Genomic DNA, 72,089 nt, shown 5'->3' on the forward strand with positions numbered 1-72,089 from the left:
ACTGGAGCTGATTTACATTTTGTGAAAAAAGAGTAAGATTTTGAAGGTGTGGGAGCAGGGAAATTTGCAGAGAGATGTATAAAACATTTGAAAATCAATTATTTTATATATTGTTGTACTTTAAAATTTTTTTTTTTCTTGAGACAGGGTCTTGCTCTGCCTCCTAGGCTGGAGTGCAGTGTCATGATCATGGCTCACTGCAGCCTTAATCTTCCGGGCTCAAGCAATCCTCCCACTTTAGCCTCCTAAGTACCTGGGATCAGAAATGTGTGAATAAAACTTTCATCTTAATAGGGTTTGGATATTGGTCCCCTCTAAATCTCATGTTGAAATGTAATCCCCAGTACTGGAGGTGGGGCCTGGTGGGAGGTATTTGGATTATGAAGATGGATCCCTCAACAATGGCTTAGCACCATCCCCTTGGTGATGAGTGAGTTCATATTAGATATGTGTGTGGTACCTCCTCACTCTCTCTCTTACTCCCTCTCTTGCCATGTGATGCACCTGCTGCTTCTTCACCTTCTGCCATGACTGTAAGCTTCCTGAGGCCTTCGTCAAAGCAGATACTGCTCAGCTTTTGGTGCAGCCTGCAGAACCATAAGCCAATTAAACCTTTTTCTTTATCAATTACCCAGTCTGGGGTATTCCTTTATAGTAATGCAAGAATGGCTTAATACACATCTCAATTTAAAAAAATGAGATAAATGATTAATCCACCATCTTTTTTGAGAAGAGACATGGCTGTACATAATAGATATATTCAGAACATCAGCCAACATTTGATATTACTCTTAGACTTTTGGTTGTATGGATTTTAAGTACTGGAACTACTTTGACACCAACAAGATCAACTTTTCTTTAAACAGGCATTTTCTAAGGACTTAAAGTGAACATACCTTGTCTTAGGCAATCAGGGTAGAGATTACTATGATTTATTTACCCTTAAGGAAGTTATGGTTTATTGGGGTGAAATGATAAGCAAACCAATATTCCTGATATGAGGGGACTGAAGAATTCAGTGGTGATTCATTGATGATAGAGTGGGATACAGAGGCAGAGATGGGATTCTATGGGTTCATAGGGGAGAAAACTTCTGTCTCCATGGAGGAGGTGGAGTAGGCAGTGAAGGTGAGATTTTAGTCAATCCTTAAAGATGATCAGGGTCTGCATGGCAGGCAATAAGAAGATGGGGAGGTTGGAAAGGGAGGGAAAAGCCCAGGCTACTTAGAACAACTGCACAGTTTTTGCTGAAAATTCAACTTATATGCTGAAGCAGGTCTGCTTCTCGCCAGAGGAGGTGGTACCTTTTTCTTCGGACAAAATTTCCTTCCACTTTCTGGTTCTGGCCTCTAGGACTGTGATATGGTTTGGCTCTATGTCCCCACCCAAATCTCACCTTGAATTGTAATAATCCCCATGTCTCGTGGGAGGGAACCAGTGGGAGGTAATTGAATCACAGGTACGTGTTTTTCTGTTCTTGTGGTAGTGAATAAGTCTCACAAGATCTGATGGTTTTTTAAAAGGGCAGTTCCTCTGCACACTCTCTCTTGCCTGCTGCAATGTAAGACGTGTCTTGCTTCCCCTTCGCCTTCCACCATGATTGTGAGGCCTCCCCAGGCATGTGGAACTGTGAGTCAATTAAACCTCTTTTCTTTATAAATCACCCAGTCTTGGGTGTATCTTTATCAGCAACATGAGAACAGACTAATAGAGATTGTATTTTTCTAGAGGTGGGGGACTACTAAATATTTGCACTATTTTTTTTTATAGCCACAAAGAGGACTTGGTTCTGACACTCTAGATATTGAATGCATCTCTTGCAAAGCCATGGAAAAGTGAACTGGGATGACATAGCTTTTATGGCATGAAATGAAGCTTATGGAGTTGCTGATACACTTTATTACCTCTGTTTCAGGAAAAGCCCTGGTGTCTCTGTGGAAGATTGATGGGCTGATGCTGGGGGAGATGAGATTGGAGTCAGGGGTTCATTGTCATGTCATTCTGGAGCAAATTTAAGTTAGCATAAGTGTAATAAAGCCATAATTAGCTTTAATCCTTTGAAACTAACATTAATGGGGAGATCATCTGCTATAAACATTTTACTGGCAGCAGGATATGAATCATAAATAACCCAAGTTTAGTGGGAACAGCCACCTTATCCAAATACCCTTTTGGCACAAAAAGTCAATAAAGTGACACATGCATCTCTTTTAAAGGTTATATAGAGGGCTCTTTCAAAGACAGTTTACTTTTTCCTTTACCAAATTTAACTTTACAAGATGTCTTCAGAATCTTTATTCTCCTGTAACTTTTGAGGAGAATTGATCATTTACTAAATTTGGGTGTAAAATAAAAACAAAATTAATATGATTCTGTGATATCTGTGATGTTGGAATTTTTAAGAAATCTCAGTAAGCAGTAGTTTCATAAACTCATTGACTCTTTAAATTAGAAAAGATCTTAGAAATAATATCTCTCAACTTCCTAGTTTTACAAATAAGAAACTTGAAGTCCAAAGACATTATAGAATTTGCCTAAGTCTATGTAGTTAGCTATTGGCCGATCTGGGATCTGAAGTGCATTTTCTGGCTTCTTAGTCTAGGATTTACTCCATCAGAAAATGAAGGTCTCCCCTGCCCCCACTCCAAGAATTTTCAAAACTGGCAGTGATGTGTTTATTTTAATTTCACAGCAAATTCCCCAGTTCCTCTGTCAAGCAGTACAAGGGATATGCTTCCTTAGTTGTATCAATTTTAAACAAGTGATAGGGACTGATCTTTGGTTTGCTTGTGTTTTGGTGGTTTCCTTTTTATTCTTGTAGGATCTGGAGATTCTGGTGTATTCTCTTGTTCTTACTGGGAAAAAACACAGAAAACTCTCTCTGCTTTGTGAAGTGTGGAGGTTCTTCCCAGATGTATAGTCAAGGAACAGAACAATTGTTAATAAAAACATTCATGAGATTAGGACAACCTCTATTAGCTTAGTGAATGAGTACTTAATGATAAAATATTCTAGATTTCTTGCAGAAGTAAAATATATATGAAGCTCAGACAATGAAAAAAGTAACATATTAAAGTCTCTCAAATAGGTTGAAAAAGATTTACAAAATGGCATCTGGTAAACTCATTCTTGACTGCAAACAGGAATCATTATTATTTGGCCCCAGAGATATTTTCTCACAGTCAAATGTGGCGGGGAGGGAGGTGGTGGTGTCTCTTCATCTGATCTGGTGTTTTATAAACCATAAACTCTGCGTCAGAGTGGGGCTCTTTCTTCTTTTGGAGTTCTCCAGGCTAGCTCAGGCTTGTTCAGGGGGTCCTCCCCATAACTTCTGAATTTTTAAAACATTGAGGCTAAGTGCTGTCATTAATCCAACACAGCTCTACTCCAACTCTTTTCTGGGTCAGCATATTCAGATTTTCCCAGATGTAGCTTGGCCTCAGCAAGACTCGATGACTCAAGTTTCTGTTGTATAAATATGAAGGTTTGTACTTACTGCCTCAATTTATGTTTCTAGGGTCTTTATACCTTGCGTTTGATTCATAACTACTACATCAACTCTCAGATTAAACGGTATATTGTTTGCACTTTCCAATCTTAAATGGTCTTTTAATATAAAGTTAAACTATTTAGATAAGTTTCCCTCTTTAATAATTCTGTGAAGCAGATACTGTTTATGGTCATGCCCACATATTCTTATCACCTTCTTCCTGAGATTTTGCCGAGCACATGGTTTCCCAGCATGACTCTGTATTTCCCAGTCTTCCTAATAGCTGTATGTCCTTGTGACTAAATTTGGGTTTGTGATCTGAAGTATGGTGACTCTTATGGGCTGTGCCCCTAGAAAGGCATATGGTGTGCTCAATGACTCTTTCTGCCCTTTCTCACTGGAGTTGCCTAGAACCCAGAGATGAAAGCCTTATCTTGAGAATGACAATGCCGTCCTATCAGCCTAGCACCACTTACCTCTGAGCAATTATGTGAGAAAGAAATGATTTCTGTCTCAAGACATTGTATTTTGAGTCTTTTTGTCATGTTACTAAGCCTTGTCCTAATTAATGTACCTTGCTAGTGTGTTTTAAACCATTCCAAATTCATTCCCGAATAAAGTAGAAGCTGTGGAGATGTTTGTTGAAACTATAAGGAAATTCTTTGATAAGGAACGTGGTTCCCTTCAAGAGTATGTCTAAATGACAGAGCCGTTCTTAGCACAACTACTGAATGAGAAACTTTATAAAACTGTCACATACTTGGCAGAAGTTTGTTCTCCCCCATCCAGTTCTGTCTTTGGAGAATTTGTTGCCTGAAAATAAAGCAAGCTGTGATGTGGTTTTGTTAGGTACTGAGGGATAAACCTTCGGTAGTTGTAAGAGTGTCAGCTGACAATGCAATGTGATAACTTAGGCTTCTGAAAACTGTAGTATGTTTGGAAGCACAATTTGGGAGACAACAGGATCAACATTTAGAATATCCATAGTGTGCCAAATACTGAACGGAGCCATCTCATTTAATTCTCACTACAGCCCTGTAACGTTGATGTTTTTATGCATTGTTGGCAGATGATGAAACACACTAGCAGAGAGTTTAAAGACCTGTTCAAGGTAACACAGTAAGAAGAAAAGCTGAAACTTGCACTCGGGTCATTGTAGTTCCAAGGTTTATGCTTTTCCTAACAGTGGTGACAATCTTTGGAAGTAAAATAATCCCTTGAATGGGGACAATAAAAACTAAATTTGCTTGATACCCAAGGAACTCAGCAAAATATGCCATCTTTTTGGTCTTCAACCCCACTCTGCTTTTCATGCTCTATTACTGGCATTACATTCCTATACTTTAATTTCATATAGTAGTTCATCTTGATATGCAGAGATATAAGGATAATTTGGGACCTTGAAAAATCATTCCTCCAATAACATTGCCTTTAGGCAGAACTGTACCAAAATGACCTCTCATTTTAAAAGTCAGTCACAGGCTCTATCAGAAAGTGATTTAATTTTTTTTCATAACCTTCACTGAATAGAAACTCTTCTTTCTATATGACATAAGTCCTTTGTGCTGTAATTCAGATTCATACCATGGCTGTCTTGCTGAGTGAAGAAGAGCAGAAATACTATTAGTCTTTGTTTAAGAGTTCTTTCTCTTTTAGAAACTAATTTGTCACATTACTCCTTTTTCCCTCTTTGGAATAATAATCCAAGTTCCTTTAACCTGTCCTCATCTGCTTCATTTTAAATCTTTGTGAATTGTCTTGGACATACGTCTTCAAGTTTTTCATTTTTAATTTGTGGTACCCCAAACTGGGGCAGTGTCAATAGATAATATTGATTACTTTCTAAGTGCACATCACTGTGCTGAGTGTCACTGTAGTGTGTTGTCTCATTTAATCCTCACGACATTCTGTAAGCAAAGTGCTATTATTAGCTCTGTTTTATAACAGAGGAAACAGACGCTTAGAGAGATTAAGTGCTGTATGTGCTAAAGAATAAGATGAGATAGTTTCCAAACCTATTTCCCAGGAATGAAGGGGTCACCTTATATTGCAGTTCAATCTTTATAAAGTCTCTCAAATTATGGGGCATGTATTCAACTTCTAAAACCACATAAGCCTGAGATGACCTCAGATGATTCTGTTCTCAAAAGCTTATAGAAGCAACCTGCAGAAACCCTAAAAAAGGAGGCCAAGAAATTTGACAAGACTGGGTGTGATGGCTCACGCCTGTAATTCCAACACTTTGGGAAGATGAGGCAAGCGGATCACTTGAGGTCGGGAGTTCGAGACCAGCCTGGACAATATAGTGAAGTCTCTTCTGTAGGAAAAATACAAAAATTAGCTGGGCATGGTGGTCCATGCCTGTAATCCCAGCTACTTGGGAAGCTGAGACAGGAGAATTACTTGAGTCCAGGTGGTGGAAGTTGCAGTGAGCTGAGATTGTGCCACTGCACTCCAGCCTGGGTGACAGAGTGAGACTCTGTCTTAAAAAAAGAAAAGAAAAGAAAAGATATTTAGAAATTTGACAGATTTATTCATTATTCTTGGGAGTGGAGTGGTGACTCCACAATTGCAAGAATTGGATGTCATCATAAACAGCCTTTAAAAAGAGGATTTTCTAAAGCAATATATTAGTTATCATATTATACTAAGTGGATACAACAGCACAAACTTGCACCTACAGGACAAATGAACAAAGAAATTGTCTTAATGTTATATGAATGGGTGTTCATGGTTCAGAATAAAATTTCTTTTTTATAATACTTAAAAAAAATTTCAACTTTTATATTCGATTCAGGAGGTATGTGTACAGGTTTGTTACATGGGTATATTGCCTGATGCTGAGGTTTGGGGTATGATTGATCCTATCACCCAGGTAGCGAGCATAGTACCCAATAGGTAGTTTTTCAGTCCTTTCCCCCTACCTCCCTCCTCCCTGTAGTAGTCCCCAGTATCTATTGTTCCCAACTTTATGTCCATGATTACCCAATGTTTAGCTCCCACTTATAAGTGAGAACACGTGGTATTTGGTTTTCTGTTCCTGTGTTAGTTTGCTTAGGATAATGGCTTCCAGCTGCATCCATGTTGCTGCAAAGGACACGATTTTGTTCTTTTTTATGGCTGCAGAGTATTCCATGGTGTATATGTACCACATTTTCTTTCTCCAAGAGGATAAAATTTTTGATGACAGCACTAAACAACCCAGGTGAAAATGAAGATGATTTGTGAAGACTGTCAGGTGACACTAATGTCAATGCCATATATTAAGAATTAGAAGAAAACTTTTATGAAATATGAGGGTGACAAAAATTTCTAAATTGATATTTTACATGATTTTAAATATCTATGACTAAATTAATAAATTATTATAAATAGACTTTTGATTATTTTATCTCTATTTCTAAAAGTTTATATAGTTCCAGTTGGTGAGAAAACAGTTTTTAATCTTCTCCTTGGGAAAATAGAAGAATTCCTTATATTCCAAAGCATACAATAATTTATCCAAGTTCACATATCTGAAAGTGGGATGCATGAGATTTGAACCCAAGTCTGTCTGCTTTATGGGCTAGTAGTGATTATATGGTATAATGGATTTCTAAAATCCCGGTTCTGGGGACTGTGATTTAAAAAAAATGTGTCTGTGTTTGTGTTGCTGCATTCTTTTTCTAAGTGTGTTTTGCAGAGTTGGTAGAGTGAATGCATGCAAGGATCTAAGAAACGAAGTGCCCTGTCGGCATATAGGTGCAGTCAGAACGAGGGTTCCAGTGTGTATTCAATGATGACTGTCAAGATTATTGTTCCTTTCTTTTGTCCTTCTGTTCAGTAGCTCATTTTTACGTTTAAAGGGGAAATACTTTTTCCAGAATATTTTTTTTTCACAGCCTCATTCCATAGAGGGGAAGATGAATCTTCAGCAGGTAAATTCACTTCCAGGAATATATCTGGCCCACTATAATGTAGACATTACATAAAGAGTCTTAGATAGGTCATAATACCTCTCTAGCCCCGTCTCCTTATTTGGAGAGCAGGGACATTGATCTTTTATGATTATTTGTCCTCTCTCCAGTCACCCCTCCCTCTCCCCCTAAAATGGGAAGATATTTGGAATAATGCTTATGCAATAATCCTCTTGCCTTAGGATGAGTAATTATGCATAATGGAAAACACATGAAAGTATCTTGTAAGACTATTAGCTTCCTCCTCTCCCATCCACATACCCCTACTATCTACTCCCATATATTTTGCTAAAAGCTAAAAGCACCTGATATAAATTATGTGATACTACTTCTTGGTTTAATGCACCAAATATTGTATTCCATTTATTGCCAAAGGCTACTGAAGCCTGCCTTTACTCTTTTATATAGGACACTGACTTTTTCTCCTCCCCCGATTGAACACTGCACGAAGGAAGCCAATTTATTAGGCTAGTGGCAGTTACTTGGATGTGCAGACATATGGTCCACAAACTGCTTCATTCTGTTTTAAATAAGTTCCTCCTGATGGGCTCCATTCTCCCTGCCATTTATGCCACAGGTGAAGTAATGAAGATGCTTATTGTGGCTTCCTGTTAATATTCCAAGGCCGGAGGCTTCGAACAGCAGGATGTCTGTTCTCCAGCTGTTTTTCCAACAGGAAGAAGGGATAAAATAAACAAAGCATACACAGTAGTTCATTTGAGACCACAGGTAATCCACAGCTGCAGTAAAAACAATTCAGGGTTGCCAAACTGGTCTACCATCATAGATCACATCAGCAAAAGCAACTTCAAAATACTTTCAGGGTATTTGAATTTCTTTCATATTCTTCATATCCAGAGGGAGCTGACGTGTAAATCCAGGTTTGGATCAATGAGAGCTAATTCTCCTGCTTTTTAAATGATATTTTATTTATTTATTTTTTATTTTTATTATTTTTTTTTGATACGGAGTCTCGCTCTGTCGCCCAGGCTGGAGTGCACTGGGGCAATCTCCGCTCACTGCAAGCTCCGCCTCCCGGGTTCACACCATTCTCCTGCCTCAGCCTCTCCGAGTAGCTGGGACTACAGGCGCCCGCCACCACGCCCGGCTAATTTTTTTTTGTATTTTTAGTAAAGACGGGGTTTCACCGTGGTCTCGATCTTCTGACCTCGTGATCCACCCGCCTCGACCTCCCAAAGTGCTGGGATTACAAGCGTGAGCCACCGCGCCCAGCTAAATGATTTTTAAGTGGAGTTCAATGCAGCAGAAATGAGGAAATCTTGGCATAAACATGCAAAAATTACTACCATATACTAGTTTGATCTTAAATTTGAATATAAAATGTAAAACGTACCTGAACTGACAAGCTTTTCAAAATAAGAATCTCATGTAACACTCTTGCTAATATCTTACTGCTTAATTTGAACAAACATTGTTTCTTCAGACAGCTGAATGTAATCCAGCTAATTGAATATACGACATTTTGATATACAACTTGTCTTTTAAGCGATATAGAAAACGTGAATAAATATGTAAGTGTCATGTGAAATCTTTATTGAAGGAGAACTCAGAACCCGGTTCCTGGGCCAATTCAATACAGATATAGATATATAAGCTTGGAGTCCTAACCTATTTTTTAAATATAAGCTTGATGGCTTAAAACTTAGGACAATAGATACTATATAAGCCCAAAATGCATTGTTGATTTATTGCCAGCACGAGACTGCAATTCTCGATGTCCATGACAATGTGTCCCCAAAGAAAGATCAACTTACCTCTTAGTCATCTATAAGATCTAAATCTTGAACTTCTGAAATTCTGACAATGAATTCCCACTCTTTTTTTTTTCTTTTGAACAAGGTGTGCATTTATTCATCTCAATGAAGCAATACTCAGTGCAAGGCCAAGTATGATTCAGAACGAAATTGAAATTGGATTAAACAAACCATGCAAAGTCACAAGCTTGAATGGCTATAGACACTGTCAATGAACACTGGTAGTATTGAAATGGACTTACCAAGCCAGTCAGCCATGCTTACCTGTGTGATAGTGGCCACAGAAGCACAGATGCACTATGTTTTATTATGTTTAGTTATTTGCTACGTTTAGAGCTTATTCGCAAACTTCTGGTATTATTTTTCTTATTTTCTTTTCCTATAGTCACCATTACCTGGGTAAAAATTGACGTTTGTGAATAGTATTGTCTGAGAAGTTTGATGGATATCATAGTTTCACTCAAAGGTAAATGGATGCTTAAAAACTGCATTTGTACATCCTGGGATTCATTTCTGTGAATATTTTGAGACTTGTTTTTTTTTGCCGGCTATAACCAAGACTTACTATACCGATCTTAATTTATTAAAAAAAAACCCGGCCGGGCGCAGTGGCTCACGCTTGTAATCCCAGCACTTTGGGAGGCCGAGGCGGGCGGATCACGAGGTCAGGAGATCGAGACCACGGTGAAACCCCGTCTCTACTAAAAATACAAAAAAAATTAGCCGGGCGTGGTGGCGGGCGCCTGTAGTCCCAGCTACTTGGAGAGGCTGAGGCAGGAGAATGGCGTGAACCAGGGAGGCGGAGCTTGCAGTGAGCCGAGATTGCGCCACTGCACTCCAGCCTGGGCGACAGAGCGAGACTCCGTCTCAAAAAAAAAAAAAAAAAAAAAAAAAAAACCCCACAATAACAACAAATACCTTAGGTTAAGAAACAGGTAACTGGATTAAGGCTGAGCACATAATCCCTGCTAACCTTGTGGTATGGTAGAAAAGTACTGAGCTTGAAGTTGGCAGACACAGGGATGCATATGTTCTTAGCCTTCATGTATCATTAAACAAATATTGACCAAGAACCTGTGAAAGGTTATTGATCACAGATTCTGTACCCAATAGTCTATGAGACACAAATAAAAGATACAATTGCTGCCTTCAGAGTGCACATGCACTTACTAAGAACACAGACAGGAAAACCAAGGATCACACCACAATGTGATGAATGTAAGAGAGCTGCTTAGCTTACCTTGCCTCTTCTATTTTATTACAATTTCTTTTTTGGGGGAATAACCTCTCCTCCATTGTGTGAATTTAAGTGGGAGGACAATTTCTAGTGACCAATGCTCACTAGACAAACTGAAAAGAGTGATCTTCCTCTCCCACCCTAGCACAGCCACAGGCTAGTTCAGACTAGTCATGAAACCCAAGGTTGGCCAATGAAACCCTCTTTTAGGATGTTGATACTAGGATGGAGAGAATATATTCAGGGCATTCTGAACTGAAGTGAGGTAGAAACATCCAGTCCTAATGCTTTCAAATATGAGACAATTATACCTTCTGGATCTTGGCTTTAACTCCCCTAAATCTTGGGCATTTCCAAGTTTGTTCCTCTATCTACTGTTGAGCCCCTGATACATTATACTTCCAACAAGTTCTCTTTTATTAGAATTATTTTGATTCAGTTCCTAATGCTTTCAGCCAGGGATCATGAAACAGTATCGTAATCTAGAGTTGGGGGGTGAAGGGAATAGTAGCTGTGGCAACAGGGCAGCTTGGAGGAGGTAATGCCTGAGCAGTATCTTTAGGGACAAGAAGGGATTTACAAAGTAAGGAAGCGGGGGAAGGGGATTAGAGGTAGAGGAAATACCACATGCAAAGGTTTGGAGGTTAGAGCAGCTAGGGGTCGGTGTCACTCAGAGGAAATGCAAGTAGCTTTGGCGGTTGCTTTGTAGTTGTATGTGCATGCACATGTATGAGTGAGACAGAATTCGGAGAGCTGATGCCTGATAGGCCTCTAAAGAATATGTGGTAATTAGCTCTTTCCTCTGTTAGCATAAACTATGCCTTAGTAATTGGGATGGTATCTAACCTAGGGGTGACTTCGAAAAGAGGCTTAGTAAATGTGTAGTGAAAAGATGTGACCATTGAATTCAGTTCCTCTGAAATACTTTCTCCAAGATTTTTGGTGTTAGAAGGACTTTGTCAGGTCACCTGTGTCCTGGGTGCCAAAATCTATGTCTTTTCTGGAGACTGTCCCTCAAAACTGTTAATTCTATTCCCTAGTTTAGGCAATATTGCACAGGGAACACTCCAGGCAGTTGGAAACTTTTCCTATGTTTATATACCTCTGGAGAAGGAGAGACCAAGCATCATTCCTGTTGGACCCTTCAGTTTGTAGCAATGTTTTCTGCCAAGTAAGTTCCTCTTTATCTAACCTAAGTCATCTATGCTGCAACTTGCCTCATTTCCTGTTGCTCTCCCCTTAGAGGGTATGAACATCATGGGCTTGTCACCCTCCTTGGTAATAACAACCTTTCATATGCTTGACGTTGATTACTAAATTGCCTTTAGCTTTCTCTTCCAGTTTTCTTAGTCTGTTTTTCAGCCTTTAATCATCTCTGTGGGTCTCTTCTCAACCACGTCCAAGTGCACAAAGTGCCTCTTAAAGCAATTTTCAGTTTCAAAACAAAACACCAAACTTCTAGGCTTGTTCCAGCTTGCAAAATGAGATGACTTTCTAAGAAAAAAATATGAAGAAAAAGATATTTCAGGGGTTCCTGGAATATGAAATTATACTCTAACCAATAACTGCAGGAAGAAATCTTTTGATATTGATCTTTTCGAGCTGATTTAGTTTTAAGTGAGGTTCTTGTCAGAAGACTCCCTAAAAGAATTAGGAAAGATCAACATAATAAATGTTTATAGAGCACCCACTATGTGCCAGGCATTTGGCATGGTACTAAGAACTCATAGGTAAACACGACTTGATTCCTACTATCAAAGAGCTCATAGTCTGGGAGTTAAGGCAGAAATAAACAAAAGCCATTCAGTGTGATAGATACAATGGAACAAATAAGAGAAAGAGGAAAAGTGGGGGCAGGAAGGAAGAAGGTGGCAAGTCTAGCTGGTGAGGTCAGGCTTGAGCAGATTCTTGAAAGAGGACTAAGAGGTTTTCAGGTTTGGAAGGTAGGTGAGGAAGGATGTTCCTTTTCCGGGCAGAGAGAGCAGTATGATAAGAGGTATGAAGACATGAAACAGCATGATGTATTTGATGATTAGCTTAGGATGCCGTAAGCATGTGGCAAGAGATGAGGATGAGATCACAGAGGGCTTCATGGACTACTCAGAAGAGTTTGGATTTTATGTGGCAATGGGAGCCATTAAGTGTTTGTGAGCAATGTAGTAATTTAGGAGAATTAGCTGCCTAGAAGAATCACTGGGCTAAGCAGAGCATATCAGAAGGAAATGGGGCTGAAGTACGGTTGTCCTGGAGACTAACACAAAAGCTAAGAGGTGGTGTGATTGACAGATGAGAAATGATGTAGACTGGGTGACCTGTGGCTCGGAGGAGATGCTCAATGAAGAAATTAAGAAGGAAATTGAAAAATGTCTTGAAATAAACGATAATGAGAACTCAACATACCAAAATCTATGGGATATAGCAAAAGCAATACTAAGTGGGAAGTTTATAGCTGTAAGTGCCTACATTGAAAAATAAGAAAAAATTCAAATAAACAACCCAATGATGCATCTTAAAGAACTAGAAAAGCAAGAGCAAACTGAACTCAAAATTAGTAGAAGAAAATAAATAATAAAGATCAGAGCAGAAATAAAAGAATTTGAAATGAAGAAAACAGTACAAAAGATCAATGAAACAAAAAGTTGTTTTTTGAAAAGTTAAACAAAATAGGCAAACATTTAGCCAGGCTACCTAAGAAAAAAAGAGAAAGATCCAAATAAATAAAATCAGAGATGACAAAGGAGACATTACAAACAATACCACAGGAATTCAAAGGATCATTAGTGGCTACTATGAGCAAGTATTTGTCAATAAATTGGAAAATCTAGAAGAAATGAACAAATTCTTAGATGCATACAACCTACCAAGATTGAATCATGCAGAAATCTAAAACCTGAACAGACCAATAATGAGTAACAAGATCAAAGGTGTAATAAAAAGGCTTCCAGCAAAGAAAAGCCTGGGATCTGATGGCATCACTGCTGAATTCTACTGAACATTTAATGATCTAATACCAATTCTACTCAAACTATTACAAAAAATAGAGGAGGGAACACTTTCAAACTCATTCTCAATATTACCCTGATACCAAAACCAGACAAAGACAATCAAAAAATAAGAAAACTATAGACCAATATCCCTAATGAATATTTATGCAAAAATCCTCAACAAAATACTAGCAAGTTGAATTCAAAAACACATTAAAAAGATCATTCAGGCCAGGTACAGTGGCTCACGCCTGTAATCCCAGCACTTTGGGATGCCAAGGCGAGTGGATCACCTGAGGTCAGGAGTTCGAGACCAGCCTGTTCAAAATGGTAAACCCTATCTCTACTAAAAATTAGCTGGGTATGGTGGAGCATGCCTGTAATCCCAGCTACTCAGGAGGCTGAGGCAGGAGAATTGCTTGAACCTGGGAGGTGGAGGTTGCAGTGAACTGAGAATCGTGCCACTGCACTCCAGCCTGCACAATGGAGCAAGACTCCATCTCAAAAAAAAAAAAAAAAAAAAAAATATATATATATATATATATATATATATATATATTTCATCATGACCAAATGGGATTTATCCTAGTAATGCAAACATGGTTCAACATACACAAATCAATCAATGTCATACAGCATATCAACAGAATAAAGGACAAAAACCATATGATCATTTCAATTGATGCTGAAAAAGCATTTGATAAAATTCAACATCCCTTTATGATTAAAAACAAAAAACCCTGAAAAAACTGGTATGGAAGGAACATACCTCAACATAATAAAAGCCATATACAACAGACCCACAGCTAGTATCATACTGAATAGGGAAAAAACTGAAAGCCTTTCCTCTAAGATCTGAAACATCATGACAAGGCTGCCCACTGTCCACACTGTTATTCAACCTAGTACTGGAAGTCCTAGCTAGAGCAATCAGACAAGAGAAAGAAATAAAAGACATCCAGACTGTAAAGAAAGAAGTCAAATTATCCTTGATTGTGGATAATATGATCTTATATTTGGAAAAACCTAAAGACTCCACCAAAAAACTATTAGAACTGATAAGCAAATTCAGTAAAGTTTCAGCATACAAAATTAACATACAAAAATCAGTAGCATTTCTATATGCCAACAATGAACAATCTGAAAAAGAAATCAAGAAAGTAATCCCATTTACAATAGCTACAAATAAAATTAAATACCTAGGAATTAACCAAAGAAGTGAAAGACTCTCCAATTAAAACCATAAAATATGGATGCAAGAAATTGAAGCAGACACATAAAAATGAAAGGATATTTATGTTAATAGATTGGAAAAATCAATATTGTTAAAATGTCCATACTACCCCAAGCAATCTACAGATTCAGTGAAATCTCCTTCAAAATACCAATGATGTTCTTGACACAAATAGAAAAAAAAATCCTAAAATTTATATGGAACCACAAAAGACCCAGAGTATCCAAAGCTATCTTAAGTAAAAGGAACAAAACTAGAGGAGGAATCACATTACCTGACTTCAAATTATGTTACAGAGCTATAGTAACGAAACAGTATGGTACCGACATAAAAAGAAATAGATACATAGACCACTGGAACAGGATAGAGAACCTAGAAATAAATCCACACATCTGCAGTAAACTCATTTTCTGTGAAGGTGCCAAGAACATACATTGGGGGATGGGATAGTCTCTTCAATAAATAGTGCTGGGAAAACTGTAGGTCCGTATGCAGAAGAATGAAACTTGACCCTCTCTTGCCTTATACAAAAGTCAAATAGAAATGGATTAAAGAGCCTTGCCTTATACAAAAGTCAAATAGAAATGGATTAAAGACTTACAAAATCTATGATCTCAAACAATCTACTGAAAGAAACTACTGAAAGAAAACATTGGAGAAATTCTCCAGGACATTGGGCTGGGCAAAGACTTCTTGAGTAATACCCCACAGGCACAGGCAACCAAAACAAAAATGGACAAATGAGGTCACATCAAGTTAAAAAGTTTCTCCACAGCAAAGGAAACAATCAACAAAGTAAAGAGACAACCCACAGAATGGGAGAAAATATTTGCAAACTACCCATCTGGCAAGGGATTAATAATCAGAATATATAAGGAGCTCAAACAACTTTATAGGAAAAAAGCTAATGATCCAATTAAAAATGGGAAAAAGAGCTGAACAGACATTTCTCGAAAGAAGACATCATACAACTGGCAAACAGGTATATGAAAAGGTGCTCAATATCATTGATCATTGGAGAAATGCAAATGAAAACTACAATGAGATATCATCTCACTACAGTTAAAATTGCTTTTATTCAAAAGACAGACAATAGCAAATTGTGGTGAGGGTGTGGAGAAAAGGGAACCCTCGCACACTGTTGGTGGGAATGTAAATTAGTACAATCACTATGGAGAACAGTTTGGAAGTCCCTCAAAAAAGTAAAAATAGAACTACCATGCGATCCAGCAATCCCATTTCTAAATATGTACCTAAAAGAAAGGAAATCAGCATATTGAAGAGATATCTGCACTCCCATGTTTATTGCAGCCCTATTCATAATAGCCAAGATTTGGAAGCAACCTAAGTGTCTATCAACAGAATAATGGATGAAGAAAACGTGGTACATATATGCAAGAGGGTACTATTCAGCCATAGAAAAATGAGATCTTGTCATTTGCAACAATATGGATGGAACTGGAGGTCATTACGTTAAGTGAAATAAGCCAGGCACAGAAAGAGAAACATTGCATGTTCTCACTTATCAGTGGGAGCTAAAAATTAAAATAATTGAACTCATAGTGATAGAATATAGATGGATGGTTGTAAGAGGCTGGGAAGGGTAGTCAGGAGTTGGAACGTGGAGGTGCAGGGGAGACCATTAATCAGTACAAAAAAATAGAAAGAATAAATAAGATGTAGTTTTTGCTAGCACAACAGGGTGACTATATTAAAAAATAACTGTTCACTTAAAAATAGCTAAAAGAGTATAATTAAATTATATATTATAATTACATAATTGAATTATATATATTTACACTGATATGATTATTATGCATTGCATGCCTGTATCAAAATATCTCGTGTACCTCATAAATATATACTCTTACTATGTACCCACAACAATAAAAAATTTAAAAAATATTAAAAAGGTAGAGGATGCAAAATAAACCTTAGAAAATATGTGTTTCAGATGCAATCAGACCAGGGACTTAACTTTTCAGTCAGTAGGGTAAAAACAATGGGTGACAGTTGAGCAGGTGTAGAGCTGCTGGCTTTTCTGGCAGGTTGTGGCTGCTGTAAACAAAAGAAGTTCATTCTTTTACCCCTCACTCCTCTCCCTGGGGCCTGGCAGTCATAGGAATGAAGGTGAGAGTGGGTGTGAGTAAGGGTGGAGGAGGCGGCAGGGTGGCTGAGGGAGTCTGGAGTGTGTGATGGGGGTGGGGGTGGGGCCAAGGAAAGACAAGGCTGATGAAGGGATGTTAAGGAGTGAAGGCAAACTGCTGAGGAGAGGTGGACCCTTGTAGATGACAGTGACGTAGAGGTGCAGAGACCTCAAGGGCACTGTTAGAGTCTCCAGGTTCAGGGGATGAGGGAAAATGAGGTCAAGCCCGTGAACTTTCTGCCAGGGATAGGGAAGATAAGTTCTGAAAATTCATCTGAAGGTTTTTATCATCAGTTGGGTTTTAGATGCTTAATATCCTTCCTTGATTATTTTTCTTAGAAACTTAGCATTATTCTTTAACGGGACAAAATGAGCCATATTCAAGAGAATTGGTCAAGATGAATTCTTAGGATTGTGTTAGGAAAGCTGGCTTAATCCCTGTGATTATTCTCTTTGATCTCTAGTCTAATAATAGTAATAACACCAAAAGTGATAGCTAGGTGCCTGCTGCTTTATATATATTGGCATTAATTCTTATAACAATGCTATAAGGTGGGTATTATTTTAGAGATAAGAAATCTGAAGCCCCGGAGGTTGAAACTATATCCACAACTGCATTGCCTGTCGGTGGTGGAGCCAGCATTCAGAGCCAGGTCTGTTTGACTTTAAGGTTTTCATCTCTTCACCTGTTATTTTCCCCCAGGGACCATGGTAGGGAGTGAACAGGCTAGATCTATGTATGCACAGTTTAAAATTGTGTCAGAGTTAGCAAAATCATGTCTATGGACTGCTTGGGGATTTTGGCCAACAGTCTAACAGTGTTTTTCTGTCTCTGGCTTGGCTGGCAAGTGGTTTAGGATTCTGACTGAAGGAAAGGAAGGTGACATTCGGTGCCTGCATCATACTGCTGGCTGGCCTTGACTTCAGAGGCCAGTGTTCCTGTGATTGTTCTCTTGGGTTTTAATTTATGCTCCTGCCAAAGTGCAGGCCCAGTGTCTAAGCCAGATAGAAAGATGCATGTTGGGTAATTGGAAGGGATCAGGCAGCTGTAGAGAAGGCTGCAATCCATGCAGAAGTGGACAGGGCTCTCTTTCTTCGGGTACTCTCACTGGGAGGACACTTGGTGCCCATTTCCTGTCAGTGATATGATGTCCCTAATATAAAATGTTAAGAGTCTGGAGAGCTTAGGTGTTGCTAATTGGCATAACGTTAAAGAATTGGATTATATGGGATTTTTTTCTTGGCTTAAAGGATAATATTGGATTATAAAGTCATTCAAAAGATAGTTTTTGAGCACTCACTATATTCTAATCATTGTTCTAGGTGCTTGGGATGTATCATTGATTAAAACAGTAAAAAAAGATTGCCCTTGTCAAGTTAATATTCTAACAGATAAATAAATGCTATTCTTCCAGGGATATGTCCTTAAAATCAATTTAGCTCATTTTCTGTGCGTTAAATAAGTGAAAATACTAGGCTTTAGAGATGACAGGAAGTTAGACAGCTCGCAGTCCCATACTTAGAATAAAACAAAGACACACATGAGACTAGTATGAATACAAATATGACAAATTTTATAATAAAATATTAAGAAAGCAAAGGAGATTCAAAAGCAGAAGAAATCATATTTGATTATCAGAATTAGATCTCACAAAGGGAGTAGCATTTGAGTTGTTTCTAAAAGGATGGTAGAATTTCGACTGGTGGAGATTAATGGGAAAGTTGTATCAGTTGGAAAGATTATCAGAGTAAACACATGGGTGTGTTTGGGGAAGACTGAAAAGGCCAGTTTGGAAGATGAAGGCTAGAAAAATAGCTTGGGTGATGTTGTAGAAGGCATATAAGTAACTGGGTCCTATTTTGTAGAAACAAGGAAGTCATTTGAGGTTTATGAATATGGAAGGGACATGATTAGAACACTTTTTTTAGGGGAATAGTAATTGATCCATTGAACTATTATATACTAAATACTTTTAACTTTACATTGTCTTATATACTCCTGAAATGATCCACCATTTTATGGAGCAAATTGAAGCTTAGAGGGTTTGGGAAAATTGCTCAAGACCACACACCTAGAAAGAAATAGAACTAGAGTTTGAATATAAATCTATCAGATTATGGAATGTTATTTTCCCAGTAATAGTGTTTGCAATAGTCCAGGTGAGATGATACAAGAGCTTGAACTACAGTGGAGGTAGTGAAAATAAAAGAAAAAGTTGAATATTAAGGAGGATAAATGGGAGTGATATATTAGAAATGGGTCTTAGAGAACTTTGCTGTAGAATTTAAGAATGGATGAGAGGGAAGGATAAAAGAGAGGAAAGAGTCAATGATGATTGAGATTTCTGGCCAGTAGAACAGTGGCACCATTAATAGAAGCTGGAAAATCAAGTGGAAGAACTGGTTTTGTGGAGGAAGAGGATGACTTTGGTTTTGAACATGTTTGTTTTGTGGTATTGGGGAAACATCCAGATATCCGGCTAGAAGATTACAATACAGGTCTGAGCTCATGGCCAAAGAATTGGGAGCAATCCATGTAGAAGTGATTGCTCAATTGGATAATATCATTGGGAGAAAAGCGTAACTGGACAAAAGTAAAGGCCCAAACCAAGATGAGGAACTGAGTTTCAGAGTAAGAAGAGTCAGGAAAGGATTCAATTCTTATTTTTGAAAATCTGACCACAGTAAGGGAAGTAAGGAAAGACAAAAAATAAGTGTTTGATTAGCATCTGATATCCAAGAGTCTTTACAATGTGGATTCTTAAATCCTACACAGAGACTGCCATGTTTCTTTATATGTTTGTTTGGGTAACTTTTCTGTCACTTGCATAAGTGACCTAGAATAGTTTCTTGACATCACATCACAGTAGTGTTGTTGCGTGTTGGTGCCTCGATCACTCCTGTCTGTGAGGCCTGGGTTTTTCCTGGATGTGCACTAATAACTCAAACATAGACATTCGTGTTTGGAAATGTTTGAGCAATATCCCCGAAAACCCTGCTCTTAGTGGTTGCTTGACTGCAGGGGAATGTCCATATGTGTATTCCCATCTTTTCCATTTATTCTTGGTAGGAGAACATAAGGATGACTGAAATCCTGAGTGGGAAGGCACATTGGAGTAACCCCCAGTCAGGGCTTTAACTCCACTGTACCCTGGGAGCTTGGATCTACGTCTCTCTTGGTAAAAAGCTGGCAAACCAGTGCAACCCACTTTGAGAGCTTATGGAGAAAGGCAAATTCAAGCAAGTGATTCATAGATTACAAGTATCCTGAGAAACAGGAAATGAGGGAACAAGGCTATACTGAGTCTTTATAAATGGTAAGCAAATCCTCTCTTCCCACGTGAAAGAAATTGGCTGTGAAGAAGCATGGTGTCCTTTCTAAAACCTCAACATTCTTGAATTTATGAAGTGCTGGTTCATGATGTTTCACTGGATTGTTTTTATTTCTTCTTCCACGATTTCATGTCCTTTCCTCAATTCACTTGTTCATGGGTTTTGTTTTGTGCACTGGTCAATTATCAGAGCCCAGAGCAAGGGCACACAGTAGGCATTATATATATATTTATTGAGTCTGTCTGTCCATGTGTCTGCTTGTCTATTGCTTCATTCATCCATTCATTCACTCATCAAATATTTATTATTTTTTATGTACCAGATTTTGTGCTAGTTCTTAGGGATAAAAAGGTGAATATGAAGTCATCCCTTCCCTAATTAAGCTCATAACCTAGTGGCATGACAGTGACATAAACCGAGTTACAATTCCCCTGGATAAGCACAGTAATAGACCTAAGCACACTTGACACCAGCTCTGCAGTATGGAGGAAGTAGAGGAGGAGGGGTAGGCAGAGGTCAGAGGAGGCTTCCTGAAGAAGGAAACCTCCCTTCCTGTACTTTAGAGATCTCCTGGTGTTGATTATCTTTTTGCTTTCTCTTATCTTAAACCTTTTCCTCTTTACTGTGTCGTTCCCACCAACCTTTAAATTTGTTCAAGTCTCCACCATCTTGAGAAAAATCACTCTTCTTAGCCCAGCATCCCTCCAGCTACCTCCCTCATCTACTTCTTTTTTTATCCTTTCTCTCTTGCCTTTCAGTCCCAAGTCCACTAAAATCTGGCCCTCATCTAGACCTCTCCTTCAAATTGCTCTCAACCCAGATCAATAATGGCATCTTGGTTGTTAAATACAACGGAAACTTTCTTTTTTTTTTTGAGACAGAGTCTTGCTGTCGCCCAGGCTGGAGTGCAGTGGCGTGATCTCGGCTCACTGCAGGCTCCGCCCTCTGGGGTTCACACCATTCTCCTGCCTCAGCCTCCCGAGTAGCTGGGACTACAGGCGCCCGCCACCTCGCCCGGCTAATTTTTTGTATTTTTAGTAGAGACGGGGTTTCACTGTGTTAGCCAGGATGGTCTCGATCTCCTGACCTCGTGATCCGCTCGCCTCGGCCTCCCAAAGTGCTGGGATTACAGGCGTGAGCCACCGCGCCCGGCCACAATGGAAACTTTCTAGCCTTTTCCTTATTTGTCTTCTTGGTTGCATTTACTACTGTTGACACCTTCCGTAAGCTCACCTTCCTTCCTTGGTTCATCTGACTCCCCTACTTTTCTGGTTCTCCCTCTCCTTCCCTGCCTCTGCCTTCTCATTGTTTTGCAGGCTCTTCTTTAAAGCTCATCATTTAAGGATTGGTAAATGTTGGAATTGCCCAGAGATCTCTTGTAACTCTGTGTTTTCTTCCTGAGAAAGCTTGTCTATTATGATTGTAATACCATTTTTATCCTGATGATTTCTACATAATTTACTTCAGCCAAGATCAATCTTCTGAGCATCAGACTTCATTCCTGCATTCATCCACTCAATAGATATCTACTGGTGCTCACTGTGTGCCAAATACTGTTTTAGAGATGGAGATTCAGTAGTGAATAAAGTCCTTGCCCTTGGTGGAACTTATATTCTTGTAAAGCAGAAACACGCACACACACACACACACATATTCTGTGAGGTGGTGAAAAGTGCTATGAGAAAAATAAAGCAAATGAGGGAGTGCCGGGATGTGGGAGAAAGATTTTTCTCTTTATAAAGGGTGGTCTATAAGTCCCCTTTAATCAGATGACGTTCAAGCAGAGACCTGAATGAAGCCAAGAAAGGAGGGAGACAGGCAGATATCTGGGGGAAGAGCTCAGTTGTCAGAGAAAAGAGCAAATGTGAATGGTCATCACCATCATTCTCCACTGTCCTCACTGAGGCTGAGTAAGAAGTCCCATATGATGAGAATCTTCTACCTTGGGCCAAGAGGTGGATAATTAGGGGAAGAAGTGACTGGTGCCATTTCTAAATTCTCCCTTCTTGCTCCTACACTCAACAAATGGGCTTCTTTTCTTGCTTAATGTAGTTGAATCATACAGGTGGGCTAGAAAGAATTGAAATAGTCTCTGTAAATTACTGGCTATCCCAGAAGCCATGTGGCAACAATTATCTTCCCCCACAAAACCGCTTCTCCACCCATGTTCTCATTGTCAGTGACAGACACTGGCATCCACCCTGTTGCCCAAGCTAGAAACATGGACATCACCCTCCCTCATCCTTAACATCTGATTCATCACCAAGTTCTTGTAGGGGTATTTTCTCTCAAATCTGTCCATCTCTCTCAATCTCTGTTGCCCCTATATAAAACCAGTCACTCTCCTCTCTGCTTTGGATGACTGCCCCGGACCTCTTTGTTGTTTTCTTCTCTTCTTGTCAGTCCCTCCTCCAATCTATTATCTGCAGGCCAGTTAGGGGAGCTGTCTCTAAAACAGAAATCTAACCTTAAACTTTTCACTGGCTCCATGTTGCCCAAGGGAAAGCTCCTGTACTGCCTCGAACACTCCACACCACAGTCAGTTTGAGCTGTTTTGACTCTCTTAAAAAAATCTATGTTCGGCCGGGTGCGGTGGCTCACGCCTGTAATCCCAGCACTTTGGGAGGCCGAGGCAAGTGGATCATGAGCTCAGGAGATCAAGACCATCCTGGCTAACATGGTGAAACCCCGTCTCTACTAAACATACAAAAAATTAGCCGGGCGTGGTGGTGGGCACCTGTAGTCCAAGCTACTCGGGAGGCTGAGGCAGGAGAATGGCATGAACCCGGGAGGCGGAGCTTGCAGTGAGCCAAGATCACACCACTGCACTCCAGCCTGGACAACAGAGCAAGACTCTGTCTCAAACAAAAACAAAAACAAAACAAAAACAAAAAACTATGTTCTGGCCAGATGCGGTGGCTCACGCCTGTAATCCCAGCACTTTGGAAGGCCGAGGCAGATCTCTTGAGGTCAGGAGTTTGAGACCAGCCTGGCCAACATGGTGAAACCCCCTCTCTACTAAAAAATACAAAAATTAGCTGGACGTGGTGGCAGGTGCCTGTAATCCCAGCTAGTCGGGAGGCTGAGGCAGGAGAATCGTTTGAACCTGGGAGGTGGAGGTTGCAGTGAGCTGAGATCATGCCACTGCATTCCAGCCTGGGTGACAGAGTGATATTCTGTCTCAAAACAAAAACAAAAACAAAAACCTCTGTTCTTTCTGATACAGAATGTTTTTATGTATTATGATGCTATTCCCTTGTCTGGAACCTTCCCTTCTCCTCCCATTTACTTGACCATTCCTACTCATGCTTTGGGTCTTGGCTTAGACGTCACTTGTTCCAGAAAATATCTGACTTTGGCTAAGTTCCTTGTTGTAGGTGCTCCAGGTCCCCTCTAGTCACTGTACTTTTCACTGGACTGTGATTATTTGTTGAATTACTTATGCCCCAAACTACAGTGCATGCTCTCTGAAAGCAGAGACTGGGGTATGTATCACTACACCCTAGTCTCTGGCACAGAGTGGATGTTTGATAGTTATTTTTTTGGATAAATGAATGAGTAAATGAAGTGACACTTGAGCAAAATTGAAGAATGAATAGGAGTTACCTGGATAAAGAGGTAGTGAGAACACAGAGGGTGTCCCCGGTGGAGAGCACAGCTTGAATAAAGGCACAGAGGTGAGAAACATCATGGTGAATGAGGGAAACTATATGCAGTTTGGTGTTTCTGAGGTATAAAGCATGAATATGGAATTGGCAAGAGGCTTGAGAGACCAGTCAAACCATGGAGGGTTTGTGGGTCAGGTTAAGATATTTAAACTTGATCTTGTAGGCAATGAGGAGCTTACAAAATATGCTTTAGATGTTTGATACAGACAGTTCTATGAAGATTGAATTTGAAGGCAGCAAGAATAGAGACTAGAACGAGTTGTTAGGAGGTTGCCACAATTCTTCCTGGCTCTGCCTTACAATATGATTTATGTTTTTTCATCCTGACCCTCAGTATTAAAATTTTATTGTCACTAGAATCCTAAAACAGCCCCCATAATCTATGCTCTTGGGTGTTACTCCATGATTATGTTATGTGGCAAGAGAGATTTTTGCAGATGAAATTAAGTTTATTAATCAATTTGCTTTAAAATGAAGAGATTATCTAGGCTGGACTAACCTAAGCACATGACCTCTTTAAAAGCAGAGTTTTCTTCTGTGTGATCACAGAAGTTGGAGAGACTTGAAGCATTAGAGGGATTCAATATGAAAGAAATTCTCTTTTGTGGGCTTTGAAGGTGGAGGAATTCACATGGGAAAGGACTGAGAGTTGTCTCTAAAAGCTGAGAGAGGCCCCCTTGGGGCCAGCCAGCAAAGAAACAGGGACCTCAGTACTACAACCAGAAGGAAATGAATTCAGCCAATAACCACATGAGTATGGAAGCAGGTCACTTCTCAGAGTCTTTAGGTAATAACTCAACCCTGTTGACATTTTGATTTCTGCTGGTGATGCCCTGAGAAGAGAACCCAGTCATGCCATGGTAGACTTCTGACTGCATAACTGTGAGCTAATCAATGGGTGTTGTTTAAACAATAAGTTTGTGGAAATGTGTTATGTAGCAATAAAAAAGCCAATACAAATATTAGCAAGAGACTCTTGTATTACTTTTAGTTGTTTATAGAAGGATGCTTGTCATATCTCCTTTTGCTTTATGAACAATTGTTTTTGGATTGGATCATAATAAAAGGACAACTGACACTGAGGCCTCACAGAGTGCCAAATACCATACCAACACTTAACAACTGATATCTCATTTAGTGCTAAAAACCACCTCATGTGAGAGCCACACCCGGCTATCTCCATTTTACAGAGGAAGAAACTGAAGCTCAGAAAAACAAAGTTACATGCCTAAAGTCATTCAAGTAGCAATTGATAGAGCTGAGACTTGACAACAGGCTGCCTTTCTCTGCCATATACAGAGACTTGTGAAAAAATTTAGTGATTCCATTAGTATTCTTAACATTTAGAGTCTGAGAAGGGTTTAATGGTCTAGGTTATAAAACTGGACAATGGGAATAATATTCAAGGTTCAAGTTGTATGCTATTTCTGTTTGGGATAGATTAGGGGATCATCTTGGGCATGATATCAACTTATTCTTTTGTGTTTTGTTGTAACCTGGACAAGGAGAAGGAAGAAGAAAATGAAAGGTAATTGGAGGGAAATGGTTAGAACTAATAAAAAGAAATGGGCTTGATATGGGTTTAAAGGCAGCGGTTTAGTCACAGATGTATCCAATTTAGCAATTCTCTGTTTCATGTCCATTCAAGCATGGGCAGGTGTCCCTTATTCGTGTGTTATAGAAAGCTTGAGGCTCTCTGTCTTGTGCCAAGAAAAAAAAAGCAATTAAATATTTTAATATTTCCTGTCTATAAACGGCTCCCTGTTTTATTACTTCAAATGCACTGGATTTAAAAGGAGGTGTGAAAGACTCCTGAGCCATTAATAAGAGGCTGCAGCTGCTCGTGGAAAGCAATGCTACGTGTTTTTCAAAGGCATGTTTTTGGTCTGAGCACCTTGGTCCACAGACTGTTGATTTATGATCACCCTGAAACTGATACAGAGGCATGAGGCAAACACTTCAAGTGCTTCCAGAATATATTTGGGCAGAATACAGACAATGAGTTCCTTTCCTTGGGGGAATACACAAGGGAATAAAGAGAATAAACATGAAAGCAGTAGTTCAAAAGTTATGGTGCAATGTAGAGTCAGCACGAAAAAAGAAAATCTTTTCCCAGAGCAAGCCTGAGTCAGTGGTGAATTTCATTTGGGTTGTTCATAAGATTTTTGTTCTTGTATGAACAGAATGAACAGTAGGGATTTAGCGATTTATCTGAGTCTTTGAGAGCATCAAATAGAGACATACCCTAAAGTTAAAAGCTAAAAACCAAGATGTAATTCTGTTTTTTTCTTACAATCAGCTAAATGAAACCAAAGGGCTATTTCCCAAAGGTCTTAAACTTTATTTTTTTTTAAAGTTCATTTTTCCTTTTCAGGAATGGTGTGTAACAGAGGTCAAAGGATGCAGGATGTTGGAGATTCAATTCAACTCAGCAAGCCTTTGTTTAATGATACCCTCTACAAGGTCATGTTTGGTGCTGGGAAAAATGCAATGAAGTCATTGCCTTCTCCCTCTGTCTTATGTAGGTGACTGGGCCCTTTGTATGGAGATGTTGAAATCTTTTTGAACATGCTAGAAGGATGTTTCTTAAACTTTAGTTATTCCTGTGCCACTTTTCCAGTTTGGGCTGTGACCTACCTTATTATTTACTTAAAAATTTTTTTGATAACTCAGCACACAGTTTACTTAAATAGATTTAACCTCATCTTAAGCAATATTTGTGAAATCACAGGGTTAGTATACTAGTTAGACCTTTTCAAATGCACCTTAAAATGATAAAGTTTTACAATATCCTTATCTTAAACCATTGGACTAGATGCATTTGGAAATTTGGAACACTTTTGAATGTCACAAAGATAATAATGTGCATGTACTACATGTTATGTAGCACCATTATGAAGGTATGAACAATACCCACGAATTAAAGATTAATAACATTTCCATAGTGAGACATGTGAATATTTGTACTAGGTAGAATGTGGAATAAGTTACATAACCTCATGTCAGTTGGAAAAATCTTGATTTTCAAGTTTTTTGTTTATGGATTTCATAACTGCAGATAAGGAATTGCAGGTCTGTAAGTATCATTTAAAGAAGTTTCTGTAACACGAAAAAAACAAAGTTGTCAGTAAAGTTCAATGCATGAGTCATTTCATCTTTTTTTCTGATATATGACTAGGCTGAACTTTTTAGAAAATATTTTTACTCATGTATAAATATAAAGTACATTGGGTAAAGGCCTTAAAGAGCACCAATCTAAAGCACATAGCTCAATGACTTTATGTATATATAAATTTTGTATATAACATATGTTATATATATTCCATGTACCTAGGACCCAGATAGAGATACAGAACACTTCCAGCACCAAAGCTTCCTTCAATCCCTTCCCTGATAATATCCCTCCTAGCCTCCACACTATGATAACCAGTTAACCAGTTTTGAGTTCTGTGAAAGAACTCATTTAAATGGAATCATGCTGTATATATTCTTTGGTGTCTGGCTTCTTTCACTCAACTTTTTTTTTAAATCTTCAATTTTTATTTTAAGTTTAGGGGTACATGTGCAGGATGTGCAGATTTGTTACACAGGTAAATGTGTGCCATAGTGGTTGGCTGCACAGATCAACCCATCACTTAGGTGTTAAGCCTCACATGCATTAGCTATTCTTTCTGATGCTCGCCCTCCCCCGAGTCCCACCCCTTCCAGGTCCCAGTCCATGTCCTTCGCTCAACTTAATGTCTGTGAGATTCTTCTATGCTATTGTGTGTATCAGTAGTTAGCTCCTTTTTATTGTTGTGTAGTGTTCCTTTGTTAACTGTTGTAACCTCTTAGAGTGTTACATGTAAATATTTTAAGTTAACACTATATTGGCATTGAAGTATGCTCCTTCTCTTCAAAAGACAGATAATCACCTAAAGAAAACTTTTATCAAGAAATCTGAAAGCAGCTGGCCGTGCTCAACAAGATTGCACCCCTTTCAGTCGACTTAGAAAACACAGCTCATGTTGTGATGCTGTATATAAATAGCAGTTAGATTCATTTTCCATCTTGTTTTTGTCACTTTGGTAAGTGGATACAAGCTGCTAGCTTCATCAAATTAAAAAAGAGACCAGGAGATTCTGAAGAAACATTTTGATTTAATTTTTGGATAGTGTAAAATTTTAGAAGAGGGAATTAAAAGCCCATATTGTTATCCAGCTAGATGATGATATGACATGAAAGAGTCTTTAGAATGAATTTTATACTAAATTTGGGATGGTGCTTTATGTTCAGGCCAGCTGTGCATGAAATGGAGTGAGCAGGGATGAGTTGGGAGCAATCATTGGCAGTTTTCTACTTCCTCTCAAATTCCTTCACAGTCTGGCTTTGTTTAAAACATTAGAGTTGGTGTGAATTACTGGAACATGAGAAGCACTCATTTTCAAAATACAAAAAACACATTCCAGAGGCGAATAGAAAGAATGATCAGATTTTGCTGCTTTAGATTGATAGGGAGAATAGAGAACTGAATGACCCAAGACAGATTGGAAATTCATTTGCTTGGATTCTCTTAATGGATTGTACCGTGTCCTTGACAAAAACACTCAGCAGTGCCTATACAAATGCTCGCTATCCTTAAAAAAAATCAAAGAGGCTAAAAGACATTTGGAGATCTTGTGTATGCATCAGATCCACATTATCTCATAAAAGGCAAAGTAGCAAATCACATGTAGGCTCTGGGATCAGAAAGACTTGGGTTTAAAAATCCCTTCTCTGTCATTGCCTAGCTGTGCAAACTTACTTCAGCTCATTAACATATCTTATTCTCAATTTTGATTTTACTTGGCTTTTCTTTACAAGAAGCATTATCAGAAGTGAATCAATCTCAGGAAGGGCCATGCCAGTGAATTTTAAAGTAAGATGTAAAGATGACTGAAGAACTCACTGCCTCTCTTTTATTGATTTATTTGTCTTTAGAGACAAGGTCTCGCTCTGTCACCTAGGCTGGAGTGCAGTGGTATGAACACTGCTCACTGCAGCCTTGACTTCCTGGGCTCAAGCAATTTTCCCACCTCAGCCTCTGAGTGTCTGGGACCACAGGCATGTGCCATCACGCGCAGCTAAGTTTTAAAAGTATTTTTTGTAGAGATGAGGTCTCATCATATTGTGCAGGATGGTCTCGGACTCCTGGGCTCAAGAGATCCTCCTGCCTTGGCCTCCCAAAGTGTTGAGATTACAGCCACCATGCCTGGCCTCTCTCATTTCAAAATACAGGAAGACCTAACCCTTAGTAGGCTGGGGTTACGTTTCTACATCTTTATTTAGGAGGTTAAATATGTAGGAAACCATAACTTTTTCTAGATCTTTCTTTGGCTGGAATTTGCCAGGGAATTTTCTTTTCTTTTCTTTTTTTAAAAAATTTTCTTTTTAACTTGTCTGATGTTTTTTGTTCTTTAATTTTTTTCAATTTTTAAAAATTTTATGGGTACATAGTAGGTATATATATTTATGGGGTACATAAGATGTTTTGATAGAGGCATGCAATGTAAAATAATCACATTATGGGGAATGGGGTATCCATCCCTTCAAGCATTTGTCCTTTGAGTTACAAACAATCCAATTACAAACTTTATGCCAGGGCATTTTCAATAATATTTAGCGAAAATGATTTTCCCAAGAACTCACCAAATACCAACAGAGCTAGCCATATGATTGTATTTCCTTGTCATGATTTTTTTAGTTGAGTACTGGGATAGTTTATAGAGAGTTCATTATCCCAGAGGTTGAATATGGGGGAAGAAAAGGGGGTGGGGCAAAGAGACCCAAGTGAGTATTCATTACATGTAATTGAAAGCTAATCATCTCTTCATGGATAACTACTCCACAGAAAAGACCAGCCGAACCACTTAAAACCATTCACAAAGCTCGCTGGCCAGTTAGGACAATAATGCTGAAAAAATATTGCTATGCTCAATTTATTTGATTACACCTTGTTTTATAGACTGCCTAATGATGAGTGCAGGTTCAAATTCAAATCCAGGAATTTTTCCTCAACAAATTCTTTTCCTCTGCTCTCCTGCACAAATCTAAAGATATTTATCATAAGAACTATATGTACCAAGACCTCACAGGAACATCACCACTGGGTCAGAAGCAAAATAAACTTGACTTGAGTCTGTCAAGAATTGTTTGATGAAATCATTTTTGGTCTGAGAGAGAGAGGTAATAACATATCAACTCGATTTTAAAGGTCCTGCTTACAGAGGAGAGAGACAGCCCTGACCCCCCACCCCCAAAAATGCTTTTATTTGCCCTGATACCTCAGATAAAGATTTTATTTTTCAGCAAAGTGATTAAAAATCTGGGTTTTTATTTAAAAATTCTGAGAGATTAGAGATCTAGTGAATTGTTTTTCAGTTTGGACAACAGTGACTCCTTTACACCCCAAATATTTGGTAACACATTTTTATTTCTCATTCTTATTTCTCCACTGGAAAACTACTTTATGATAAATTCTGTAAATATTTATTGAAAAATTAAAATATACAGGTTTTATGCTTGGTGCTTCACGTTTCAAGATGATTGTGTTTAAATACCTTCTGTTGAATGGCTCTTATATTTCTGAATTTGGCTCCCTTAAAATATTTTGTGTCATAGCCAAAGCCAAAAAGCAAAACAAAACTATGTTTAAAAACACTACAGGGAAGAAGGAATCACCTCATTGCCTCAGTTTTAAAACTACATGAATGACATCGCTTTTGAGATGTGGAAATACCAGGGTAATTTTGTTTTACTAAAGTTGTATTTTCTTTTCCTTTTAAAGACATATAACACTATTGTTTTTGCTGGTGAAAGAAAGAATCGGGTCTGGGGCTTTTCATGACCAGGTTAAGTAATTCAGAGCCTTGGTGCTAACAATGAAAGTGAGATTCCCTTTCACGGAAGGGCTGGCCCATTTGAAGTTGATGATTCCAGTCTGGCTGGTCCAACAGGTTTTTATTTCTTAAAGCTTTGAGCACCATGAGTCAGAGGGAGAGGAAGAGAGAGAGAGGACATGAGCTCACTACAGAGAGGTTGGTATTAGAGGAGAAGGGAAGGATTGTTTGTTGGACCCAAACCAGAGAAAGGAGTGGCTGTTATTGCAGCATAAAGCAATGAGCACTGTAGGGGAGCAGCTGAGCTGTTTGTGGAGTGAGCTTCAGGGCCTCAAGGCTGAACTTCCACAGGGAGCAAAAGCATGGGTTACCAGCCTGAAGTGGGAGCTGGTTTTAGAATCTTTTCCCAATTTTTTTTTTTGGTAGAGATGGGGTCTCACTATGTTGCCTAGGCTGGTCTCAAACTACTTGGGCTCAAGTGATCCTCCCACCTCAGCCTCCCAAAGTGTTGTGATTACTGGCGTGAGCCACTGCACCTGGCCCCCCTCTTTGGTTTTTCTCTGCCTGGAAACTTGACTTGAGAGGCGGGTGTCTCGCCTCTGCCCTTGACTCACCGACATCACACTTCCTTTCATCTGAATGCTCTCTGAAGTGAGGTCAGGTTGGTGAGCTCATCTGTATTCAGGAGCCAGAAGAGCAAAGGAAAGCTTTTGCATGTGAAGATCTGCCTGGATGGAAGCTCTGATGTGATGGAAGCTCTTACTACCAATTGGCCAATGGTTCAGATTTTCTTAGAACTAAACTTTTTTTTTGGTCCAGATTTGGTAATCAAATGAAAAGTGAATTGGGCTGGGATTTCCTCTTCGTAGTCTAACCTTAATAAAAGGAATAATGAGAGAATCTATATTAAATAGGACCCTTTTCACACAAGTAACAGAAATGCAACCTCAAATGCCTCCTTTTAGTGCAGGCAAAAGGGAAGAGCAAAGGATAGAACTGGGTCTCCAGGATCACTGGAAGCAGAGACTTAGATGCCTTCAAGTCTCTGTCTCTTGTAACTTTCACTTCTTTTCAACATGTTTTCCTACAGACCTCCTCCACAAGGTTACCTCCTTCTCAGACTCAGATCCTAAGCCTTGATACCAGAGAAGGATTGTCCCTTTTTTGTAAGTCCCAATTTGCAGATGCTCAGGAAGGTCCAGCTCAGGTCACATGCAGCCTCTCTGCCCAGTGGATGGGCTCTTGTGACTGGCAGTTCTCATGGGAACCATGTAGTGGTGTGAGGGAAGATGGAAATAGGAATGGGTGGGGCTGTGCCAGAAAGGGAGGGTGCTGGGAAGATGAAAGAATACATACCTATTACTACACAGAAAAAGGACTATATGATTGTATTAATCACAGTTCTCTGGAGAAACAGAACAAAAGAATTTTCGATAGAATGTGGCTTATGTGATTATGGAGGCCTAGAAGTTCCATGATATGCCATCTGCCAGGTGGAGAACCAGGAAAGCCAGCAGTGTAATTTAGTCCAACTCCAAAAGCCTGAGAACCAGGAGAGTCAAATGTGTAAGTCTCAGACTGATTCCAAAGGCCTGAGAATGTGGTGGGGGCAGGGAGGGCAATAGTGTAAGTCTCTGTCCAAGTCTGAAGGCCTGAGAACCTGAAGTACTGGTGTCTGAGGGCAGGAGAAGATGGAAGTCCCAGCTTAAGCCGAGAGGTGAATTCATCCTTCCTCAGCCTTTTTTCTTCTTCAAAGGGCCCTCAAAGGACTAGTTGGTGCTCATCTGCATTGGTGAAGGCATCCTTTCTCAGCCTACTGATTCAAATGCTCATCTCTTCTGGAAACACTTTCCCAGACACACCCTCAAATAATGTTTTACCTGCTATCTGGGTATCCTTTAGCCTTGTTAAGCTGACACATAAAATTAACCATCACAAAGATACAAAAGAAGAAATTTTAGTTGAAGTTGGGTCTGAAATATCCATAAAGCACATTATTAAATTAAAAGTATGATTAGATCTTTCTGGTTAAAATTTTAGCCTTATTAGTGGGAGGGAATATATAGCATTGAATGTTAATTTCATGATGAGATAAAAAATGAAAGAAAAATAATTTGGCCGATTTCTTTTGAAAGAAAGTGCAGATCTCTGATGACTCCATGAAAGCTTTGGGTTAAATTTAAAGATATCTTCCTAATGCCCGGGGAGAATCTCTGAGCTTCGTGACTCTGGGTTCTCTGAAGATGGCTCTACTCTTGAAGGTGTTAATCACATGAGACTTTTGTAAAAATTCAATAAATTTCATTTGTCTGTAAGATGCTTAAAACTATGCCTAGAAGTGGGCAGTATAACATTTCATTTCATTGTCTTCTGCAAATGTTTACTATTTGCTATCTATATAATCACTGTATGTGTTAATGAATTTGTTTTGCCTAAAATTATTCCCTAATTAACTCCACTAAAGAAAGCAAAAAGGTGTCAAGTTCAGGTTTTTAAGTTGAAGTCGAAGTCCTAGTCAAAAGACAGAGAAAGATTATTTGAAGCATTAAATTGGTTATTATCCAGGTTGGGGAGTGAGTGTGATCTTAAGGGCATTTGAGAAAGATTTCTGAGCTTGGATGAAAAGGTGGAAAAGGATTGACTGAGCCCAGGAATTGGAGGCAGCAGTGAGCTATTAAGGTGCTACTGCACTCCAGCCTGAGTGACCGAGCAAGACTGTATTGTGCAAACAACAACAACAACAACATCAAAAACCAAAGACAAAAAAGAATGTAATCGTACGTTTGGTTAACACTGGAGTGTTTTATTTTTGATAGATATTCAATTTATTTTAGGTCTATTAAATATATTTAGACTGTAAGTTTTATATTGTCATTTGATGGAAATTGTGTATTTCACTGAAATTTTACAATTTAAAACATTGGCTTGAGACACAGCCAAGATTGCTGAATAGGAAGAGCTTCAGTCTGCAGCTCCCAGAGAGACCAATGCAGAAGGCGGCTGATTTCTGCATTTCCAACTGAGGTACCTGGTTCATCTCACTGGGACTGGTTAGACAGTGGGTGCAGCCCATGAGGGGCGAGCAGAAGCAGGGTGGGGTGTCATCTCACCTGGGAAGTGCAAGGGGCTGGGGAACTCCCTCCCCTAGCCAAGGGAAGCCATGAGGGACTGTGCTATCCAGCCCAGATACTACGCTCTTCCCACGGTTTTGGCAACCCGCAGACCAGGAGATTCTTTTGTGTGCCTACATGACCAGAGCCCTGGGTTTCAAGCACAAAACTAGGCAGCTGTTTGGGCAGACACTGAGCTAGCTGCAGGAGTCTTTTTTTCATACTTCAGTGGCACCTGGAACCCCAGCAAGACAGAACTGTTCACTCTGCTGGAAAGAGGGCTGAGGCCAGGGAGCCAAGCGGTTTTGCTCAGCAGGTCTCACTCCCATGGAGCCCAGCAAGCTAAGAACCACTGGCTTGAAATTCTCACTGCCAGCACAGCAGTCTGAAGTTGACCTGGGACAATCGAGCTTGGTTGGGGGAGGGGCACCCACCATTACTGAGGCTTGAGTAGGTGGTTTTCCCTTCACAATGTTAAGGAAGCTGCTGGAAAGTTCGGACTGGTAGTAACTCACCGCAGCACGGCAAACCAGCTGTTGTCAGACTGCCTCTCTAGATTCCTCCTCACTGAGCAGGGCATCTCTGAAAGAAAGGCTGTAGTCCCAATCAGGGGCTTATAGAGAAAACTCCCATCTCCCTGGGACAGAGCACCTGGGGAAGGGGCAGCTGTGGGTGCAGCTTCAGCAGACTTAAATGTTCCTGCCTACTGGCTCCAAGGAGAGCAGAGTATCTCTCAGCACAGCACTCAAGCTCTGCTAAGGGACATACTGCCTCCTCAAGTGGGTCCCTGACCCCCATACTTCCTGACTGGAAGATACCTCTCAGCAGGGGTTGACAACACCTCATACAGGAGAACTCCAGCTGGCATTAGGCGGGTGCCCCCTGGGATGAAACTTCCACAGGAAGGAGCAGGCAGCAATCTTTGCTGTTCTGCAGCCTCCACTGGTGATATCCAGGCAAATAGGGTCTGGAGTGGACCTCCAGGAAACTCAAGCAGACCTACACAATAGGGGCCTGATTATTAGAAGGAAAACTAACCAGCAGAAAGCAATAACATCAACATCAACAAAAAGGATGCCCACACAAAAACCCCATCCAAAGGCCAAAACTAAAAACTCTCAATAAACTAGCCATTGATGGAACATATCTCAAAATAATAAGAGCTATTTATGACAAACACATACCAGTATCATACTGGATGAGCAAAAGCTGGAAGCATTCCCTTTGAAAACCAGCACTAGACAAGGATGCCCCTCTCACCACTCCTATTCAACATAGTATTGGAAGTTCTGGCCAGGGGAATCAGGCAAGGGAAAGAAATAAAGGGTATTCAGATAGGAAGTCAAATTGTCTCTGTTTGCAGATGATATGATTGTATATTTAGAAAACCCCATCATCTCAGCCCCAAAACACCTTAAGCTGATAAGCAACTTCAGCAAAGTCTAAGGATACAAAATAAATGTGCAAAAATCATAAGCATTCCTATACACCAATAATAGAGAGTCAAATCATGAGTGAACTCCCACTCACAATTGTTACAAAGAAAATAAAATACCTAGGAATACAACTTACAAGGGACATGAAGGACTTCTTCAAGGAGAACTACAAACCACTGCTGAAGGAAATAAGAGAGGTCACAAACCAATGGAAAAATATTCCATGCTCGTGGACAGGAAGAATCAATATCATGAAAATGACCATACTGCCCCAAGTAATGTATAGATTCAATGTTATTCCCATCAAGCTATGAATGACTTTCTTCACAGAACTAGAAAAAGTACTTTAAATTTCATATGGAACTGAAAAAGAGCCCTTATAGCCAAGACAATCCTAAGCAAAAAGAACAAAGCTAGAGGCATCATGCTACCTAACTTCAAACTATACTACAAGGCTACAGTAACCCAAACAGCATGGTACTGGTGCCAAAACAGATATATAGACAAATGGAACAGAACAGAGGCCTCAGAAATAACACTACACTGGAAAACTGAAACTGGACCCCTTCCTTACACCTTATATAAAAATTAACTCAAAATAGATTAAAGACTTAAACCTAAAACCTAAAACCATAAAAACCCTAGAAGAAAACCTAGGCAATACCATTCAGGACATAGGCATGGGCAAAGACTTCATGACTAAAATGTCAAAAGCAATTGTAACAAAAGCCAAAATTGACAAATGGAATCTAATTAAACTAAAGAGCTTCTGAACAGCAAAAGAAACTATCGTCACAGTGAACAGGCAACCTAGAGAATGGGAGAAAATTTTTGCAATCTATCTATCTGATAAAGGGCTAATATCCAGAATCTACAAGGAACTTAAACAAATTTACAAAAAAAAAAAAACATCAAAAAGTGGATGAAGGATATGAACAGACACTTCTCAAAAGAAGACATTTATGCAGCCAACAAACATATGAAGAAAAGCCCATCACCACCAGTCATTAGAGAAATGCAAATCAAAACCACAATGAGATGCCATCTCATGTTGGTTAGAATGATGATCATTAAAAAGTCAGGAAACAATAGATGCTGGAGAGGGTGTGGAGTAATAGGAATGCTTTCAAACTTGGTGGGAGTGTAAATTAGTTCAGCCATTGTGGAAGACAGTGTGGCGATTCCTCAAGGATCTAGAATCAGAAATACTATTTGACCCAGCAATCCCACTACTGGGTATATACCCAAAGGATTATAAATCATTCTGCTATAAAGACACATGTACATGTATGTTTATTACAGTGCTATTCACAATAGCAAAGACTTGGAACCAACCCAGTCAATGCCCATCAATGATAGACTGGATAAAGAAAATGTGGCACATATACACCATGGAATACTATGCAGTCATAAAAAAGAATGAGTTTATGTCCTTTGCAGGAATATGGATGAAGCTGGAAACCATCATTCTCAGCAAACTAACACAGGAACAGAAAACCAAACACTGCATGTTCTCACTCATAAGTGGGAGTTGAAAAATGAGAACACATGGACACAGGGAGGGGAACATTACACACTAGGGCCTGTTGGGGGGTGAGGAGGCAAGAAGAGGGAGGGCATTAGGACAAATACTTAATGCATATGGGGCTTAAAACCTAGATGATAGGTTGATGGGTGCAGCAAGCCACCATTGCACATGTATACCTATGTAACAAACCTGCATGTTCTGCATATGTATGAACTTAAAGTATAAAATAAAATAAAACATTGGCTCTCATAATTATTTCTAGAAAATGGTCTCCTATGGAGTACTCTAGATGATGTTTCTTTCCTCTATTTAGACATTAATTTATAGACTTTAAATTGTTTTCTCTTTATTAATACTAGAACAGAGAAAAGTCTCTTTTTTAAATCAGTGTTTGTGATCAGGCAGGGTGTGTGGATTGACTTAGGCTTTCCTCATGGACACTTCTGGTACTTGACAAATTCTCTCCTCATATTCAAACTGTAGGATAATTTGATTATATTAGTACTTGATGGACAGTTCTCCTTGCCCACCTCTCAGGATCAGCCAGACATTCATCTAGGGCAGCTTTGTGCACAGAAAGGGGACCAGGACTTATCCTTACTTTCTGATTCTCTCAACAAGCTTTTCTTGATGTGTTTTCTGAAAAATGCTTGTTATATAAAGTATTAAGAGTTGTTATGTGAGAAACTTATTTTCCAGGCAAAAGGACTTAGGCAATGATGGATAAAAATTTAAACATGATTACTTTCTGCAGAAAATCACAAAATTGTTACAGGCACTTTGAACATCCAGGGAGGGGCTATGCATCTCTTCCCTAAATTCTTTGTTCACAAAATCTTCTAAAACATCCTTTCTTCTATGAACTTTACTTGGGGAAAAATTTAAACATGATTGCTTCCTGCAGAATATCAAAATTACTACCTGAATTTTGAACACCCAGGGATAGGCAATGCATCTCTTCCCCAAATTCTTTATTGGCAAAATCTTTTGAAAGATCCTTTCTTCTGTGAACTTTATTTTGGGAACTCCTCTGTTACAGATCAGAGTGCTTGGAAATCTACAATTCCAAAAACAAATGGCTGGAATGCTTTCTGTACATCCATTTCTAGAACGTTCACCAATTTTTCTCTTCTAATTGGTCTTCAAATAGTTGAATGATAATGCAGAGAGAAGAGCCGATGGATTTTAGCTGCCTCAAAATCCCAAATAGTAGCAGGACACACAAGTCTGTGTGTCTAGAAGTCGGAGACAAGAGACCGGGAGAAGAACAAAGAGGATCAGCTGGGAACTCCTGCTTGTTATTTCTTCAGATTCTTAAGTGGCTAAGATATTATGTTTGAACAGATGAAGCATGGGTAGGCTCTGAATTTTAAAAATCCAGCTCCATTGTTGGACTGAATAGAAATCCCCAATAGATTCTTGTGGCAGGCTGCCAGTTTTAGTTCATAGAGATATAATAAATTTTGTCTTTTGTCATTTTTTATGTCATCCCAGGTATTTTAGGGGAGAGTTAGCATAGCCTGGAAAAAACACTTTAAATCTATTATCTTCATAAATATTCCTTTAAGTCCTATGAATTAATAATGTATTAGTCTGGTCTCATGCTGCTAAGAAGAAATACCCAAGACTGGGTAATTTATAAAGAAAAGAGGTTTAATTGACTCACAGTTCTGCATGGCTGGGGAGGCCTCAGGAAACTTACAATCCTGGTGGAAGGCACCTCTTCACAGGGTGGTAGGAGACAGAATGAGTGCTGATCGAAGCAGGAAGCCTCTTATAAAACCATAAGATCAAATGAGAACTCACTCACTATCATGAGAACAGCATGGGGAAAAGTGCCCCCATGATTCAATTATCTCCACCTGGTCCCCCCCCACATGTGGGGATTATTACAATTCAAGGTGAGATTTGGGTAGGGGACACAGAGCCAAACCATATGAAATAATTATTCTTTATGGCCTCTTATTTAGAAAACTAAAGGCATAGGAAAAGAGAGAGAGGGGACGGATAGCAGACAGGATAAATGTCCTCTTACTTCTGATGTAACCTTCGTAGCTTTCACACGTCTTGGTAAGGATGGTTTCTCAACTGGATCTGCATGTTTTTGTTTTCTCTTCCTTAATAATTTCCTGGATAAATACCCTTAAAATGGCCACTGCTGCTGCAAACAGGCAGGTCTGCTTTACTGCCCATTCAGGGGTTCTAAGCAGTCTATTTTTCAAGCTAGTGCCTTGTTAACTATCTTTTGCTCTCAATATTCATTAGACTAAGTACAATAAGCTGACTATTGCCTACCAACTATGAAGAAATCATCACCAATTAACTTCAACTTCTTTGCTTGATCCTTGTAGTAAATCTAAAATTAGGGAGAAAAACCCCAAAAGTTTCAGACCAGTGCCACTCATAATGTGGCCTGCAGACTAGTATTGGACTATTTGTTATCTGTCTGCAATAAAAAAAGTACAGAAATAGTAAGTGTGTAGAATTTTTACAGCAATTCGACATTGCCCTGACTTGCAAGTGCATGATTAGTGGGTTTGTCCATTGAACAAGTATAGATCAGTTTGTCTGGGTGTTGTCAGACTCTGGGGTGTGACATAAGCTGTGCCTTAGTCCTATTCGGATCCTTTGGAACATAGACTGAGAAGCCCAGGATTAGAGAGCTCATCACCTTTTCCCATTGTTCAAGTTTTGCTGGAGGCTTTGTAAGCTTTGAACTCTCCCCTACAAGTTTTCAACTGTACAGAGAAACATTCCCAGTCTCCTCTGCACCTTTCACATTAATGACTCATGATTCAAATCCAAATTACTTGAAGTCTGCAAAGGGTCCATGAAGATGGAGAAGCAGAACTTACTTCTCGCCGTTGCTACACTAGGACTTTGCCTGCCTGCCTGCCCGCCTGCCCACCTGCCTGCCTGCCTTCCTGCCTCCCTGCCTTCTTGCTTTCCTGCCTTCCTGCTTTCCTTCTTTTTCTTTTCTCTTTTTCTTCTTTTCTTTTTCAGTTGGGTCTTGCTCTGTCATCCAGGCTGGAGTGCAGTCACAAGATCACGCCTAAGTGCAGCCTTAAACTTCTGGGCTCAAGTGATCCTCTTGCCTTGGCCTCCCAAAGTGTTGGGATTATAAGTGTGAGCTGCTGCGCTGGGCCTAATACTTTTTCTAATGACAGTGACAGAATGCTACATAACTTCTTCAGCTCATTTGTGGTTCAGGTTATGTAATAGCAACTTGGGCATGAATTAAATCCTCTCACTCAATGTCATAGAAATGCCAAATATATCGTTGGGTTGCGTTTAAATCAGGAGGCCAGGCTGTTCAGCTGTGGCCCAACATGATGTGGCATAAGCCAGGTCCCAGAGATGTGATAAGTTATTTAGCACCATCTGCTAAAATTTCGTACTTGGGAAACCATTAAAATAGATTTTTTCCCTCTGAAATGAAAAGATTTATTTATGTATTTTTAGTTCCTCAGTAGAACATCTGTTGTGTGATACCTTGTGTGCATTGATACATCCAGTGAATTCACCTAAGGACAAGATTTATACTCTATAAGCATGTGTTTGTGTGTGTGTGTGCACACGCTTGCCATGTGCTAGATCAGTACAAGGAATACTAACTGTACTCCTGGACTTGTGTCAAATCAATGTGCTGAGTTGGTGAAGGACAGGCTATAACATTCTGAAGAGTCTCAAGTATTAAATATAATTTGTTTCCAAGCTTCTAAGACAATGTGAGATGAATAGTCCTTTCTTCTTGTTCATAAATAAAAATCTTTTAAAACTAAAACCAATATTTTCAATGTCAAAGATTGTTTCCTTTTTTGGCTTATCAGCCACCACTGCTTCTCAATAGGTCATTTGCTCTTCCATCTAGGGAAGATTTATGGGACACCTATTGTGTGTCAAGTATTGTGCTAGATCCAGGTCTCTGCCTTTATAGGGTAGGCCCACAACAAGTAGCAACAGCAACAAATTATTCGTTACAATACATGCTTTGATAGAGGCATTAACAGGATATATAGGAGCACAGAGGATGGAACATTTAAATCAGAAGCAAGGGAATTAGGAATTAGCTTCCTAGTGTAAGTAATATTTGTACAGAAGACCGAGGAATTAGAAATAGTTAAACAAAGAAGGCATGCTTCTGCGTGTGCCCTTGCACATTGTGAATGTGGTTTATGTGTGGAAGACAGTCCTCAGTGGAGAAATGACAGTATATTAGAAGGCACAGAGGCATGATTGGGGAATGTCACATTGAAGTAATTTTATGTAGGAGGTCCCATACCTCCCTGGATCATAATCTCCACAAAGAGAGCCTCTTATTCATCAGTGTGCACTCAGAGCTTGGCACATGATAGGAACTCCTTAAATATTTGTGGAACAAATGAATGGCCTGAAGTCGTAACTTAATAAGTTCAAACTCTACCCTTGCAAATGATAGCAAGATATTGGTAGCTGTAGTTGGGCTTTACTATGGCTTTTATGATTTTTTCTGGTAACTCCAAAGGGAAGACTGCCGCACAACAGCTGTTCTCATCCATTTTCTTTCCTTCACATCAGAATCACTTGTTCTTACTTTGCTAGTAATTATTGATTAACACTTACGTCAAATATGGTCATGGCTCTAAGACTCTCATATGGTTTTTTTGATAATCTGTTGCATCCTTCTAATATGAAATGTATATACTTTTTTTTTGAGGCAAAGTCAACACTGGAATTTAAAACAAATAATATATATCTTTTTATGTCAAGGTGTTTTAACAGTTATAAATGTTAGACTTTATAACTATTAGCAAATTGAATTGTCAAGTCATAACATTAAAACTGGTTGAATGTTTATCATAAGAACAGTTCTTTTTGCTAATTGAGCCATGGACTAGGAAACCTATGTCAATTTCATAAGCAGAACTTGAATATGTAAAGACTTGACACACTGAAAGTTGGTAGCAGCTGAGTAAACACTAATGACACACTTGATTTTGGACTTAAAAACATCAAAATTAGTAAAAACAAACTACTTTCATTCAATTGGAGAAAATGAGTTTCAATGTAATTTAATATTTAAAAAAATCTTCATTAGGTTAGAAAATATTACGTTAGAAATAAAATTAGTTTAAAATTTTTTATTTCTTTGAAAGATTAGTCAATTTTACCAGCCAGGTTTTGAACTCACTTTCAGTGGTTTGATCTTTATTATCTTTTGCAGATATTCCCCAAATACCTTTCTCACTGCACACATCACCTTCTTCTTTCTTTCCAAGTTTGCTTCAGTTCATTTCTTTTGGGAGAGCTCTCTGGTGAACCTCACCCATCTCTGATTGCATGGCAACTCTCTGCTTCTGCCAGCTCTCACCCATGTGGCTTTTAATTCATTCTTTGACTTTTTGGCATGTATTTTTATTAATTTAATCAATGTCCTGCCTCTTTATTAAAAAAAGCATTATGCTTATGGCCTTTTGTTTCTAAGAGACAGGAAGCTATTCAGATGTTTTAGTAAAATTTGCTGAAAGGATAGTAGAGCATCTCTGAAAACTTTGGGGGCAGGGAAGAAAGTACAACCAGGACATGAAAAGCCCTGGGACTGCAAAATCAGTACCTGAATCCACTCTCTTCTCTTGTTGAGCCTCTTGACTCTACTTTTCTCCTCTTATGTGCTTAATTGTGTTTTTCATATTTACCACCTTCCTCATGGTTGCTCCACTCCATTTAACTTCTGCTTAGACATAGCTTTTGCTTGAATGGGTCCAGCGCTGACTTTGGTTCTGCACCTGTCAATGTGTCCCTGCCACCCTCCAAGCAACTCTCATCTCACTGTCTCAGTTGCTAATGCTAAATTCTATATACCCAGGTCAGAGAATCTGATTTGCTGAATTATGGATGGATTCCCCATTGGGTGGGTGTTTTTCCATCAGATTGGGTGCTAAGTGTCACTTGGTACAAGCAGGATGGACTTTCTGAAAATGAGTTGTGGGCCATAGGCAATGACTGGCGTTAAAGTACAACATTATGTTGTACTTTAAATGTTATGGAACATAGCATCTTTCATTGTATTTAAAGTACAACATTCTTCCATAGCATTTTGATTATTTCAAAGGGCTACCTGAAAGATTGAAATGACTTTAGTGAATTAGGACTGCTGGATTCCAGTGGTCTTCACTATTTTGCACCCCTCCTTAATTAAGAATACTGTTTCTTCCTTCCTAAATGTCTTATTTTCCAGGCTTGCCTCCATACTCTAGTGGGAAACAAGCAATGATAGTTTTGCTTCCTTTAGGTAGATAACAGTCTCAGTAATTCAACTACTCAGATCACCCAGGTAGAGCCTGGGTTCAAAGCCTGATCTCTCTGGTTGCTTAACCATTGCCCTTTCACCATAGCTCTCTGTTTTAAGATAGCTCCCATTAGTTAAAAAATAAACAATTAAAAAAAAAAAAGGGAAAGCACAACTCTACAACTCTATGTACTAAAAGCGAGATTCAAGTATTTTCAACATTCAAAATCATAGTATTTAATTCAGTGAAGAGAGAGCCCCAGAAAAAACTTGTTTCAAGTTTATAAGTTGATCAGGGAAATTTAATTTTTTTTCCACTGACAGAGCTTCTAATATGTGCAGTAGTTTTTGCCTTTGATATTACTATTATGAAATTCAAAAATGCTCTTCATTTTGGACTGGGCATTGTGGCTCACACCTGTAATCCCAGCACTTTGGTGGGGTGAGGTGGGCAGATCACCTGAGGTCAGGAGTTCGAGACCAGGCTGGCCAACATGGTGAAACCCTGTCTCTACTAAAAATACAAAAATTAGCTGGGTGTGGTGGCATGTGCTTGTAGTCCCAGCTACTTGGTTGGCTGAGGCATGAGAATTGCTTGAACCTGGGAGGCAGAGGTTGCAGTGAACTGAGATTGTACCACTGCACTCCAGCATGGGTGACAGAGCAAGACTCTGTCTCAAAAAAAAAAAAAATACTGTTCATTTTGTTTGTCTTCAAAATGTACCTTGGATTCTTGCCATTGTCACAGGAACATATAAAACAGCTTGAAAGTCTGCCTTATTCTAAGCCTAGCCTAACTCTTTTTCAAGCTCTTAAGTAACCAGGGGCTTTTACAAATGAACATATACCTAGATATGATAATATAAAATTATGGCTTACCAACTTTAGAGATGCAACAACGAAAAAGCTCCTAAATGGGGGTCTGGAGACCAAAATGTCAATTTGGGCTTTGCTTCTTAATAACTATGTGACCTTGAGGAAATCCTGTCTGCTTCTCCAGCCTCAATTTCCTAACCCATGAAAGGGAATAATCAGGCATCATTATGTAAGACGAGTGTTGTGAAGATAAAATAAAATAATCTATGGGAAACCACTTTGTAAACTGAAAGGTAATATAGAACTGTAAGTGGATATTATTATTTATTTTATGAGCCAGTAGAATTCAAAGTCCTGATTTCATTGCCAGGAGGATTTTCCTCACAGATCTAATTCCTAAAGGTTGGCTTTGCCCAGTTAATGAGTACTTTCCAAATAAAGATTCCTTTTACTTCTTTGATTTTTGTGAACTTCCCTTTACTCTGATTCAAAGTCACATGGGAAGGTGCTCTTGTAAAGCCATTGTTTAATTTAGACTTTTCATACTGCGTGTATGTCCGGCTATTCTCTGGTTTCAGTCTCCAAGGAGCCTTTGAGGGCAGACCTTGCTTCTTTCCCTTACATATAGTTTGGCAGCAAATGAGATGTTTTCAATAGGGATGAAAAAACTCTCAGTATGTAACCTGTCACCTAAAGGAAGGAGGACATCCTGTTCTAAAGAAGTTGCCTCAGAGCCGGCCCCAGGTCCACCCTGGTGTTTCACTTGTATCTCAGGCAGTAGCCTGGGATGAAATTTTAAGGAGAGAATTGTTACACGATATTGTGTAATACCAATGTGAGAAACCACCATACAAAGCTCTTTATTTTAGTAACCTGGACTTCTAGTCAGGACTCTTATCTCTGTTCAGTGGTTTTGAAGTCAGTGTGCTTAAACTTTTCATGCTAATACACAGGGAAAGCATAAAAATGATATTTAAAGATCATCAGGTATAAGCAGATATGCTCCTAATTTTAATCTTCTGTGCAAAGGTGCTAAGACAACGTGTAGTTGATTCACTTTCCTAAAGTCACTTGATGTGGCTTCAATGGAGATAATTGTTCCATGTTTTCGTGTTAAACATCACCTGTTAATTATGCCTTGATCTTGTTCTTCCTGAGCTTTTGGCACCCAGGCACTGAGCCAGGGAGTAGAGCAAGATGGGACTTTAAAGAAGTGAGGGAGCTTTTGTAATTATAATCCTGTTGTCACTATCTGATGCACTGTGAAAAATGGAAGAACCAATAGCAACCTCCTATCTCCTGCCTCTAGCCTTTTGTATTGTGTTTTTACCAATCTCTGGAACAATAGTCTCCATTCAGGGAACCCAGCAGAGTCCACAAGGCCAGGCCAGTAGTTGGAATTTCCAAGGTGTTCAATCTATTGCTATTTGCTCTTTTCCTCTACATCCTAGTATATTCTCCAAAATTTAATTTAGTGTCATGCCATAGAATAGGCAGATTGTGTAAAGCAGTAATAGGATCTGGTTGGCAGACACTTCCTGAAACCCATGTGTAGGTGGTAGTAAATACAGGACTGAGATTCCAATCTTAAAACTCATGGTTCCATTTTTTTTCTGTCCCTTCAACAGTTATTTTCTTCATGAGTTATAGAGGAATGTAAAAATGAACTGCCATCTAAAAAATATTAAATTTGATACTCAAGCCAAGAAATCTTAGCATTCTAATGACAACAGAAGCAGAATTGAGGTGATAGCAGAATTTTGCTTTTTTTTTTTACTCTTAGTCCCAGCTTTCATTACTACTACGTGCCTGGCTGATGGGGTATCTTTTCTAATGTGAATGTTATTGCCTTGTATCCAAACTTTTAATGTGGCCAACTCCTTGAAAAATCTTTTGCAAGAATCTCTGGGATTCTCCAGGAAGTGTCTCATGTCAGTATGTGAACGGGTACAGCCAACAATAAACATCTTGTCTGTTACTTGATAATATTCAGAGACCAATGACCTATTATCAAGCTAGCTATAGATAGGGCTCCTGTTTTGAGTCAGTTTGGCTAAGCTTTTTTTTTTTTTAAATTCTAAAAGCCTATAATTATAATAGTCAGGAATGTTCAATAATGTTTAGGAAATAATGAGCTAGTTGTTTTGGATGGTGCAGAAGGTTTACGACATAGAGAAACAGAGAACAGAGCTGGAATGATGAATTGGTGTCTCATTATTAATGCTGTATCACCCCTAAAGTGGGTGCTATCACAATTCTCTGGATATATATTGATACAAATTATTACAAAATATTTGCAAAATGAGTATGAAAATGTAGAGTGGCACTGTGGTGGGTAAGGTAACAGACAGATTTATATTTGAGCCTACATCTGCCACCTACAAGCCTGGTACATTTAGTCAAGTTAACTTATCACTGATAGCCTTAGTCTCCTGATCTATAATATGGCAACAATAAGATTTAACTCAAGGGCTGTGAGGATTAGATAACAGAGCATGTAAATATCAAATATATAAAGCAGTTCTCACACTGCCTGACACATGGTGTACAATAAATACCAGCATCATCTCTCGCGTGGATGATTAAAATAACTAGCCTCCTCCCAGATTTTCCTGCTTTGGCTCCAGCTCTGCCTCATTTTATTTTCAACACAGCAGCCAGAATGATTCTGCTATAAGTTGGATGTTTGCTCAGAAACCTCCAATGGCTCTCCATTTGACTCAGGGCGAAAGCCTCATAATGGCCCTTGTGTTTACAAGCCTGTCTCCTCTTCTCCTTTTGACTCGATTTGCTGCGGTCACACTGGCCTTCCCCTCACTGGACCTTAAACATTCCAGGCTGTTCTCCTCCATACCTGACACGCTGTATCTGCCTTATCTGTTTAATTTTCTACTAACCACTTATCCCCAGCTAGCCCTTATATATTTTACTTGCTTAGAGTGTTCATTGCTTGTCTCACCCAACTAGAAAGCAAGCTCCAATGGGATAAATAATTTCTTTTTTTCTGTTTTGTTTACGGTATCCCTAGTGCCTAACACTGAGCCTGGCATGCAGAAGCCCTCAGCAAATATTTGTTCAATTAGGTTTCTTTGCATTGTGTATTTAAGGAGTACATGATGTTTTGATATATACTTATCTTAATTTACATATAGATAGTGAAATGACTACCACAGGAAAATTAACATACCCATCCTCTCCTATAGTTATCTTTTCCGAGCAACTGGGAGCCATTAATTACTGAATTCATGAGGTCTCTTATATTAGTACATGTATGTGATTATTGATCCATTCAACAAATACTTAAACACATAATATGAGCTAGCACTACTCTACACTCCTAGTTGCTGGAGATAGAGCCAGAAACCAGGCAGACACAGCCCTGCACTCTTGGGAGCTGATGTTCCTAACATTATAAGAATTGCAGAGTAGATAAACCTAATTGTTAAAACGTGAAAGTTTTTTTTTATAATACTTAAGTGTGAACTTTATTTGGAGTTTTCATAACCTTTAAACATTATATTCTAAAACTTTAAAAAATGATTTTATTTATTTATTGTTGTTATTTTCAAAAAGTATTTAAAGGAGAATTAGAACATTTTGTTTTAACTTTTTTTAAACCTTTGAAAAAAAGAGTTCTAAACATTTCCCCAGTGATTGGATTCCATGTGTTAAATATTTCTTCCCACCCTAGCGATCAAAACAACATCACATTTAAAATCACATATGATAACTTTTATATATACTGCAATCTATAATCATTTACCAAAATGTGACTTCGGCTTCTATCTAATTTCAATTCCATATTTAATCTTGTGATAATTTGACCTAGGACTCTTGACAAAACAACATTATCTCAGAGTTTGCAATTTTGTTAACCTCTTGTGATTGAAAAAGGGATTATTTAAAACTTCCCATCTCATTACTCTGAGCTCTAGCTCAGATTTTAAAAGTTATTACCAGATTTAATTTAATACTTTTTCTTCTCTGATTATAAGAGACTAAGCTATTGAGGTTTATTCAATCAGATAAGTCAGTATCATAGAAGTTTTAAAATGATTCTTAATTAATTCATCTTTTTATTTGAATTTGTTCAAAATAATCTCTCATTTACTTTGTAGTTTTGATGTAAAAAAATCAGTATTCTGCCAGTCTGCTGCAGAGTATGATTTAAACAAGACTCTTTCATGGTGTTTTTTTCTGTGAAGGTATTGCATCAGATTGCACTGGTCACACTGAATTTGCCATGTTAAATGAAAGTAAGACAAGCTTATCCCATGCAAAGGAAACCTTCATAGCTCAGAGTAATCAAGTGGAAGGCTTGAAATACTCCCTTTTCTAATCACAAGAGGTTAACGAAATTGTAAACTCTAAGATAATGTTACGTTGTGAAGAGATCTGGGTCAAATTATCATGGGCAATTCTCAAATGGAATTAAAATTAGGCAAGAGGAAGTTCCAGTTGATTGTGATCTGGCCAGTCTCAAAGCTATAATGATCAGATGTTTCACATTTGCCAGGGTTATATTTTGTCCTTGCAGGGGCATAATTGAAATTAAGGCCTAAGTTTGTGAAACATAGTGTTCAGCGGGATCTTCTGCCTTTTCTTAGCAAGTACTGCATTAAGATGGGAAGCTAGAGGCATCAAAGACTAGTGAATAGGAAAGGAATTAAAGGACTAATTTGTTAAAAATAAATTACGATGATGGAAATTGAGAATACAAAATTTTGAGTGATATATAACTAGAACAAATTTTTCCTGTAAGTAAATCAGTTAGATAAAAGACTGAATCAAAAAAAATTATTTCGTACCAAGATCTAGTCTTATTTAAATTTTATTTTATACTATTCTTATACAAACACAACACAGATAATTCTCTCTCAAGGATATTATAGAAATTGCCACTCCAAAATAATACTGCCACAAAGTGCAATACCTTCTACTTAGTAGATTGTTGGATAAAAAATAAATTTAAAAAGTCCAAGAAAAGAAAACTTGAGTCTGTGTTATGTCTTGGAAAGATCCTAGACAATCTTAAAATAAGGTTCTTCTACTGACTTTAGATGAAATGGGAAGAAAATAAGAAAACTCTTAAAAATCCTTTGGTGACAAGTACTTAAGTTTTTAATAGCCTTCATCGTAATTCCAGTGTATTCAACAAACATTTACTAAGTGCTTAGTATGTGGTAGGTGCTGACAACACAAAGATGAATATGTTCCGATTCTGGATTCAGGAATTCACAGTTTAGTTGGAGACAGTAATAAGTATAAACAAGGAAAAAGCTAAATCTGTTGACTACTGAACTATCTGCTAGGGGATTTACCTGCTTTATTACTGTTAATCTGTATGGGAAAATTATGAGGTAGATATTATATTAAATAGCCATTTATCACTTAAGAACTTGAGGGTCAGCCAGTGAGTGGGGAACTGGAAATCAGTGCTAAGTCTATTGCTTCCAAACCTCTGATTCTTTCCATTCCAAGTTGCTGAAAATGAGACAGATACACACGTCTTATATACATTATATTCATGTGTATGCACATATACACACATACATAAGTGTACATATATATGCATATACACACATATAAACACACACACACATATATATATATATAAACAAATACATATGTGAGTTTTGTATATACATACATGGGCATTCTTTGTTATCCAGATCAAATGTGTGTTTGATGTGTTACATAAATTTTTGGTAAATAGAGCCTATATTCTATTGTTTTAAATAGGAAAAATAATGGACTACTAGTAAATCCCACTTCTCCAACTAACGCTGTAACAGTTTAAAATACTTATAGAATAATCTCAGGGATACTTTGCATGATAAAAAGCATTTATAAAACCAAGAATTTAATTATTTAATAATTAATACACCACTAGTGGGTGTTTGAGTGCAGAATGAAATAATGATGTGTAGACATGAATTGTAATTTCCATCTGCAATGGATATGCACTGTAATTTAAAGGAACAATGAAATAATATTATATTAAAGCTACACAATGATTTCAAATGACACTTAACAAAGTAAAATATATGAATCAGTTTAAAAATAGTTACTTATTAATTGAAGAGTTCTTACGTGAGGTTGGCGGGGAGAGGAGAGGAGAGAAGAAAAATGGAGCTCGTGGTCAGTAGTTCTATTTGGTGGAGGAAGAATGTGCTGGTGGAGAGTGAGCAGAACAGAAAATGCCTGAAGTTTATTTTTCTTCAGGTTCAGGGAATTGGTGGACAGTCTTCCCTTCTTGACACTCAAGACTGTGTATGACTATGAACCACAGTCTGAAGTCTTAGATGAAGCAATGGGACAAACCAACAAGCTCAAAATGGGCATCTATTGGGATGGACAGCTACTGATAGATACTCTACAACTGCGCTTAGGTCTGTGGTTTTGAATGTGATGCTTTACACATGCCATGGCCACATTCACTTGCAGTGGAAATTATTTTGTTTGCATGTCCTAAAATTTCTTTTAAAGTTTCGATATTACACATTCATGCCTCCTCTTTCCCAAGTCAATAACCAGTGATGAACACTGACTGGAATGGATTCCTCAAGTATAAGTACTGTACATGTTATGCTAACAGTTTTTCAATATTTTCACTGCCCACTAAATCCAACTTCCTTAGCAAGAGCTAATATTTTTGCTTTGCACCACTTCCCCAAAACCTCACAAGTCAACAACAAATAGCCAAGCCGGTTTCTTGTGGACTTCACTCCTTATTGTGATTTTCTTTTCCAAGCCTGACCGATGAACCTGAGAGCTTTTTGGATACGGCATGGGACACATCTCATGTACCTCCTCAGACTCTTTTGGCCCTCTGTCCCTCTCATGGGCTACATCATTCTGTTTCAAGCCAACCAGCCACATGTCTTGATTAAAACATCAAGACTTGATAAACACAATGTTGCAGAGACCTGACTTCCCATGCGATGTGGACAGCTGAGGAAACCCAGAAGTCCACTGGGAGACAGGAGATAGGAAAGAACTGGAAAATAAGTTTTAGCTCCTGTTTTCTTTCCAATTGACTACTCCAAAGCATAGTTTATCTGCATGACCTGCCCACAGCCTAAAGAATTTAACTGCCTAACAACTGCATGTGTCTTCTTGCAGCACATTTTACATTGGCCAGCATGGTAACATATCACATATTGTCTTGCTCCTAATCCTTCACTGTCTCACTTCCCTTGTCCTTCACTTATGCTGCCCTGGTATTGTGCATCCATTAAAAAGTATTATACTTAATCTGTGCTTCAGGCTTTGTTTTCTAGGTAATCGAGGGTAAAGCAGATGTCGAAGCTCTTTCATAAATTTTCCATCAAAGTAGTGTTTTCTATGTCAGCCCTCTGCACGAGATATTACATGTTGAGATGGCATATTGATCCACAGGTTACAAAAGTGACATGGTTTTGGAAGGCAAAAAGAACATCCTGAAGATATTATCACTAAATCAACAGTATAAAAATTGTCTGAGGGCACTATTATAAAAGAGTTTCGTTTGCAAGATTTTCCTTCTTTGTATGTACTTTGATCAACAGTGACAACTCACTCCTCATGTAATCATTAACTGTTTCCTTTATTATCCTTACTTTATGATTTGGGTAGGCCAAATAATTCATTTTCAACATTTCTCCAAAGGGCTTGGGTTTTCAAAGGTATTAACTTAACATTGCTTTCATAATATCTATCTAAAATTCTGTCTTTGGATATATATAATGTCTGCACTTTTTTTTACCTCTTCTTTTGAGATAAATGCAGCACTTATTTCCTAAATATTCCAGGTTTATCACCATTAAAAACTTGCCTGTGGTATGAATTGTTTGATTGCAACCTCACTATTAATGGAAGCTGTTTCAGCTGTGAGCTTTAAATTGTGCAGTGTTGTATACTCTTAAATCTTTTTACCTATTGTGGACTTGTTTTATTTTTTTCATGTTTTGGGTAAATGTAGTTAGTGATCATTGCATGGAGTCTAGAGGACAAAGAAACAAAACTTGTTGAATGCATCCTGTCTCCCATGCTCTCTGCAAGGCATGTTTGCTTTGTCTAACTTGATTTTTACTAAAAGTCCATGAAGTAGATAATATCCTCCTACTTTATATATAAAAAGTCATGTGAACAGTAAGGGGTAGAGATAAGATTTTAACTCATCTATGCCTGGATCTAGAGCCTCTTTCCATAATACTTTGCAGCCTTAGAAATCTTTGATACTTAGGTGTGTAGGTGATATCAAATTTTATATTTTTGCAGACCTACGTTTTATTTATTGATTGATTGAGCCGGGGTTTTTCTCTGTCACCCAGGCTGGAGTGCAGTGGCATGATCATGGCTCACTGGAGCCTCAACTTCCTGGGCTCAAGTGATTCTCCCACCTCAAGCCTGCTGAGGAGCTAGGACCACAGACATGTGCCACCATGTCTGGCTAATTTTTAATTTTTTTGTAGAGATGGGCTATGTTGCCTAGGCTGGTCTTGAACTCCTGGGCTCAAGTAATCCTCCTGCCTCAGCCTCCCAAAGTATTGGGGTTACAGGTGTGAGCCATTGCATCTGGCCTGTGAACATACTTCTAAATTTCATTCCTTTCCTGAATGGATTCCCTCCTTCCTTACCTTCTTTGGTGACTATTAAGCCAATACACAAAGATATTTACCTGCTTTCCAAAAAATAGTGTAACATGATTAAACTTTGTAAAATGCACAATATTTAGAAAAATCATTATGTGGTAAAGGTAACACATGCATGGCCAAGCTTCTGATTTGATGTATATGTTTACATTTCTATGTTCTTTCAGATGTAGAAATGTATGGCTATTCTAGATCTCTCAGGTTGAACTTCTTTCTTCACAGCCTTTCTCACTTTTTAGGAAACTTTTTTTTTCTTATAATGCGGGGAAGATGATTACAACAGATTTATGCAAAAAGAGCATGGGGAAACTGTTGAGACGTGTCCTCTTGCCTGTAATCTTGCACAGTTTGAACATTTTCACTAATGTGCCATGTATATTTAATAAAGTTGATTTTTAATTTAGATAGTGAATTTTGTGTAAAAAATGTTTGCAATTTATTTAGGAAATTTACACGTTGTGAGAATCCAGATAGCAAGTGATCCCTGTATGTGTGAATTGCTCCACCAGTTCTATGAACAAAAAAAAAACTATAAGAATATAGAGAAGTAATAATTCCTGCCTGACTGGGATATAGGAAGTAATATTGACAGGGGGACTGCCAGTGGGCTGACATGCTTGGAAAATCAGATAGAAGAGATTTCACAGAAGGGTTAACATTTGAATCAGCATAGAAAAGGGGTAAGAAGTCATCCCTTTCTCTTTGAAGCAATCCCTGATTTCTCACCTAGTTTCAGAGGTTACTCATCTTCCTCTGTCCTCTAATAGTGCCCCCTAATTTACCTTAACCACGATCAGCTTTATCTTTTATACGTATCCTAGGACAATGCTTGGGGCAATATGAAGCTCAGTATATTTGTTGAACTAGTTATTCAACATTTATTGAGCATTTGCTATATGTCAGATCCTATTCTAGGCACTGGGAAATAGCAATGAACCAACCCCCAAAATCTCTGTCCTCATGATGCCTATATTTCCTTGGATTTGTTTTCATAATAAAATGATTATAACATTGAAAAAGTATGAGCTGTAACAAGTCAGAAGACAAGTAAAATTTCAGGCAATGACAAATCATGCAGAAAAATAAATCAGTAAAATGTTAGAAAGGGCCTGGGAGTGCTACCTTGGATGAATTTGTCAGGGAAGGTCTGGAGAGGGAGCATGTGAACACAGCTGTGAATGAAGTGAAAGAGTGAGGTATGTGGCTACCTAGGGAAGAAAGTTCTACACACAGGCCATGGCAAGTTCAAAGGCTGTGAGACAGCAGGTGTGTTTGATGTGTTGTAGAACAGAAAGGAAGAACAATGAAGTTGGAGGGTAGCAAGACACCAGGTCACATAGAGTTTTGTAGCCATGAATGAATGAACTATTGGAAAGTGAAGGCAAGAAAGTATGACACTTTCTGGAAATGGTATGGCTATAGGAAAAAGTACAATTTATCCTAGGAAATAGAGTTCAAAATCTTTAGCATAAAGTTCATGGCTCTCCTCAATTTCACCTTAACCAAGTGGGAGGCAATAATATTTTTTAAAACTAGGCTGATTGGGAGGCCAAAGTGGCTGTTCGCTTGAGCCCAAGAGTTGGAGACCAGCCTGGGCTCTATGGCAAAATGTTGTCTTTACAAAGAATACAAAAAATCATGCCGTGTGGTGGTGCGTGCCTGTAGTCCCAGCTAATGGGGAGGCTGAGATGGGAAGATCACCTGTGCCTGAGGAGATCGAGGCTGCCCTGATTGCACCACTGCACTCCAGCCAGGACAAGTGAGACCCTGCCTCAAAATAACCTAGGTTGAGGTGAAACTGTGGAAAGCCATGAACCTTATGCTAAAGATTTTGAACTCTGTTCTCTAGGGACTGGGTGACCTTTGAAGATTTCTGGGCTATGCTATAATACTTGTGTTTAATAAAGGTATTATTAAGGGCCTCCTGTATATTACAGGTGGGACTGTAAGTTGGCACAATAATTTTGGAGTAATTTATCCAAATAGATAATTCTGCAGTAATCTATCAGATTTTAAAATGTATATATAGGCATTTTATAGTACATTCACTTCTAGAATTTTACGTTAAAATGTTTATGTAAAAATGCACAGATATTTGTATGAGGATTGCCATTGTTTTGTCATTTGTAATAGAGACAATTAGAAAGAAATTAAATGTCCACTAATAGGAGACTAGTTAAATAATCATGGTACTTCAAACAATAGACTACTATGTAGCCATTAAAAGAAGTGAGAGAGCTCTCAACCTACTGATATGGAAAGATGACCAGGACATATTGTTAACTAGAAAAATAAAATTATAAAAGTATATGCAAAACATTAATCCAGTCATGAATGAAAAAAATATGTATATCTGTGTTTGTATTTGCATGAATACTAAATTTAATAATAGACAATACCTTGATTAATTCCAGGGCAAGCTTGTCCAACCCATGGCCCAGGGGCCACATGTGGCCCAGAATGTCTTTGAATGTGGCCCAGCACAAGTTTGTAAAGTTTCTTAAAACATTATAAGATTTTTTTTCTGAGATTTTTTTTTCAGATTATCAGCGATTGTTAGTGTTAGTGTATTTTACGTGTGGCCCAAGACAATTCTCCCTCTTCCAGTGTGGCCCAAGAAAGCCAAAAGAGTGGACACCCCTATTCTAGGGAGCTGTGTTTGGGCTGCAATGGAGGGGTGGGGCTGAAGAGAAAAGGAAATGTTTTACTTTACACTCTGTACCTTTGGGTCATATTTAAAGTTTTTATAGCAAACATATATTACTGTTTAAAATAACATTTTTAAAAAGAAGAATAAAAAGATGTTTTTATCCGAAGAAAAGCTATTGATGACAATCTACTTGGAACATTGAAGCTTTTTCTGAAAAACTAGCTTTGATAAAGAGTAATAAATTAAAACCCTATTCATATAAGGTCATCTGAAATGCTCATTTCCAATGAAATTAGTCTATCTAATTATCTGTTCCTGGTTCTAAGACAATGAAAACATTGCTTTAGGGAATTTTTAAAAATGTCCGTACCCTGAAATACAATTTGAATGAGCTCATTGTATATCATAATTCTCTGTGAACTTCAGTACTAATAACCCATGTTATGTATTGGCCAGAACTAATGTATTTTCTACTGATTTAACATTGCTTTTCATCCTAGGGGCATTATAATTCTGGAGCATTCTAATCAATAGTCAGTACTTCTGATTAATTTCTCCTCAGATAAAATCTAGAAAAGAACATATATAGCATTACCAAATAAATATTTTGGAGTTTGGTTTTGCAATACAATTTTCACGATGTCATTAAAAATGTTAATAATCAACCAATAACAAATGCACTCAGATAATTAGTATCTTTGTATATTTTTTGTCTAGTCTACTAGTATCTGTTATCTTGTTGGTCCATGTTTCTGTATCTAATTTTGTTTCACCAACCAGATTTAAAGGATCTTGACGTAAAAGAGTGTGCAGTATTCTTCATCACAGCTACTGGCATGGGATGTACCCAGCAACTTGATGTGACCCTCACAGAAATTGAAATGACACTCTCAGAAGTCCATTATTTTTTACTTCACCAGTATGTTAAAGTTGTGATATATTTTAAATTTTCAGTCCTCTAAATGTGTCTCTATGTCCCACAATAAATGTCATATAGATATTTGTTGTGTGATCATAAGCCAATGCAGTATGCAGATTTTGAATCTGTCTCTATGTCATAAATTGAAGGCTGATTTGTATCACCTCCCCAGGTGATTGGTTCTTTTGTGGGGCAATCACTCCTGTCTATTCCTGACCTCCTCAACTCCTGTCCCTCACCGTCCTTACCCAGGGAGTCTCTAAGTTCTATCTTTGCGCATCTTAAACATCTCCTGGGATATGGCCTCTCGTGCCCTCTATCTTTCATTGTGAGACTTATTGTGCATACAGGGCCCTGGCTAAATGGTTCTTTCACCTTCCTGCGTGGGGAGAACACCTATCTGTCCATCTCTATGGCAGGTCCTGACACATCCTGGGTATTTAATAAACACCTGAATGATGCTTGGACTTTTATGAAAGGTAAGATGCTAGTCCCCAAACAAATCAGTAAATATTTATTAAACATACATGCTGTGCAGAGCTCTGGGCAAGATGCTATGAAGGGTATGAGGAAGTCTTTGATGCTAGATTCTTAAAAATCTAAATGAGGAACACACAAATAGAATTATCTAGTAACCAGGTATATGAACACAGAAGCAATGCTGCAAGGAGGTCTATCGTTAATTTCTAGATTTGCCATATAGGACATGAGTGCTAGAAGGAGAAATTAGCCACTGTGGCATGCAAATACTACATGGAGATGTGACCCTGTGTTTAAGAGAAAGTTGGCTTTTTTTTTTTTTTTTTTTTTTTTGAGACGAAGTCTCGCGCTCTCACCCAGGCTGGAGTGCAGTAGCGCGATCTCGGCTCACTGCAAGCTCCGCCTCCTGGGTTCCCGCCATTCTCCTGCCTCAGCCTCTCCGAGTAGCTGAGACTACAGGCGCCCGCTACCACGCCCGGCTAATTTTTTGTATTTTTAGTAGAGACGGGGTTTCACCGTGGTCTCCATCTCCTGACCTCGTGATCCGCCCGCCTCGGCCTCCCAAAGTGCTGGGATTACAAGCGTGAGCCACCGCGCCCGGCCGAAAGTTGGCTTTTTATGAGTAGAGAAATAGTCCAAGGATAAAGGTAAGAATAGAAGTGAATGGGAGAGGGAGTAGTACCATCTCCCAGAGTAGTTTTCCTGCAGGCTAGTGTTCTTCACTTTTGGAAGGCTATAGGTACCTTTAAGAATGTGATAAGTACTTTGAATTCTCTTTCCAAACAAACCATATAAAAACAAATGCGGCTGGGCACAGTGGCCCACGCCTATAATCCCAGCACTTTGGGAGGCTAAGGAGGGCGGATCATGATGTCAAGAGATCGAGACCATCCTGGCCAACACAGTGAAACCCCGTCTCTACTAAAAATACAAAAATTAGCCAGGCGTGGTGATGCACTCCTGTAGTCCCAGCTATTTGGGAGGCTGAGGCAGGAGAATTACTTGAACCTGGGAGGCTGAGGTTGCAGTGAGTTGAGATTGCGCCACTGCACTACAGCCTGGCGAGAGAGCGAGACTCCATCTCAAACAACAAACAAACAAAAACCAAATGCAAACTTTTATATACATGTGTAGGCATTTATGTATATGCAGTTTACCCATGTGTATCAGAAGGAATCTCAGTGGGGTTCATAAATCTCTTCTCTTAAAAACAACATTTCAACAGAGATAAACAAGAAGAGTTACAGATTTTGAAAAGTCTTAGAAAAGAGACAAAATAGAAGTAAGGGGAAGAAGTAGAAAAATATTCCATTTTCATGCAGAAATTGCTGTTTCTCCTTAAATTTTTTATGTATAGACTGTGGAGAATGATGATCATTTCCTCTCTAGATTTTTGGGTTTATTTTTAATGGTAATAATGGTGCAGAAAATGCACTGTGAGGAATGCATATATTTATTTTACAGGAAAGAAAAAAATCCTGAAGATTTTTGATTAATGAATAACATGATTAAAATGGAATTTTGAAAGAGGAACTTTTTGGCAGCATGCTTGATGGAATGGAAGTAGAAACTTTCATTCCAGTCATTTCAAAGTGTGTGGCACCTCACTTTGTAACTGCTGAATATAGAAGAGGGGAAATGGGGACATCCAGCATGAGATGAGTGGGCCATAAACAACACTTTCAGTATAAGTAAGAGCAAGGCTTTTTCTTTTTTGAAACAGAGTTTCACTCTTGTTGCCCATTCTGGAGTGCAATGGCGTGATCTCAGCTCACTGCAACCTCCCAGGTTCAAGCAGTTCTCCTGCCTCGGTCTCCCAAGTAGCTGGGATTACAGGCATGCACCACCATGCCCGGCTAATATTTTGTATTTCTATTAGAGATGGGATTTCACCATGTTTGTTAGGCTGGTTTCGAACTCCTGACCTCAGGTAATCCACCCGCCTTAGCCTTCCAAAGTGCTGGGATTACAGGCTTGAGCCACCGGCTTTTTTTTTTTTTTTGGGAAGAAATGTCACCTAAGGAGGAGTTAGCATTTAAGAAGATTTCTTCCTTTAAGAGGTCACTTTTTACAGAAACTCACTCCCACTTAGTAATTTAGACAGAAACAATTGCAGTCATTATAACTGTTCGCTTAAATTATTCAAGAAATAACAGTGACTGAAGTTGGTAGACCGCATAATAGATTTGTCGCAGGAATAGAAGGTTCCTTTACAGAGTTTCACACTAGATTACACGGAAAGGCAGGTCAGGATGTTCCCAAAAATGATTCCATATGCTTGATTTCTGTGAGAGACAATTGGCTTCTCTATTAGTCCATTGTCATATTGCTATAAAGAAATACCTGAGAAACAGGTAATTTTTAAAGAAAAGAGGCTTAATTGGCTTATGGTTCTGCCGGCTGTCCAGGAAGTGTGATGACATCTGCTTGGCTTCTGGAGAGGCCTCAGGAAACTTAAAATTATGGCATATAATGTGAAGGGGGATCAGGCATGTCACAGGGACAGAGCAGGAGCAAGAGATTGGGGGGAGGTGCCACACACTTTTAAGTGACCGGATCTCACAAGAACTCATTCATTATCGAGAAGACAGCACCAAGAGGATGGTGCTAAACCATTCATGAGAAATCTTCCCCCATGATCCAATCACCTCCCACCAGGCCCCACCTCCAACATTGGGGGTTACAATTCAACATGAAATTTGGGCAGGGACATGCATCCAAACTGTACCAGCTTCTTTCTGCTCCTCTCATCCTTAACCTCTCCTTTATGGCTCATAATGGAGATTGGTTTCAGTTGGTCCACAGGTCCTTCACACCTGATGGATCCACCCTCTTCTCTCTTTTCTACTAAACTTTGTTCAGACCCTCTATCTAATTAATTACTCCATCAGTTTCCTTAAGGGACTCCCTGCGTTCAGGTCTTTCCCCATTTAATGTATTCTCTGCAGTGCAGCCAGAATGCTCTTTCTGAAATACAAATATGATCACATCTCTCTCTGGCTTTAAACTTTTTACTGACTCCTCAAGTCCTATAGGATCAAGTCCAAAGCGTTTAGCATGGTTTACAGTCCATGGTCAATCTACTTCCCCAGACATATCTCCAGCCATTCCTATCTACACGCTCATACTCTACATACCCAGCTGTTCCAGAGGCTGCCATTGTTGCTGACAGACCATGGATCTTTTTCTTTGCCTTTCGACTATTCTACTTTAAACTTAATTGTCATTTTAAATACATGAACATATGTTAATTATACAGACCATACTACAAGTCTGTCTTTGCTCTGCCCTCATGGCAAAGTGTGATATTCTCCAGAGGCAACTATATTCATTCACCTCTTAGATATTTCTGGTGTTTCTCTTTATCTATCTGTCTGTCTGTCTGTCTATCTATCCATCCATCCTATCCTACCTATCATCTATCATTTCTCTTATTTTTAAATCTTAGACATATATCAAAATACTAATATGGAAAGTTAGAATTTAGCTTCCTTGACCTCTCTTTCTACAGTGTTGGTTTAGCCTCTGAATTGGGTACCAGTTTTACGTGTCTCCTCAGTTTCTCCTGGTGCTGTCCATTTCCCAGATAGTGCTGCTCCTCCCAGGAGATAACCAGTCATTTGTCCTGGGAATGTTGGGCCCTTCTTCTTGGCTGCTAGTAGCACAGCTGGGGCATCTAATTTAATGACCCAAATTTCTGGCTCATGCTACCACATCTAGACTCAAATGAAGCTCCAATCCTCGGAACACGAGATTCAGCATCCCGACTGGATGTGGAGGGGCCAGATGACCCACCTTAGAAAAGAGGGAGGTCTCCGTGGGTGAACTTTGGCCAGTGAGAGGACAGCATGTAACATACAACCTTTATTGTTTCCCATTGTTTTTGCTTTGCTTCATTTCTTCTTTTCTCTCATTGACTTGGGTTTGTACTTCTCCAAAAAAGCCTCCACACTTTAATCATTTTATTAGGCCCTATTTTTTTTTAAAGTACTCAAGGTTAAGACACTTTCCCTCCTGGGTGTGTGTATATGTATTACAATTTTTGGTTAATTCAAAAATCAGAACTTAAATGATCATGATGATATATATGCTACATATCCCAGCAAAACCAGTAAGCATGATTTTAAATTTGTTTCCTAAAACTGGTGTTTTTGGAGTTTAAGAGTGCATGGATTTTTTTTGTGCATTTATGTCCTATGCCAGTAAAGAAATTTTCTCAAAGTACAAAAGTACTCTTAATGTGGCCAAAAGTGTTAGGTAATATAACAGTTTTTCTTCAGTCTTTGACATTCATTCCTGCTGTAGTCTTGTGTTCTCTCATTCCAATTTTAACTGGTTGTTCCTCAGACCTGATGTTCAATACTATCCTTTAAATTCTTTTTGTGTTTTTCCTCTGTGTTATCTATTTCCCAAATCCAATACCTTCCTTCCTCTTGGTTTGCTACATCATGTTGATAAAGCATATCCTCCAGCAGCTTTCTGAGAAAAGGTGCATGGGTAGGCAATTTTTTAAAAACCTTAAACATCTGAGAAGCTCTTTATTTAACCTTCATATTTAAGTGATAGTTTATTTGAATATAGAATTTTTTGATCAAAAGTAAATTCTTATCAGAATTTTAAAGGCACTGTGCATTTCCCTGCCTCACCCCGGTATATTGCATTGTTACTGAGAAATTTAATGCCAGCCTAATCCCAAGTTCTTTGTGTATTACCAGTTATTTTCTCACAGGAATTTTTAGTGCCTTTTAAAAAATCTCTAACATTCTGCATTTCATAATGTTGTGTATTGGTGTGGGTCTTATTTAACAACAGAACATCAGGTGCCAATTTTTAACTCAGGTCCATAAGTTTTAAGAAAAAATTTAAAATTATCTCTTTAATTATTTTCTGCTATCTATTTTCTTGATTATTTATTTCACCCCTAAATGTCTTGGTTATGTTTGCGCATTCTTCCATGTTCTGGGGATATAGCAGTGAACACAATTAACACAAAGACGAAAAACATCATGCCCTCATGTACATTCTGATGTACATTCTAATTTCATATACATTCTGATAGTAGAGATAGATAAGTGAAACAAAAGTCTGTTAGGTAACGATAAGTGCTATGGAAAAAAATAAAGGCAACAAGGAGGTTATAATGTGTGTATTTGTGTGTGTGTGTGTGTGTGTGTGTGTGTGTTGTGGGGGAGGAGGAAGGGAGGGAGAGAGAGAGAGAAAGCGAGAGAGAGAGAGAGAAAGCGAGAGAGAGAGAGAGCAATTTAAAAAATGGTGGCCAGAAAAGGCTTCACTGAGAAAGTGAGGTGTGAGTAAAGACTACAGAAAGTGAGTTAGCTATTAGATATCTGGGGGGAAAAGCTTTCCAGGCAGAAGAAACATCTCAAACTACAGATGCATTTAAGGAACAGTGAAGAAGCCAGTGTGACTCTAGTGAAGGAAGCAAATGGGACAGTTGAGGGGATGAGGTTAGGTTAAAAGCAACTAGGGCTCAGATCATGTTAAAACCTTGGGTAGTAAAAGAACCATTGGACAATTTTGAGCAGAGGGGTAACCTGATTTGACTTATATCTTAGTAGCTAGTGTGTTGAAAATAGTCTGAAGGAGTGCAAAGGTAGAAGCAAGGGTGCCATTTAAAAAGCTGTTGCAAGAAAGTAAAAGAGAAGTAACAGGTAACTTCTGTCAGGTTAGTGGCAGTGAGGATTGGGGGATGTGGTGGAATTCTGATATAGTTTGGCTGTGTCCCCACCCAAATCACGTCTTGAATTGTATCTCCCATAATTCCCACTGTTGTGGGAGGGACCTGGTGGGGGATATTTGAATCATGGAAGTGATTTCCCCCATACTGTTCTCATGATAGTGAATAAGTCTCACGAGATCTGGTGGATTTATAATAAGAAACCTCTTTCACTTGGCTCTCACTTTCTCTTTGCCTGCTGCCATCCATGTAAGACGTGACTTGCTCCTTCTTGCCGTCCACCATGATTGTGAGGCTTCTCCAGCCACGTGAAACTGTAAGTCCAATTAAATCTTTTTCATTTGTAAATTGCTCCATCTCAGATATGTCTTCATCAGCAGTGTGAAAATGCAGTAATAGAAACTCTTTGTATGTTCTGAAGATATAGAGTTGTCATGATTTGTTAACAGATCATATCTAGGGTGTGAGATAAAAAGGAAGAAGTGATAACATGAAAGTTTAGACTCAATCCTTAAAAAAAAGGAGTTGCCAAAAACTGGAAAAGGGAGAGAAGTACAGAGGAGAAAGTTTTTATTTTGGCAGGGGATTGTGGAGCGTAGGGGAAGGAGGGAGGAAGGTAAGTTAGAAGTTTGGAATTCGGCATTGGAAGCATGAGATGCTCTTAACACAACTAAATAGAGATGTAAATTGGCAGTTTGACATTTAAGTCTGCATGTTCAGGGGAGGCATGAAGGCTGGAGTTGTAAAAGTGGAAGCCAACAGCATACAGGTGGTCTATATGACCATGAGGCTAGACAACATAGCTTAGGAGGAGGAGTGCAGATTATAGAGAGAAGAGATCTGAGGGCTATGCTTGGAGGGACTGCCTACATTTAGAGATCAGGGAGACGTGTAAGAAACAACAAAAAAGATAAGTGGAAATAGGCAGAAAAGTAGGAGGAAAAGCAGGCATATGTGGAGTTCCACCAGCCAAGCAAAGAAAGTTTTCCAAGGAGGAGGGAATAATCTGTTCTGTCAAGTGTTACTGAGATGCAAGGTAACATGAAGACTGAGAAATGACCTTTTTATTGGTGATCAGGATAAGAACAATTTTGGTGGACTGGTGGGGGTGAAAATCAGATTGGTATGAGTTAAGAGAGGGGAGGGAAGGAATTTGAAATAGTGGGTAGAGACAACTCTTTTAAGGAGTTTTGCTAAAACAGGAGAAACAAATAGGAGGTAGCTACAGCTCTATTCTGTATTTTAGGAATTCATATTATTTAGATGTTGAATATTCTGAATCGATTGCCTTATTTTCTTTCTTTTCTGTTTTTCATGTTCTTGTTCTGTTGTCTGGAAGATACCTTGATTTTGTCTTAAAACCCTTCCTTTGATTTTTTTCCTGCTATCATTTAATTTTGAGAGCTCATCTATTCTCTAGTTGTTCATTTTTAATATGAACCGTGAGCTCTGTTTGTCCTTGTTCCTCATTTATCATAGATTCCTTTGAAGTATATGAAAATTGATATTTTTAAACTAGTAATAGAGCTTTTCAATTTTGTTCTAGTTAGCTTCCCCCAACGCAAATTATTAAATAATATTTAAGATATACAAAATGATATAAAGGATAATACAACAAAATCCGTGTGCTTAAAATACAACATTTTAAAACTTTAGTCTCCCAGGTTTGTTTTGTAAACATAGTATCTTCCCATCTTCCTAAAGGCATTTATTAAAGTTTATTTTTTTCTGAAGCTTTTTTTCTGCTTACTGCATTGATCTCTATTTCTTCTGAGTCCAATTCACTCTCCTGCTTTGTTCTGTTTGCTTTAGTCTGTGTTTTGTGTTAGAAGACTTCCTCAGATATTTGGAGGATGGATGCGTATCCATGCCTAGTTAAGAGTGAGGCTCTAAAAAGCTCATTCATAGCTTTGTGTGCCCGGGCAGCACTGGCTGGCTGCCACCCTTCAATAGGCTGAACCTCAGCTCTTTCCTCATGAGACCTCCAAATGCCAGTTTCTGTAGATCTCTTCTCATCAACCATTCTGTTCTCTCAGAGGAGAATCTTACAGTTTCCTGCCTAGGGATACAATTCTAGACTTGGAAAAGAGGCCCAAGGAGCCTCACTATCCAAGAGGGAGATTTTCATTCATCTCCCATCTCCAATATAGGACCTTGGCCCTGCCCTTAGCTGTACTTGGGGTTTGAGTCAAGGCCTCAGGTTAAGATTTAGCTTCTCTTGGGAGTAAACCTCTTGTCTTCTGCATAAAGTTGAAGAGGGACAGTCTCCTGGTGCTACAAGCTGGGGGAAGTAGTGGGAGGCATCGAAAGCTCCATGTAGGTTTTTAACTAGTTCTGTTCTCAGCTCCTTCATCAGCTGGTCTCTGCCTTCCTCCCTCTGGTCTCTGCCTTCCTCCCTCTGCTGAGCCACTCACCACTCTTGTGGCGTATTTCCATCGATGACTTCCTCATCTTTCTTTTTGTTCTGTTGGTTTTAAAGATGGGGCTTAAATATTTACTTTATGTAATTTTAAAGGGGTGACTCAGAAGTAAATATGTATGGTCAATGCTCCAATATTTACTTGTGATGCCACTTACTCACCATTACCCAGTTCCGGTGTGGCTTTCCCTGAGAAGATATCCCCAGATAGAGAGAGCCTATTCTTCCTTGGAGCTCTGATACCACTCATGTGGTAAATAAGTCTCTTACATTAGCCATTACTTTGTCTCTTTATTGGACTCTAAGCCCTTGGAGGGCAAGGACGATTACTTACTCATTCTTTATTTTATTTTTATTTTTTAATTGACAAAAGTATATATATACTTATCCTTACAACATGTTGTTTTGAATACACTGTGGAATGTATACATTGTGGAATGTACCCATCATGGAACAGCTGAATCCAGCTAATTAATATCTTCATTATTTCACATACTTATTTCTTTTGTGTGTGGTGAGAAAAATTAAAACTACTTTCTCAGCAATATTCAAAAATAGAATACATTGTTACTAACTGTACTCACCATGTTGTACAGTAGACCTCTTAAACTTACTCCTGTTACTGAACTGAAATTTTGTATCTTTGATCAACATTTCCCCAACTCCCTGCCTTCACCTCCAGCACCTGGTAACCACCATTCCACTCTCTACTCGTACCAGTTCAACTTTTTTAGATTCCACATACAGGTTAGACCATGCAGTATTTGTTTTTCTGTGCTTGGATTATTTCACTTAATATAATGTCCTCCGTGTTCATCCATGTTGTCACAAGACAGGATTTCCTTCTTTTTTAAGGCTAAATGATATTTCATTGTGCGTATATACCACATTTTCTTTTTTTAATATTTAATTATTCTGTTTATTATCATTAAATAAATACACCATGAGGAAATTAACAAGATTACCTACTGTATTATTTGGGTTCTCTAGAGAAATAGAATCAATATGAGATGTATGTGTCTGTATAATATACCATATATATGTGAGATATATATATATACACACACACACATACACACACATATACAATAAGGAATTGGCTCATGTGATTCCCAGTGTCTCAGAAGTCCCAAGATCTGCAGTCAGCAAGCTGGAGATTGAGAAGAGCCAAGGGTATCGTTCCAGTGCGAGTCCAAAGGCCTAAGAACCAGCAGAGGTGACGGTACAAGTTCTAGTCTAAATTCAAGTCAGGAAAAGGAGAAGACCAATGTTCCAGCTGAAGATAGTCTGACAGAGAGAGTGAATGCTCCCTCTCTCAATCTTTTTATTCCATTCAGGCCTTCAACAGATTAAATGAGGCTCACCCACACTGGTGAAGGCAGTTTGCCTTACTCAGTCTACCCATTTGAATGTTCATCTCACTGAAAAACGCCTTCACAGTCACACCGAGAATAGCGTTATAAACCAAAGATCTGTGCACCTTGTGGCCCAATCAAATTGACATATAAAATTAACCATCACAGTACAGAGTGGTAGAAGATATTCACAATCCACATAAACCAGAAGATTCATATTCAGAATATATAAAGGTCTCTTGCAAATTAACTTTAAAAATACAGACAACGAAATAGAAAACTCGGAAAATTATTTCACAATAGAGGGTGTCCAAGTGGTCAGTAAATGTTTGAGAACGGGCTCAACCTCATTAGTAGTTCAGGAAATTTAAAATTGAACCACAATCAGAGAATGATGGTGAGATGAAATCACAAATCTGTCACCTGTGTCAGTCTCCTGATGCTTTTTAAATCCTAGGGCTCTTGTTCCTTATAATTTAATTAATAAGTATCATAGGTAGGTATGTAGGACTTCACTGAGACACATCCATATACCTAGAGATGTATAATAGATTGAGTAACTTTATTTACATCATGATTTCTAATTTTAAAATAATTTTTAAGAAGTCGGTAGTCAAGTGGCCCAGACTAAAGCTATGCTAAGAAAAATGCCTCTCAAATTTAATATGCATGTGAACTACCTGGGAATCTTGTTGGCATGCAGTTTGTGATTGATATTGTAAGTCTAGAGTGAAACCTGTTATTTTGCATCTAACAAGCTCCCAGGTTGCCTATGGCACAGGTGAAGTGATGCACCTACTGCCAGCTGATGGGCCATGCTTTGAGAAGATGCTAAGGGGTTTCTCTGGGCTACCCCAGCAGAGGGTAATTGCAGACAGCTGAATGTGGCCAAAGGTAATTGCAAACAGCTGATGGGCCATGCTCTGAGAAGATGCTAAGGGGTTTCTCTGGGCTACCCCAGCAGAGGGTAATTGCAGACAGCTGAATGTGGCCAGAGGTGTTTTTTTTTTTTTTTTTTTTTTTTTTTTTGCCAAAGGCAATTGCAGACAGCTGATGGGCCATGGTTTGAGAAGATGCTAAGGGGTTTCCCTGGGCTACCGCAGCAGAGGGTAATTGCAGACAGCTGAATGTGGCCAAAGGCTTATAAGCACTCAAGGAACCCCCAGCTCCTTGCCACTTCTTGTTCTCTGTGTTGTGTCTTGGAGTCTGGAGCAATGAAGACCTCTGTGCTCTTAGGTAGGTCCTTTCTCTTTTCTTTATTGTCTTGGAATTCGTCTGGATTCAACCCAGGGATGCATAAGAAGTATCTTCAGAGGTGGTGATTTAAAGTGATAAGATTACTTTCTAAAACACTGCTGTGTAAAAAGCTGAGATTTTTTTTTTTCTCCCTAATTATAAACCAACAGATAGGGCTGCCTGTTTCTAATTACTCAGTTAGGAAAAAATTACCCTTTCTGGTCACATAAACTGTGCTCAAAGTATTTTCTTTCTCTATAAGCCAATTTGAAGGTTCTCCAGTTTTAGTTTATCTTGTGCCATTATCCCTCTTCTAATGTGAGACCCATTTTTCTTTTTTTTTCTTTTTTTTTACATTTTTTTTTATTATTATACTTTAGGTTTTAGGGTACATGTGCACGATGTGCAGGTTTGTTACATATGTATCCATGTGCCGTGTTGGTTTGCTGCACCCATTAACTCGTCATTTAGCATTAGGTATATCTCCTAATGCTGTCCCTCCCCCCCCCCCACCCCACAACAGTCCCCAGAGTGTGATGTTCCCCTTCCTGTGTCCATGAGTTCTCATTGTTCAATTCCCACCTATGAGTGAGAACATGCTGTGTTTGGTTTTATGTCCTTGTGATAGTTTACTGAGAATGATGTTTTCCAGTTTCATCCATGTCCCTACAAAGGACATGAACTCATCCTTTTTTGTGGCTGCATAGTATTCTATGGTGTATATGTGCCACGTTTTCTTAATCCAGTCTATCATTGTTGGACATTTGGGTTGGTTCCAAGTCTTTGCTGTTGTGAATAGTGCCGCAATAAACATACCTGTGCATGTGTCTTTATAGCAGCATGATTTATAGTCCTTTGGGTATATACCCAGTAATGGGATGGCTGGGTCAAATGGTATTTTTAGTTCTAGATCCCGGAGGAATCGCCACACTGACTTCCACAATGGTTGAACTAGTTTACGGTCCCACCAACAGTGTAAAAGTGTTCCTATTTCTCCACATCCTCTCCAGCACCTGTTGTTTCCTGACTTTTTAATGATGGCCATTCTAACTGGTGTGAGATGGTATCTCATTGTGGTTTTGATTTGCATTTCTCTGATGGCCAGTGATGATCATTTTTTCATGTGTTTTTTGGCTGCATAAATGTCTTCTTTTGAGAAGTATCTGTTCATGTCCTTTGCCCACTTTTTGATGGGTTGTTTGTTTTTTTCTTGTAAATTTGTTTGAGTTCATTGTAGATTCTGGATATTAGCCCTTTGTCAGATGAGTAGGTTGCAAAAATTTTCTCCCATTCTGTAGGTTGCCTGTTCACTCTGATGGTAGTTTCTTTTGCTGTGCAGAAGCTCTTTAGTTTAATTAGATCCCATTTGTCAATTTTGGCTTTTGTTGCCATTGCTTTTGGTGTTTTAGACATGAAGTCCTTGCCCATGCCTATGTCCTGAATGGTATTGCCTAGGTTTTGTTCTAGGGTTTTTATGGTTTTAGGTGTAACATGTAAGTCTTTAATCCATCTTGAATTAATTTTTGTACAAGGTGTAAGGAAGGGATCCAGTTTCAGCTTTCTACATATGGCTAGCCAGTTTTCCCAGCACCGTTTATTAAATAGGGAATCCTTTCCCTATTGCTTGTTTTTGTCAGGTTTGTCAAAGATCAGATAGTTGTAGATATGTGGCATTATTTCTGAGGGCTCTGTTCTGTTCCATTGATCTATGTCTCTGTTGTGGTACCAGTACCATGCTGTTTTGGTTACTGTAGCCTTGTAGTATAGTTTGAAGTCAGGTAGCGTGATGCCTCCAGCTTTGTTCTTTTGGCTTAGGATTGACTTGGCGATGCGGGCTCTTTTTTGGTTCCATATGAACTTTAAAGTAGTTTTTTCCAATTCTGTGAAGAAAGTCATTGGTAGCTTGATGGGGATGGCATTGAATCTATAAATTACCTTGGGCAGTATGGCCATTTTCACGATATTGATTCTTCCAACCCATGAGCATGGAATGTTCTTCCATTTGTTTGTATCCTCTTTTATTTCATTGAGCAGTGGTTTGTAGTTTTCCTTGAAGAGGTCCTTCACATCCCTTGTAAGTTGGATTCCTAGGTATTTTATTCTCTTTGAAGCAATTGTGAATGGGAGTTCACTCATGATTTGGCTCTCTGTTTGTCTGTGAGTGGTGTACAAGAATGCTTGTGATTTTTGTACATTGATTTTGTATCCTGAGACTTTGCTGAAGTTGCTAATCAGCTTAAGGAGATTTTGGGCTGAGACAATGGGGTTTTCTAGATATACAATCATGTCATCTGCAAACAGGGACAATTTGACTTCCTCTTTTCCTAATTGAATACCCTTTATTTCCTTCTCCTGCCTGATTGCCCTGGCCAGAACTTCCAGCACTATGTTGAATAGGAGTGGTGAGAGAGGGCATCCCTGTCTTGTGCCAGTTTTCAAAGGGAATGCTTCCAGGTTTTGCCCATTCAGTATGATATCGGCTGTGGGTTTGTCATAGATAGCTCTTATTATTTCAAGATATGTCCCATCAATACTTAATTTATTGAGAGTTTTTAGCGTGAAGTTGTTGAATTTTTTCAAAGGCCTTTTCTGCATCTATTGAGATAATCATGTGGTTTTTGTCTTTGGTCCTGTTTATATGCTGGATTGCATTTATTGATTTGCGTATGTTGAACCAGCCTTGCATCCCAGGGATGAAGCCCACTTGATCATGGTGTATAAACTTTTTGATGTGCTACTGGATTCAGTTTGCCAGTATTTTATTGAGGATTTTTGCATCAATGTTCTTCAAGGATATTGGTCTGAAATTCTCTTTTTTGGTTGTGTCTCTGCCAGGCTTTGGTATCAGGACAATGCTGGCCTCATAAAATGTGTTAGGGAGGATTCCCTCTTTTTCTATCGATTGGAATAGTTTCAGAAGGAATGGTACCAGTTCCTCCTTGTACCTCTGGTAGAATTCAGCTGTGAATCCATCAGGTCCTGGACTCTTTTTGGTTGGTAAGCTATTGATTATTGCCACAATTTCAGAGCCTGTTATTGGTCTATTCAGAGATTCAACTTCTTTCTGGTTTAGTCTTGGGAGGGTATATTTGTCGAGGAATTTATCCATTTCTTCTAGATTTTCTAGTTTATTTGCATGGAGGTGTTTGTAGTATTCTCTGATGGTAGATTGTATTTCTGTGGGATCAGTGGTGATATCCCCTTTTTCATTTTTTATTGCATCTATTTGATTCTTCTCTCTTTTCTTCTTTATTAGTCTTGCTAGCGGTCTATCAATTTTGTTGATCTTTTCAAAAAACCGGCTCCTGGATTCATTAATTTTTTGAAGGGTTTTTTGTGTCTCTATTTCCTTCAGTTCTGCTCTGATTTTAGTTATTTCTAGCCTTCTGCTAGCTTTTGAATGTGTTTGCTCTTGCTTTTCTAGTTCTTTTCATTGTGATGTTAGGGTGTCAATTTTGGATCTTTCCTCCTTTCTCTTGTGGGCATTTAGTGCTATAAATTTCCCTCTACACACTGCGTTGAATGTGTCCCAGAGATTCTGGTATGTTGTGTCTTTGTTCTCGTTGGTTTCAAAGAACATCTTTATTTCTGCCTTCATTTCATTATGTACCCAGTAGTCATTCAGGAGCAGGTTGTTCAGTTTCTGTGTAGTTGAGCGGTTTTGAGTGAGTTTCTTAATCCTGAGTTCTAGTTTGATTGCACTGTGGTCTGAGAGACAGTTTGTTATCATTTCTATTCTTTTACATTTGCTGAGGAGAGCTTTACTTCTAACTATGTGGTCAATTTTGGAGTAGGTGTGATGTGGTGCTGAAAAAAATGTATATTCTGTTGATTTGGGGTGGAGAGTTCTGTAGATGTCTATTAGGTCCACTTTGTGCAGAGCTGAGTTCAATTCCTGGATATCCTTGTTAACTTTCTGTCTCATTGATCTGTCTAATGTTGACAGTGGGGTGTTAAAATCTCCCATTATTATTGTGTGAGAGTTTAAGTCCCTTTGTAGGTCACTCAGGACTTGCTTTATGAATCTGGGTGCTCCTGTGTTGGGTGCATATATATTTAGGATAGTTAGCTCTTCTTGTTGAATTGATCCCTTTACCATTATGTAATGGCCTTCTTTGTCTCTTTTGATCTTTGTTGGTTTAAAGTCTATTTTATCAGAGACTAGGATTGCAACCCCTGCCTTTTTTTGATTTCCAGTTGCTTGATAGATCTTCCTCCATCCCTTTATTTTGAGTCTATGTGTGTCTCTGCATGTGAGATGGGTTTCCTGAATACAGCACACTGATGGGTCTTGACTCCTTATCCAGTTTGCCAGTCTGTGTCTTTTAATTGGAGCATTTAGCCCATTTACATTTAAAGTTAATATTGTTATGTGTGAATTTGATCCTGTCATTATGATGTTAGTTGGTTATTTTGCTCGTTAGTTGATGCAGTTTCTTCCTAGCCTCGATGGTCTTTACAATTTGGCATGTTTTTGCAGTGGCTGGTACCGGTTGTTCCTTTCCATGTTTAGTGCTTCCTTCAGGAGCTCTTTTAGGGCAGGCCTGGTGGTGACAAAATCACTCAGCATTTGCTTCTCTGTAAAGTATTTTATTTCTCCTTCACTTATGAAGCTTAGTTTGGCTGGGTATGAAATTGTGGGTTGAAAATTCTTTTCTTTAAGAATGTTGAATATTGGCCCCCACTCTCTTCTGGCTTGTAGAGTTTCTGCCGACAGATCAGCTGTTAGTCTGGTGGGCTTCCCTTTGTGGGTAACTCGACCTTTCTCTCTGGCCGCCCTTAACATTTTTTCCTTCATTTCAACTTTGGTGAATCTGACAATTATGTGTCTTGGAGTTGCTCTTCTCGAGGAGTATCTTTG

The sequence above is a fragment of the Nomascus leucogenys genome, chromosome 10 (assembly GCF_006542625.1).
Source record: "Nomascus leucogenys isolate Asia chromosome 10, Asia_NLE_v1, whole genome shotgun sequence".
Lineage (NCBI taxonomy): Eukaryota > Metazoa > Chordata > Mammalia > Primates > Hylobatidae > Nomascus > Nomascus leucogenys.